A 67,908-nucleotide genomic window follows, 5' to 3' on the forward strand; every position below is an offset into this window, starting at 1 on the left:
AAAAGCGAACGAAAATGAACGGGGGGAGGGGGGTCAAGTCGATCTGTGTACGTTCGCTTTTGACTTTTAACTTAGTCTATGAAAAATCTTTTTCTATCTATCTCCTAATTACATTTTTTCTTTGAATCGATAACCGAAGATAATTGTTAATCCCCTAAACAATTGTGTATGTTATAATTGTTTAGCAATTATTAGAAATTAGAGAGCAAAAACTTTAGGTGCGATAAGATTAAAGAATAACGCTAAAATCATATTCTTTGAACTTGCCTTGTCTAAATTCTCCAATTATCTTCAAAGGAAAAAGTGGGGGGGGGGGGGGTAAAAATTTTGAGATAAAAAACGAACGTACAAAGGGGGGGGGGTACTTCAAAACAAACGCTGACGAACAAGGGGGGAGGGGGTCTGCAAATAGGGAAATTTGGACAAACGTACTTTTTGAATGGCCCCTTGTGTTGATCAGGTATGTTTTTATTCTATCCAGTTCTATCCGAACTAATGTTAAAAAAGACCAAAGAGGTCCTGACTGGACCTGACAGAGAAGTTTATATTATTGTAATCTGCAATAAAAACGAAAGTGGTCTCTTCTACTGATTGCTTCCCAGCGCTCCTTTGCAGCTATTTATCAAATTTAAACCAATGAGGTTGCCGTATTTCAAACGGCCCTTCTTTTTGGCTCCTGTGGACTCTCAGTGCCTTCCTTTCTGCTTGCACGACAGACGGCTGTAAAATCCCACCCTTCATATATTTGTTTCAATGATCTGTGGCTTAGGTTTTTTCTCATCTTCAATTTACTGAAGAAAGCGGGAATTCAATGTGAGAGTTAGATTGTCAACAAAGTGTTTTCACAACTACTTTCCCTGAGCCGTAAAATGAGCATTTGAATGCGTTTACTTATGCTTCAAATATCTCTGGAATCACTAAACATAGGCCTCACAAGTTTTCACCCTTTTTCACTTATAGTATGAGGATCTTTTTGATAGAAAGAAATTTTCAAAATGTCGTCATCATTGTGACACGTGACCAGAGAAAGGCAAAAAAAATTTGAAAACAGCAATTTTTTGGCATTCAATGATAATTTTTTTATGAAAAAATTTGTTTAAACCCATTCATTCTTCTATTAAATGTTTAGCACAACAGTATCTACTAACTGAAAAAAGAGTTGTTTGATTAGCCCTCATAGAAAAATCATAATGATTGATAGAAGTTGTAAAAGATCCCATTTTCGGCCTTACAGATTTTGCCTCCAAAAATTTTTGTAAATACTTTTGTAAACAAAACTTTTTACTAAATCAAGCTTTTTGTGCGCGGTCTTTTGCACACGATGTGCTATCATATCTTCTTTGAAAGCTACTTAAAGACTTCTCTTTATTTCCCACCAAAACATCACAATTTGAAAAAGAAGTCTAGGGACAGCAGTGCGATCCCCTGGGACTGAAAGGGTTATTAACAGTAAGTGAAAATACAGGCCAGATATCAACAGTCCTATATCTTTTGACTAATCAGTAATGTTCACCACAACTCAGAAATACAGTCTGACGGGTCTCCTGTCTAATCTGCATATGCCTCAATTAATTGACTTGTCTGGTCATGGTTTTCTTACTTTGTATATGACTACTCGAACAGCTTTCACTAAATGCCCCACAGAAAGATCATGTCATGCACTTCTAAAGCTTTTAATGCTTTAAAGATTAAAGCATTAAAAATAATCAGGATCAGGAATAATTGATTGATTGATTGATTGATTGATTGATTGATTGATTGATTGATTGATTGATTGATTGATTGATTGATTGATTGATTGATTGATTGATTGATTGATTGATTGATTGATTGATTGATTGATTGATTGATTGATTGATTGATTGATTGATTGATTGATTGATTGATTGAGGCATTTGCTTGAAAACAAAATTATATTCCATTATAAACAAAAAACTTGAAGAATTCATGCAGCTTGATAATTTAATAAAATCTCTTTTGCTACTTTGCCTAATAAACAATAGTCAACAGGATACTGCATATAAAATTTATCAAAAAGTTCTGTGCCATCTTAAATTGGGTGAAATAGAAACCAATCCTAGTTGAGGCCCGGGCTCCACTTGCGCACACTGTTGGTCAAAAGAAAAATAAAGGAATGCCATTGTGGTCCATTCAGACATACAGTCGAGAAAAGTTGAAATGCACCTAATTTTTTTTTAAAGTGCGTAGTACTTTTTCATAATGCAATCTTTTCTCCAAGCTGAAAGGATTGAATCCATTAAGATGATTGCAGCGTAGACAATGAAGAGACGTGCCTTCAGGAAGCTAGACTTTTTGAGTTTATAGCTATATACTTTCACTTTATGGTGTTTCTGTATGACTGTCTGTGTACCTAGTCTAACCACCGTTAAATGCCTTTGGGAAGGTCCCTCCTAACTTGGAAAGCCAGAATTGGAGCTATTTTACCAAACCACTGGAGCGTAAGTTATTTAGGGCATACCGGATAAGTGGGATTGGGGAACCCGGGAACCTAAGTGGGAACCTAGATAAGTAGGATGGGGGAACCTAAGTGGGAACCTAGAAAAGTGGGATGGGGGAACCTAAGTGGGAACCTAGAAAAATGGGATGGGGGGACCTAAGTGGGAACCTAAATCATACCTGAAAAGTGGGATGGGGAAACCTAAGTGGGAAAGTAATATATGTGGAGTAATTTGTTATTCAATAAACTGTCGCGTTCTCCTAAACTATTACTTTCCTCCTTTACTTTTCAATAACATTCTGTAACATTTTTACTATATTCGCACATGTCCAAGGGACTTATCACATTTTTAAGTCAATGATTAATTTTCATCTTGTCCTGGCTTTCTTGTTAAATGCTTTGTTTTGAAAGAAATTTCTTCAGAGTTTATTGTTCAACTTGGAGAGGGAATTTTGTAAACATAGAATTTTTTTTAATAGCAGTTGCCTGGGGAATCAGATATATTAGAACTCGGAACCTTATACTTATTCCACAGAAGGACTCAGAAGCAGATTATCAAAATAAAAACACATGATATCTTCTAAAAGCTACCTCGATCCTTGCTAAAATGGCCAAATCAAATAGTCTGATATCATTCTGGTCTTTAATTTTCTTTGAAAAAAAACATCTACAATAATGTTTTGGAAATGTGAGTTTACATAGATTGAATAGTTTTTGTTGAAACAGTGTTAGAGTAAATAATCTTTTAGAGCTTGAGACTGGAATTGACTGATTTTTACCAACAGATTTGAGTCGGAGAGTTTACAAATAATGACCCCTGGATTGAACTGGGGTTTGAGGAATTTAAGAATTTCAAAACTACCTTTAAGTTGAGAAATTTCTGACTGTTTAACCATGGGGGATATACTTTTGAGGTTGGGGTTGTGTAAGAATAAACCTTTCTAGTTATCAAATTATCTTTTTTAACACTTCTTTTTTAATCTATACTATATACATTAAAGGGAGAAAAATAGATTTTTAATTTCTATTCTCTTCATGGGTTTACATTTTATTGTTCCTGAAAAAATAGCTTATATTGTGCCACTTATTACAAGAAAAATTTTTAATTAAAAGACAATGACATTAGACATAAAGATTTTCAACATTTTATCTAATTTTTACAATTTTTGAAGAAAACTGCCAATAACCAAATTCTGCCAGCTTCTTTTTAAGCAAGAAAAATAATTTTTGCTGTGAAACCTTTTTTGGAATGTTTCCTGCCTGGTTAGTAAAGCGTTGACTTAAAATCATTTCAACCATGCTGCAACAGCTACAAATACACCAACATATATCAGGTACATAACAGGCATCATATACCGTGCTTTTCGATCCACTGAGCTTCGAATCTCTTTCCGGATGTATTTTGGGCTGTTCTTTCCTTTTGTTCCGTCTCTCTCACTTTGAGTTGTCACAGCCATTACCTAAGTTAAATCAAAATTTAAAACTTTTATATTATGTGATTTTAAGATAATCAAGAAAATAAGAATTTTTGCCCATCATTTAGTTAAATTGATGCCTACTTGCACCATGTATGAATATCTAGATGTGTTTATTTATGTTTCAGTATTGTCACTTAAGAATGTTGGATGAGTTTCCAACAATTACTACAGTACTCATATTTACCCTTTTGAGTTTTGAGTAATTTTGAAAGGACTAAACTATGTGACCTGTGCTAAACATCATTATATTCTTGTGTGAAATAAAAACTTATCTCTCATCGTGCTCAGTATTGTTGGTGTTTGAAGGGCTGTTGAGAAATTTGCCAATATTAAATTATTTACTTACTCTGTTTTCTTTTCTTTCTGCATTAATGGCCAATAAAAACTCAATTAAAGTCAATCCTGTGAATGCAATATTCCCTAATAGGTAAATCTGCATAATAGACATTTGATCCACATGTAAGGTTGAGCCTTGGTAAAGGACAATGGAAGCCAGAAATGATGTCACAACAAGTGCGACTCTAGCAGGAATGCTGGATGTTGGTAACCAGAAACTTGCCCAGGTCAGAGAGACCAACAGTGAGCTTGGAATGAAACCTCTTAAAAGAAAGTATTGAGATTTTCTTTTCATCACAAAGGTTGCAATCATGAATTCGTATTCAATCTTAGTGATTGGGTAAACATACTTTTTTTGATCAGTTTTAGTATCAACGATTGATAGTCCCATCCAGGTGTCAGGTTTTCTGTCCCGACCATCCCTCATTTTGTCAATAACCACTGGATCCTTACTCCAGTGCAAAGACATGACTCCAGTATTATACAAATAGGAAATCATCATCAAGTTGCATGATTGCTTGTCAAATGGATACACGATTAGATCCATCTCACAATGTGACACCACCCTCATTCGGCTTGATAACCAGACACGACCTTCAGGGTATATCATCACTCCAGACAGGTCGTTTAGAAATTTGCTACTTTCTGTATATTTCATGTTTCGCACAAACAGATCAGGAACCCAGATGTTGTCATATGCAGTGTCTCCTATGAATCGAAAAGAAGGAAACATATATGGGTATTTTTTTACCTGTCTTTTATTCTCGTTATAGACACTAATGAAATACTAATAAAGAGATATAAAGTTAATAAACGGAATTGCTGTTATTGCTGATCAAGTGGATGATCTAGGTGATTGTTTTGGTCAAGTGTTTGGATGCTGTGAAAGAGGGATCCTGTTTGACAGATACGTGTGGATGCTGTGGAAGACAGATCCTGTGATATTTATGTTGTGTTGATGTGGATGATCCAATCACGATTGATTTATATAGACTGTTCCTGTTGTCATACCTTTTGATTGGCGTTATTGCAGCAAGCATTCCAGTGGCTTGTTTGGATCTTCGATCTATCTCTTGGAGAAGAACGCTGATATCTGGTGAGTCAATTATTTACTATTCAACATATTTCATATACAATTTTTGTAGTTTTTAAAATAAATTGTAGATATAAATAAAGGCAACGAGTGTTAGCATTTAATCAGATCGTGAGTCAAATTGGTCAATTGATTTTGTGTCACTTTTATTACCAGAGCCTATAAAACTAGTTTAATCAAGTTTTTGTTTATGTACAAAATAGTTTGGGGCTAATAGTTATTCCAAGTACTTTTCAGTCCATTTCCCTTGTTTCAAACCCTCCTCTTCATAGTATTGCAGAGTAATTTATGTACAGCTGATAAAACCCACACTATGGATAAATGCATGTCGGTTTCTAATTGAAAATAGATTCAATTGGTTTTGATCCATTGAACCAATAGTTAAACATCAGAACTACATAGATTAATCTTGACTTTCTCTCCCAGAAGGTTCTGGAGTGCAATTTTTTCCATTCAGTTCTCAATGGGGATACAATCATGGGGTACTTTTCCAGTGGTGTTGAAATTTAGGATATTTTTTACATCAGAATGAGTTTTTAGCCAATTTTTTCAGTGGGTCAGGGGCTCCGCTAGGTCTGTAACACAGGGGTGTACAACTATATGATATTGATTAAAGTAGGGAATTGAAGATTTATATTATAGAGAAAACAGACTTTTTTTTCAAAATGTGGAACAATTCTTACATTGTTTGGGATTGGAAAGCGACTACTACTTGGCTAGTCCACACTATCTATTTCCAAAAGATGTTTTTCCTTCTCTCTATGTGAAAGCTCAGCCCACTCAACGAAAGAGACCATCCCTTTTTAGTCAAGATGTTCAGTCAGCTTGAAAATGATATTGTAAACCTTTAAAAGTTTTTAACAGGGAGATGTTTAAATATTGATGATATTTTGATGGATAAAATAGCTAATGAGTTAATTCAAAGCAGATTTTAAATACACAATCTTTAAGTGATTTTCACTCAAATTATATATTAAAACTCTCAAATTGTATTTGAGAGGTTATGACAATTTTACAATTTTATCAAAATTGTAGATAAATCCTTTCTTTGAGTAATATCAATGTTTCAGCCTAACTAACCCTTGTCTTAATTTTGGATTTGACGATATCAATCGAATTTTCTTTTCTGTCAAATATAATATAAGATATCATATATACCTGCAATAAGGATGTAAGAATCATTGTGATATTTCTTGAAGGCCAATCTTGGATCCATCCAGTCCAATTCCAAGTACATTTCGACTTCAAAGGTCATTTCCACTGTATTCAGGTTACCAATATTTAAGACGTATATTGAGATATTGATATTGACCGTTTTATTCTCATCTTCCAAGAATGGTATTTCATTCTTGCTGTAACCTGTCATATTGATATTATTTAAGCCGGCTAATTTCCCATCACACAATCCAAACAAAAAGATAATCACGAGTGAAATTTCAATCTTCATATTATTCAAATATTTTTTTTCAGATATCAATTTTTTTGCTACTTCTTCATTCGACGTTTAGATATTATTTTAAAAGTCAAAAACTGCACCCGATTTTCAAAGTTAACGAACATATTAAAAATTGATGAGAAATTAGTTATGAGATTCTCATTTTGTCAATTTTAAAGTCGTACATAATGACGTTTTAATGGTTCTTTAATCCTAAACCTTTGATATCAAAAGACTGGTATTGTTTATTTTCAGAAATTTCTTTGTCTTGAACCAAAATCTATAACTTTTTGAAAATGTCAAAGAAAATTTTAGTTATATTTAGTTTTCATACATAAATAATGGATTTTTCCCAGTAGTTAACTCGAAAATAACCAAAGTTGCTCAAACTCAAGCTTATAACAATTTTCTTTGCAATAATTAATTTTTATTTTTAAATTTTAGTGCTTTTATTTTGCTATTAAGATTATCCCATTATAATCAATGTGCTGTTCTGATCAAAATCAGCATGGTGACAAAGCGGGCACCACCAAAGTTACCTTTATCACGTGAAATATTATGATTACTTTCCACTTAACATTGTCACCGAAATTACAAAAGTCACGATAAACACCATGTAGATAAGAGGGATGATGTACCGCGCTTTCTGATCTACTGGGTTGACCATTTTCTTTTTGTTGTGTGCTAAAACTCCTTTTACTTTCGCACCTTTCGTTTGATTCACGATTGATTTCATCTAAGAGAATAAAATACGAGTTATGAGATAATACAGTGATCTGATGAGGATGGTACAACCAACGAAGTATAAACCCCAAGGGTTAGAATCGAATCTCCTTGGTAGGATTTGAAGCCACTAAATTTTACCAAAGTTGCGCGGCCTTGAGCGGCCCGTGTGGTTTTTATATAAATTTCTGATTAAGAGTAAAATTGTCCGCTAGATTAAAAAAAAACCACTCGAAAACAAAGAAATCGCTAAATTCAATCCGTCATCAAAAATACGACGCATCTTTTGAAGGCTTGACTTTTTCTCGCCTGAGAAAGGTTAAAGATTTGCTTCTAACCCTTCGGGCTTATACTTCATTGGGTACAACTGGAAATAATAGACCCTGTCAGATAGATTCTTTTGAATTATGTTGATTTTAGCTTTATTTCTTACCTTAACAATCTGGTGTTCTTTTTTTACTGCTAGCAAGTATTCAAGTAGGGTTAATCCAATCAAAGCAATATTTCCCAATAAAAACACTTGCATGACTGTCATCTGATTGATATGTAAGGATGAGCCTTGGTAGAGCACAATAGACGCCAAGAATGAGGTCAAGATAAGTGCCACTCTAGCTGGATAGCTAGTTGTTGGTAGCCAAAAGCTTGCCCAAGTTAGACAGACCAACAATGAGCTTGGAATAAAGCCTTTGAGGATGTAGTACTGGGTTTGTCTTTCCAAAACAAAAGTTGCAATCAAGTATTGGAATTTGAGACCACTGTTTTGGTAGACATAACTTCCTTCTGTTGTCAATGTCTCCACAAGCTTCAATCCCATCCAAGTATCAATTTGTGACTTTCTACCATCTCTCATTGTATCAACTGCTACCGGGTTTTCACCCCATAGTGACCTCAATACCGTTGTATCATAATTGAAGGAAACAATCATCAAATTACAGCTCTGGGAATCTAGTGGAAACATCAGTAGATCCATTTCACAATGCGCCACCACTCTCATTCGACTTGATAAAGTAACAAAGCCATCTGGATAGATAATGACTCCAGATAGGTCAGTCAGAAATGTGCTGCTTTCAGAAAATTTCATATTGCGAATGAATAGGTCGGGAACCCATATGTGCTGATATGCAGTCTCCCCTGTAACCAAACAAAAATAGTGCTTTATGATTTGAATGTTTCATTATCTATTATCGTTATTACCACTGACGTGACCCTTTCTCTGTAACTTCAAATCTTCAACTATGATAGCCTCACATTGGCAAACGCACGTGCCTAGTAGTAATAATTTTTTGTTGCTCTTTAAAAAAAGCTAGTTTGTCGAGTTTCAGAACCCACTGGTATTCTAGGATCCCTTTATCAACAAGACAATCATTCATTCTTGCCTTTCATGTTGATACTGTCCTTCCAAATGACTGTGTATAGGCTAATTTTGAAGCTGCTTGAAGACCAGCTTTATTCTCACTCTCAATACTTCAAATTTGTTTTTTCTTAACTGAAAACGCTCTCATCATCCAGGATTCAATCATAAAAATCTTATATGAAAGGATTTCTGAAAATTTCAGCCCTCAGCCTTTTTAAAGAAAGTTTTAGGTGTAGCGAAATGATATACTGCTTAAAAGAAACGAAAACGTTCAACAGCTAGTTCAAAGTACTGCACCAACCAAAAGAATTTTGTATATTAGGACAAAAAAGGTTGAACAGTATAAACAAACCTGGGACAAGGACATAAGAAGCGTTGAGGTATTCTTTGAAAGCCAATCTTGGGTCCATCCACTTCATATCAAAATATACTTCAACTTCAAATGTCATTTCTTCCGTATTCAAATTACCAATGTTCAAAACCGTGATCGAGGTTAGAACGTCCAAAGTTTTATTGTGGTTTTTTAAATAAGGTATTGAGACCTTACTGTAACCTGTCATGTTCATATTTTTCAAACTAGCCAGTTGTCCGTAGCAACAATACATTTGGAGCCCCCAAATTACTGTGAAGGCTTTAATATTGTTAAAGTACATCATTTTGACCAATTTTATTGAAGTTGAAAACCTATTTGGCTTGGTGAATATACTTTTTATTTCAAGCTTCAAGTTTTATTATTTTACAGAATTTTAATTTTTTATTACCTTTATCAAATAGGATAATTATGTTAAAAATTAATGAAGCTGTTGTTGAAGTCCATTTTCTTTTTCTTTGCACTTTGGTGAAAGTTTATATCAGCATGATTTTTTCAGTTAAGAAAATAACCGAGTGAGTTTTTTTTTACACAACCAGCTGGTTTTTAGTAATTTTTCTGTTTAAATAGTTTTGAAAGTTTGAAATATTTGAAAAAGCTCACAGAACAGGGTCTTTTTAAAAGCAAAATTGTTTCTGTTTTGCTGTTTCAATGTTTTTCATCATAGCTTCCAATTATAATACAAAGACATTATCTAGCACCACCTACCTTGAAGGCCAGAATAGGGGGAATAGGCTGATTGCTTTTATATTGTGACCATCAGCCTTACCTAGCCTTCTTAGCAAGCAGAAACTTATTTATATATTGTAAGATTTATTTGATATTTGAAAATGCATGAAAATGATTATATTATCATATATTACAAAATTGTTAACTACGACATTAAATAACGAATTAGGATAAATAAAGTGCTCAATTGCCCAATTACACATTACTAGCATCCAGTGGCGTTGTGGCAGGGGGGGGCCGGGGGGCCATGGCCCCCCCAGCGGAGCTTTTTTGAAGGGGCGCCGAAGACCAAGGGGCGCCAAAAGAGAACTTTTTTAAACGCCCCAATCTTAAAAATCATACTTTATGCGCCTTAAATTGCGCCCAGGACCAATTTTACTGAGATAATTTTAAAATACTTGGAATTTTTTTCGCTCGCTTCGCTCGCAATACAGTTAATTGGTAACTTCTATGCAATCTAGCTAATTTACAAGTTTTTTTTTGTACAATATAGCATTATTAAATGAAAATCTAACTGCACCCCAAAACCAATATGCTAACAGACAACAATATTGAAATCATATAACATCATTTTTCGCTCGCTTCTTTCTTTAACTTTCTTTTCACTCTAGCAAGTGTCAAGTTTGTCTACTTTTATTTAGTGATTTAGGTTATCTTGGCAGTCGATTTAAAAAAAATTTCTAGTCGGTGGGGACACCACTTTGGAAAATTGGGGGGGGGGGCATTAAAAAAAATTGACTTTGGCCCCTCCAGAAAGATTTTCCCACAACGCCACTGCTAGCATCTTTATACTCAAAATTTCATGTTTGTCTAGCAATCACCAGATTTTAATGTGAATCGTTTGTTTAGCTGTAAAGTATTCTTTGCTCGGATTTAATCTTCCTCTTGTCAAGCTACTGCTGTTCGCCGATCCATTGCCTTCGTTTTGAAAGACATGAAATTTTAAATTAAGAGCAATTTCCAATCTCTTTCCACGACTTCTCTGCATGATATCAAAATAGGAAGTTTTTATTCTTGATTTAAGAAAAATAAAGCTGCAACAAATACTCCAACATAAATTAAGTAAAGAATTGGGATGATAAACCGGGCTTTCCGATCAACCGAATTTTCCGTCTTTTCTTTATTGCGTGTCGTTGATTTCCTTTCATTTTCATTGGTTTGATTTTTACCCACGTCGACTGCACTTGTCATGTTTTTCTTCTCCTTTGGCCAGAATTCATTTTCTTGCGTTTCGTTTGCGCTGTTGAAAAGTTCATTCCGGATCGTAGGTACAAGCTGAAAATGAAAAAATAGTCATTATAAAAAACCCCGGTCTGGCAATGTATTTATTTAGCTTTTTAGTTAAATTTTCTTTTGTTACAAAGTTGCGATTTGCATACTTTTTGATCGCGTTACCAAAATCTCCTCTTGGGATTGGTCTATTTTCTGATCACATGATCAAAAAGTTTGCAAAATAAATCGATTTTGGTACGAAAGCTCGATCTTTTAACAATAAAAAGAGACAAAAGCCTTCTAGACCAGTGTTTTTATAAAATGACTATGATGAAAGTTTAAGGAAAAGAAAACAATCAGAAAATATTATTATTCAACTTTCTATTTATTTCTATCTTCTGTCAGTATTATGACTTCATCTACTTGTATATAATTCGTAAGGGCATTTCATTTTGACGTTCATTTTCATTTTCTCTATAAATCTTACCCTCGGTATCTTCATATTGGGAAGGGGGCAGATTATGTGAAAAAGGAAGCCAGTTTCGAGGTCGAAGAATTGGGGTAAAAAACAACCTTTGAAATTCTTGATATGCGCAAGTCAAGATTACGTCATTTTTCGGATCGGAAACACCCGAAAAAAACTTTGACCCCTGTGTTGCTAATGTGTTTTCGGGTGTTTCTGATAGGGAAAATGACGTAATCTTAACTTACACATATCAAGAATAAGAATGTCTCCAAGGTAACTTTCTACTAAACGTTACCTCTGTTTTCTCTTTCTTCTCGTGATCTGCTTTGACGGCCATCAGGAACTCCATCAAAGTGACCATAATGAAGGAAATATTGCCAAACAAAAACACTTGCATCACTGTCATCTGAATAGAGTGTAATGTAGAACCTTGATATAATACAATTGACGCCAAGAATGACGTCACTATAAGTGCTACCCTGGCTGGATAGCTGGATGTGGGTAACCAAAAACTTGCCCATGTTAGGCAGACCAACAATGAGCTTGGGATGAAACCTCTGAGAATGTAGTACTGTGGTTCTCTCTTTAACACAAAAGTTGCAATCATGTATTGATATCTCAATCCACTCAATGGATACAGATAGCTATCTTCTCTTGTCAATGACCGTGTCAGTTGGAATCCCATGAAACCTTCAATTTTTGTTTCTCGGCCATCTCGCTTCTCATCAATCACCACTGGGTTTTCACTCCAATACATTGACAAGACAGCTGTATTGTAAAGATAGGAAGTGATCATGATATTACACGATTGAGAGTCGAACGGGAACATAAATAGATCCATTTCACAATGTGCCACCACTCTGATTCTACTCGACAGCTCGACCAAACCATCTGGGTTGATTGTTACGCCGGAAAGGTCAGTCAGAAATTTGCTGTTTTCAACCTCCTTCATGTTACGAACGAAGAGGTCTGGGACCCAGATTTTCTCGTAAGCTGTCTCTCCTGTGTAATTAGAAGAAACACTTTTGATTTGAAGAGAGATTTGTTTTTTGGTTTTGATGGGACCCTTTAAAAGGGAATTAGTGTATGACCAGAGTTATTTCGGGTCTAGCGTCAGTGTAAAGTGACACGATCTTTTTCAGACCGAATTTTACTTACGCTTTTGAATGTAATTGTTTGCCTATTTTGTTGTTAATTTGGGGAGATGCAATTTGCCTAGGGGGCAACTGACTGGACATCATTTTCAAAAAAATCCTTTTAAAACACGAAAAATAGTAATTCACGTAAAATGGCCATTCCATTTTATATCCAGGCCCTCTAGGCTTTAGAAAATTTATTTTATTTTCCAGGGTGTAAAAAAGTATTCTAAAATTTCCAGAGTGTAAAAGACTGAATTTAGTTCGTAACTTTAAGGTATGAAGAATACTATTTTTTGCAAATTTGTAAGGGGGGATCCAGGGGGGATCCACACATTTTCAAAAATTACTATTTTGCTTGAAAAGTTTGGTCCACCCTTATGTATGGATTTTAAATGGAACAGCCCAATCCTTGAGTCTTGACATTTTTTTTTTTTTTCTTTATTGAAACATAAACACAGGGTACATTACGAACATATAATACAAAATACTACTAAACATTAATATAGTCCCTCCCTCCGCTAGAAACTTAAGTTATATCGCCAGAGGTAAGGCTATGAAGAAAGGAAAAAGTAAAACAAGGTGTGACGTGGAGAGAGCTATGGTTGTAATAGACTAAAATAAGGCACCACTGAACCTTCCAGATTCATGGATATATTCAACGACAGAAAGAATTATAGTTTGATTTAAAATTAAAGTCAAGCTTTCATCACCGTATAATAAAAACCGACAAAAATAAGAAGGGTTTAGTGGGAGGAAAATAATAGTCTTGTAGTTTGTCGAATAGAGATTGTCTCGCATGGGAATATATAGAGCAGTGCAGAAAAAAGTGCTGAGTATTTTCAACTGAGTTAGTTCGACAACCACAAAAAGGGTCTAAAGTATCACGAAAACCATGCCTAAATTTGTGCTCGTTGAGATGGCTGAACCCTACCCGAAGTCGATTTAGAAAGACTACACCTTGATTGTCAGAAACATCAAAAACACGAGACTGTTTGGGTCTCAAAAATTCTAAAATTGCATTCTTAAAGGTCTTAACAGAAGGTAGATCTCTTATATTCGCATCCAGGACATTCCACTGTGATATTCAGTAAAGAAAAAAAGTATTACGAAAACGCTCAGTTCGTATATTAAGAGGATAAATAGGATTTCTTATGTTAACTGGCTCTGTAAGCCTTGCTGGCAGATAGTTACGTAAGTAAGATGGAGCTTGATTATTTATGATTTTATAGAAAAAATATCATTCTTCTGGCAAAGCGTCTGTCAGCAAGGCTTTCAAGGCCAAGTTCAGAGTATATTCTCTCCTGAGACGTTCCACGAAAGCAACCTGTGATAGCTAAGCAGGCATTGTATTGGATGGATTCAAGCTTCTGCACAAAAGAGGCATTTCCTGGGCGGTCATATATGATATCACCGTAGTCAAGATGAGGTCTAATGTAAGATTTATAGATGGTAAGAAGAGATCTTCTAGGTACATGTTTGCGAAGTCTGTTAATAAGGCCAATACCTTTATTGGCCTTTTTTATCTTCTCCTCAAGATGGTAATCAAAAGAAAGTTTTGAATCTAAGATAAGACCTAGATGTTGTTTTTGGTGCTCACTGCCAGCGATGTTAGTGTTATTGAAGGAGATTACTGGAACATTAGCAGGAGTGATTCTGCAGGTAAAATAGACTTCCACAGCTTGTTTAGAAGGGTCTGGGTTGAAAGACACCTTCCATTGACGAGCCCACTCACTTATCCTGGCAAGATCTCTGTTTAGTACCCCAAGGCTCAAGAGCTGGTCCATCACAAGGGAGAATAAGGAGGTATCGTCAGCAAAGATTTTAGGTTTTGACTCAAGGTTTAATGGGAGATCATTAATGTAAATTAAGAAGAATAAAGGACCAAGAATCGAGCCCTGAGGTACCCCAGCATTGATCTTCTTCCACTCAGACGTTTTCCCATTCAACACAACTCTCTGATGCCTATCATCAAGAAAGTTACGTATTAAGGAAAGCAGAGGTACGGTTACCCCATAAGATTTGAGTTTGAAAATTAAGCCATCATGCCAAACCCGGTCGAATGCCTTTGAAATATCTAAAAACACACCCCTGGTATCTAAAGAAGGGTTCACGTCAAACCCTGTAAAAATATCATGCGTTATGGACAACAACTGAGAAATGCAAGAGTCACCCTCCCGAAATCCAGACTGACATGGAGAAAATAGATTATTTGTTTCAAAATATCTGTAAAGTGCATCATAGATACACTTTTCAAATATTTTTCCAAACACTGGAAGAAGAGAAACTGGTCTCTAATTTTCAGCCATGCTCCTGTCTCCCTTTTTATAGACAGGAACCACATTGCCTTTCTTCCACTGTGATGGGAAAATGCCAGAATTGATGGAAAGATTGAATATACTAAACAAAGGTTTTACTAGAGAATCACCACAGATCCTGATCATACGAGAAGAAACATTATCCCACCCATGGGCCTTGTGTACGTTTAAAGAATTAATAATTGGCGCGATTTTTTCTTCGTCAAATTCAAGGTTATTTAGCATGGAGTCAGTGAAAAATTGTTCAGGTGGCAGTACGCTGCCAGTTTCTATCAAAGAACATTGGTTTGCAAAAAAAGAGTTAAAAATATCGGCCTTCTCAGAAACATCGCTCACAAGGACATTTCTTTCGTCGCGAATGGGTGGAATTTTAGGGTTTTTTCGTATGCTCAGGAACTGCTTAAGGGTAGACCAGTATTTCTTACTTCCGATGTTTGGATCATTTAAAGAATTGCCAAGACGAGAAAAATAATTGTCCTTGGCAGTATTGATGGCTAATCTGCACTCGACAACTAACCATATCATCGAGTGCCTGGCGATCTAAGGGATTTTGCCACTTTCCCCATCGACGATATATTTTAGCCTTATCCAGAAGCATCTGCTTTATCTCAGGAGTCATCCATAACGCATCTTTATCCCTGATTGTTATAATTTTGTTTGGGACAAAGTTAGAAAAAATGTTAAGGATATATTCAGAGAGAAGGGCGACGCGATCTTCAACATTGAGCCCCAGGAAGGTAGTGTCCCAATCAATGGCATTCAGAGCAAGCATGATTCCCCTTTGGTCAGCGCGAGAGAAGTCCCAAATCTTGCGTTTATAAGCTGGAGGGAATTTAATTTGATAATTTATTCTAACAAAAGGTATCTGGTGGTGACAACGGGAATTGAGGGAAGGTAAAACCCCAGATTCTAAAATAGGTGTTCGCGAAGATGAAAGAATAAGATCTATACAGGATGGAGAGCACCCAGTCTTGACATCAGCATAGATTGAAAAGAGTATGATTTAAAACTTTGTTGTACCTGAAACAAGAGCATAAGTAGCATTGTGATAATCTTGGAATGCCAACCTTGGATCTTTCCATTTCATTTCGAAATACATTTCAGTCTCAAAAGTCATCTCCTTGGTGTTCAGATTACCAATGTTCAATATGAACATCGATATGTAAACATCAACTGTTTTATTAGGGTTAGATAAGTAAGGTGTGGCAACTTTACTATAGTTTGCCAGGCTTATGTCTTCAATATTTGCTATGTTTTGTCCATCACATAATTGTATCAACAGCACGAAAAGAAGTGAAACCTTCATAATCTCCATCTTGAGTTTTGTAAAAACGAAATCATAAGACTGTTTTACATGTTTTTACAATTTACATTATATGATTTTGTATAGTTTAATTTTGTTTTAGCTCCTTGCTTCATATCCAATTTGATTAAATCAAGAAAAATTGTGAATAATTGATATTATTAAGCTATTGATTTAAATTGATTTTTTTCTAAGTCATCTCATTAATTGACAGTGTTTCTTCATTCTTCAAATCAAATTATTCAAATTTTGTATATGTTTACTTTTTCGCTTTCTTTATTGTTTTTTTTTTCTTTCTTCATGAACAATTGCCCCAGAAATCTGTACAGTTTTTAAACTTAGACCCTTTTTACACGCTTTTTTTTTTGTAAGAACGTCCGAAACTTTTGAAGGCTTCGGATGTTCTTAACTTTTTGGGTTTTAGCCTAAAAATGTTCTTTAAAGTGTTCTCATTTTTTTAATTTTTTTTTTGATATTTTGGTACAATTTTCATAAAAATTGCAAGTTTTACAGTCTGCAAAGCCTAAAAATGTTAGTAATTTTATGTTTTCGAAGCCTTATGTTCTTATATACTTTGTTCTTATACAGTGCCGTAGGAAGCATTTTCTTATTGGGGGGGGGGGCTGAAGTTTAATGACACCGCGAGGGCCAACCATGGTTTGGCCCGAGGCGAGGGGGGAAATTTTGAAAATTTAAGCTCTAGATTGCTTGAAAATGCACTCAAAACAAAATGCTTTCAAGAAAAAACAAGAAAAACTTTGCATTTTGCAATAACCATTTTTGAAAAAATTATTGGGAGGGGGGCATAGCCCCCCTTGCCCCCCCCCCCCCCCCCAGTTGCTACGGCACTGTTATATACTTTGTTCTTATACATAACAAAAACGTGTATATCTTCGAGTGCTACATTAGTTTCTCTCTCTGAGTTCCACATAAATATTAATCATTTTATCGTTGGGACTTTATAGTTATTCTAGTCTCGGCATGAATTAAAAGTTGTGAAATAATGTGAAACTATAACAGATGCTGAAAACTTTACCATAACATCTAGTCAAGATGTCATAAATCTGATAAACTTATTTTTCATGAATGATATGAAACGAACAGATAAAAGAGCAAAATTTCATTATAAGCGATAAATTAACACCCCCCTTTCTCGCAGTGATACGAACGGAAAGAAAACGACCAGGGACGGTATGGAAAAATCAAGGGGTTAATTTTCCCAAGGGGATTGGAAACATTTTGAGATCTTAAATCTGACTTGTGAAGAATTGTATATATTTCGTAATTTAAGTATGGAATGCAACCGGTTGATAACCAATTTTTTTTTTAACTTCAAATTTAATTCTTTCGCGAATAACTTTATATTGATTGAATGGCCATTGAAATTTTTCCATGGGAATTTTATGAATCATTTATTGATAAATCATTTTCCGTAACATACAGTTCCTATTAAATTCTAAAAAGGTTTTAAAATCTAGATCAACCTGAATCGACAAAACTAAAAATTGAATATTAAAAATAGCCTAGAAATCTAAGCTAGTTTGATTCAGTCACCAGGATAAATCTGATGGTAAGTTGTGACTGAATAACAGTATTCCAAGGCAAACTTAAAATCTGTAAATATAAAAAAATCTTTAAAGCGCCGAAAATGTTATATTGCCATTATAGCCGTGTGGGCTTAGTTAACTAGGCTATATTAAAAATGTTGCAATCATTTTTTTAAATCATTCATTTTATTTGAATGTAATTTAAGCTATGTAGCAGGATGGTGACACCCCCTTTTTTTTAAGGCCAAATTTTTGTTAATACTCTGCTGCCATCTTATTTTGAGTCATTTGACAACGTAATTTGGGCAAGTACTCGCCAAACACTTACTTTTTGCCATTCCATTTTTTTAAAGTTTCAAATACACGCTTTTTTTATAAGAACCAGTAAATTTTTGCTCAACCTTAGCCTTAGTTCTTAATCTTTTGAAATTTTCACTCTTAAAATGTTCTTACAATTTTCTTAACTCGCTTTATAGTTTCTTTACTTAAAAACTTCAAATGGGTTTAAAGTCTGTTAAAATTAGTACTTTCTGAAATGCGATGCTCGGATTGTTCTTAATTTGTTCGTAGGTTTTGGCTAATTTTCCGCCTCGTGTTCTCATAAAAAAGTGTATTTTGACATCGTCGTTTTGCTGATACAAAGTTTATTTGAGTTCTTTCTGGAACAACATACAAGTATTATATTTTCGTGTCCAACTTGTGCAACCTCTGAATTTAAACAACTCCTTTCACTCCTATCTTGATTTCCCCTTTATTTTTCATCGGTGTTGGAGAATGACGGCAACAAAGACACCAACATAGATACAATAAACAAAAGGGACCAAGAATCTGGCTTTGCGGTCTACTCGATTCACTTTTTGTTCATTGTCAGCATCGAGCATTGATTTCTCTTTCATGGCTGTCCTCAAATCAACTGAAGTTTCGTTTTCTTTTGAATTGTTGTTAATGTTGTTGTTGGTATATATTGTGGTGTTTTCTTCTCTTTCTTTGATTTGAATATCCTCGCTCTTCAACAAATCGTTGATAAATGCATTGACCTGGAAAAATAAGTGGATGTTTAAAATTTAATCAAATTCGAGAATGCTGAACCTTTTCATTTAAGAAATTTATGATCGATGAATAGGGGAAAAAAATGGAAGATGAGAGAAAGTTTTTATAAGATACTTTAGTAACTGGTCATTTGTAGTTAAAAATGAGGCGTTCTTTAGAAAAAGTAACAAAATTGTTTTATTACTGGTTAACGACCAACCAAATCAAATCAAATAAAGAGCTTGTAAAAACTTCATCTCTCGTCCCAACTTTTGACTGGAAGATGAGTGGGCCATATTAGGATTTTCTTTTTGTGGTGTGAAGGTGATTTTCGCTGATTCACACTTCTGATATCAAGTTTGTATTTGGAGAGTATAAAGTACTTACCTGTTCCAACTCTTTTTCTCTTTTCTTATCAGCCGTTACTGCCAACAGAAACTCCAACAGTGTCAGTAAGATGAATGCAATATTCCCAAACAAAAACACTTGCATGACTGTCATCTGATGAGCGTGTAGGGTTGAGCCTTGATATAATACGATTGATGCTAGAAATGATGTCACGACCAAGGTGATCCTTGCTGGGAAACTGGATGTGGGTAGCCAAAAGCTTGCCCATGTTAGACAGACCAACAATGAGCTTGGGATGAAACCTCTGAGAATGTAGTACTGTGGTTCTCTCTTTAATACAAAAGTTGCTATCATGTTTTTGAACTCTAACTTATTGATCGGGTATATATAGCTATCTTCAGTGGTTTTAACTTCCTCTAGAGTAAAACCGTTCCACGTATCGATTTCAGCTTTTCTCCCGTCTCTTCTATCGTCGATGACAACTGGGTTTTCGGCCCAATACATTTTCATGACATCGGTATGATAGAGGTACGATTCTATCATTAAGTTACAGCTCTGAGAATCCAATGGAAACATCAGTAGATCCATTTCACAGTGTGCAACGACCCTTATCCGACTTGACAATGACACAATACCGTCAGGGTAGATCATTACTCCTGACAAATCTTTAAGAAAGGTACTGCTCTCGACGTGTTTCATGTTTCGAATAAAAAGGTCTGGGACCCAAATATTGTCGTATGCAGTCTCCCCTAAAATGAAGGGAGAATAGGGTTTCAACTAGTCTATTTCAAATTAGCATGCAGTGATTTTTCAAACCTCAATAACTTTTATAGAATTTGAATTAGTTACCGGTTTCGTGCTCGTTAAAAAGATAATTTGGAGTGGAATATTATGAAAAAAGAGAAAATTTAAAACATGGAAAAACGAAGATAAACTCTTCAATCTTAGAATGTCGTAAGATTTAAAAACGTTTCATTCGATCAAAAAATATAGTTTAAAGCTTTGCCCTGGTTGACTTAAAAAAGGGCTCTTTTTAATTTCGCATAGCGAAAGTATTACGATCGTCTTTCGCGGCGGCGGCGGTGCGGAAAAAAAATTAGAAAACGAAAGTAGTTGAAACTTCTAGAACATTCTCGAAGATTCTATAATATGAACTCACTCGCTAAAATAAAATTTAATGATTCCACTCCGCAAGTGCTTAGGTAGGTGGAACCAAGCATTCGTAAACATTGCTAGTTTTTTTAAAATGGCGGATTCGATCATGCTGTCAGACTTGCTCTAGATCTTTGTGTTTTTATCATGTTTTTGATGTTCTTAGAGTACTTAAAGAGGTTTATATTTCTTTACAATAGCATAGTATTTTATGTTTGTGTAGTTAGTAATGCACCAATAAAGTGATAGGAATCTTACAATTACAGTTGCTCTTGAACATCACTACACACAACAGCAATAATACAGACAACACAGACCAGGTATGGGTATGATCTTCATTTTTACAAGTAGAATTATTTGTTGATATTTGATTGAGTTGTGTTGTAAGACAGATTATCATTTACTAAGTATTTCACAAAATAATTTATAGCAGGGGTGTCAATCTATAAGTGATAGAGAAGTTACTTTTCGCTAGCTAGAGTAGGTGCGATGGATGTGTTAATTGTCATTTTCCAGGCTCAATATCAATCGATGACTAATTGGTAACCAACCGATAGATTGGATTTAGATTGATTTCAATAATCAAGACTATTCTAACTGATAATAGACAGATGGATTAGTTTTTTAATCAATTGGACTCATTGGCTGTCAATTGTGATCAATCGAACATCTTAAGAATAAATCGGTGGAAAATGGATCACAAATACAATTGATAGCCAATCGAGCTTCCCGTGAAAAAATATTGATTTTCGATTCTGTCTATCATGTATCAATTATTGAAATCAAACGATATCATCCTAGTTCTAGTTCTAGTTCTAGTTCTATTAAGTGATCACATAATACGCTAACGTACATTATCCAATCCATCGATTATTTATCGATTAGTCATCGATTGGAAAAAGTTACCTTGATTGCTACAGTTGGCAAACGGTATCATACTCCAGGATGCAAGTGAAATCTTCCAATCCGCGGACCTAGACGGGGGTTCGGTTATTATCAGTTAGGGTTAGGGTTGGAGCTTGAGAGTCACAATATAAGGCCGAAGGCCGGTAGGGTTTGGAGCTTTCTTAGTTATGGTCTGTAAATTACACGCTATAAGTATTTATGAATGTCAGCTTTCTGTCGTGTCTCGTTGGCGCAAGCGGTTAAGCATTGGGATTGCAAACCAAGGTTGCTTGCATTTGGTGGTTCGAGCCAGGGTGGGAGACCTGTTTCACCGGTACGGGCAAATTTCAGAAAAATACTTAGAAAACAAGCATTTGGGAAAGATAGAAATCAGGATAGAAGATAGGAAAGTGGAAAATAGGGGAAAATAAGAGACAATGCATCCTGAAGTATGATATCATTTGCCAACCGATTGCTAAGCAGGCGTCAAAGTTTAGGATTCCCACTCACAGCGGTTCACTTGGAAAGTGTACGAGCCTTCACCCGGTCAACTCAAATGGATGCGAGGGAAAACGGCAAGACTGTTGTTGAAGTCTATATCAAAATCTTACTGTAAAATCTGTATCAACTTTGATTGAATACTGTATATACAATGGATTTGAGTTTTGATTGATCAGATATATAACTCAAAGACAAACTTTTTTATACATTGCTAGACTCCCACTCAAAACAATTGATTTATTTTCTATCGATAACAAATTAATTGACTGGATATCGATAGGTTCTAGTACCGTAAGTTGCTCTAATGTCGACATCCCTCTTCTAATTCCGACACCCTTCTTTAGAGATAGGAATAATAGGAAGGAAGGCTGGGATCACTTATATAGACAAAAGGTATTTTCTTCTCTGATCGCTAAGCAAAGAAAAATAGTTTCCATCAGCGATTCTGACCTTCCAATTATTCCTATCTTTAAAGAAGGATGTTGAATTTAGAAGGGGGATGTTGACATTAGACCAACGTACAGTAATTGATAGGTATTTGATGATTTTATGCTATCATTCAAATCCAATTAATGATCAATACTCAAAATTTTCTAATGGGCTTCATTACCTATCGAATATTGGAACAAATTGATTGGTTATTCATCAAAAAAAGAAATAGAAGTCAATCAAATTTGATCGACCTGCTCCAAAATCAATTTCCTACTAGTCAATCAATAAATTCTCAAAAAATATGTAACTCCACGTCTCAATGATATGGATGCAAGGCAAGTAACAGCAGTAACAAAGTAGCAGTAGCTTAAAGGTAAAACATTTTTGCAGAAAAAAAATTGGCCTTAAAAATTTAAATTAATTTCCATCAAATTTAAAATATTCATGTAATTTTCCAAATTTTTGCTTTTCGAGCCTTGAAACAGTTATTTTTGATTTATCTACAAGGTGTAAACATTTTAATATTTTTGTAAATAGTCAAAGATATTGGTATGATATTGAAATGTAACTTGGCCACACTGGGACAGTTCACATTTGGGTGACAATATAGCTCTAGCCCCGTTCTATTTATTGCATTCTTTTAATGGTGAAGGTGTGGGGATGTACTTGGGCATAAATAGGTATATACCAGGTATATGCTGATGCTAAGGTTCTGTTTTTAACCTTCCCAAGTCTCGGAATTATTTAAGGTACGAACTTGAAAAGTCAAAAAAATCTCTAGAAGGTTAGAACATTTTTTGAAAATGTGCTCTAAGAGTCACTTTTTCGCCTTGTCTCTGTAAGGGTAACTTTATTCTCTGTTAGAGGTCCGATTGACATTCTTCAACCCTTGTATTCCCCAGTCGTTTAATATGATTATTTCATTTATGAATAATAGTAGAGGCCGCTATGTTTTCCCGTGTGCAGCAGCTTGTTGATATTTTCAATTTTTGTCTGACGAAGGTTGGAGCCTGGGAGTACGCCCAGCCAGCACATTATTACAGGCAAAATTTAAAAATATCAATTTTGGCTAATACACTTCTTAAAAAGGATTTTCTGACTTTTTCGCAATAATATTTTATGTTCACCATAGGTATTCTTTCCAAAAAAAAGTAAAATTTTTGAATTTTGACAAATCTTTATTTTTCGATGACGTCATTGTTTCATGACGTCATTTTGCCTTATTTCCTTAATATCTCATGATATATTCATTTTCAGATATAGGTTGTGATCTTTTTTTTCATCAGTTTTTCATGCTCTTTCGAATGGAACAAAAATGTTTTCAATTTTGACTACTTTGGTTGCCATAGTAACCAATGACGTCAGTTTACATGGCAGCGGGTGGTCCTACCCGGCCCCACCTCTCAAATTTTGATCTTCTACATTTAAGGAACAATATTCAATCATAAAATCCCTTTGCACAAGCTGCTGCACACGAGAAGCTTTTTCGCGACATAGTGGCCCCCACTATAATCAAATACTTTGCGAAATTTTCGACTCTGAGTCGTCTTGTTTGTTGTTGTTTTTATGATTTTTTAAGTCAATCATTGATAAACTTTAGACTTTCATCTCTTTTGATGAAATAAATTGTTTTGAAAACTTTTTTCACATTAATGATGTTCTTATAGAGTTTATATGTCTAAGATACGGATTTCTTAAGGTAGTTTAATATTATGGACTCTAAAAGTTTGATCGTTCAAAGGAGGGTTGGTTAAAATACGTTGGCTATAATTTTTAAGGGATTATAATATGTACATATTTCAAATTGTTTCTCAATCATATAAATATTAATTTTCTAACCTGTTACAAGAGCGTACGAAGCATTGTTGTATTCTTTGAAAGCCAATCTTGGATCTTTCCATTTCATGCCAAAATACATTTCAACTTCGAAAGTCATTTCTTGTGTATTCAAATTACCAATATTTAGAATGTACATCGATACGTTAACATCGACTGTCTTGTTTTGTTCTGCTATATATGGCAATGACACTTTCTCATAATTTGTCATATTAATGTTTTTCAAGCTTGCCATAACTTCACCAGCAATGACTCCAAAACAACATAGTGTTAAACAAAATAAGATTTTTAACATCTCCATTTTGTTGCCTCAAGAACCAAAAGGCTCCTGTTTTCCTTTGCCTGTTCGTGATAGTAAAAGTTCGCCCAAATAATATGCTATCGATTACTAGAAAATTCAGTTTTAATTTGGGTATAATGATGAATAAATCTTTGATCAGTTACTATTTATAGTTTGTTTTCAATATTTTTTTGAATATAATTTTCTTTATGCCATGACAATATTTTCAATAATTAATAAACAAATGAGGAAAAAAATCAGAGATTGTCTAATCTCAGGTTTTTAAAACCCCTCCCTGTAAATCCATAATTAAATTTCATTTTGCGGTAGCCAAAGGTTTTTAAAATCCAGTTTGTTATTGATTCCAGAATACTTGGTCAATTTTCCTTTTCAAAATAAAAAACTTCTCTTAAAGCATCAAAGGCTCGCCTTGTATGAAGCTTCCTCATCTCTTGGTAATGATTTGACTTAGTGGGAGGTGTCAGTTGCCTTGACAACAAAGTCAACCCACATGTGGGTGTATCAGAGATAAAGATTTCATAAATTTGTTTATTCATTTTGTAATTGCTTTATTAATAAGTAATTACATTAAGGTTATCAAGGAGAAGTCATAAATTTGTTATTGCATTCTTTTTGGATTTGAATGATGATAAATAACCACATGACCACCTGTCACTGTCTAGACTAAATTATATTTTTGGTTTTAAACTTAGAAAAGTTTTAGATTAATCAATACAAATTAAAAAAAAAAGGCTTTTTATGTTTCATTCAATACAAATTTAGATAAATCATAAAAGTTACGTAACTTGGCATAACATAACTAAAGTTGGTTAAATACTTAAGTCTACCACAAGGTATTGAACCATGAATGCTATTGATTTCCCTGCTTTTAGACCACCAGGAAAACGTGTGACATCCCCTTTTTGCAAATGTGCTAGTTTTCATGAAGCTGAATTTTGTTTAACTTGTTCGGCAACGGTGTGCAAGGTCGTGGTTTCAATCTCTGGCTTGGTCTCATCAAAGATCCCAAAATAGTACTTGATGCCTCTCTGCTAAATGCTTAGTAATAAAAGAGAAGGATCAAGGGTAAGTGGAGAAATCCATAGAGAGAGAGTGGCGCCCTCCCTTCGCGTAGATAGCTACCGAAATTGAGGAGCCTTCAGGTCGTTTCCGACTACGGTTGCAGACTTGACTTGACCTGAGCTACACTGCCTTTCTTAAGCATCAATGAAACATGATTACAGCAACAAATATTGCCAGATAAAGCAAATAAACAAATGGAATGATATAACGAGCTCGTTTGTCCACTAAATTTTCCTTCTCTTTTCCAACATCGGATGTTTTTGAGTCTGCTTTTTCGATCGTCTGGTTGTCTTCCTTTATCAAGTCAATCGCAATTATCACCTAAAATTAATAAAACAGATAGTTTATGACGACAATTAGCTTTAGTTTTGTTTACCCCATTTCTTCTCCTTTTACGATGCATTTTTCGATAAATAATAATGAATCAACCAGGTGAATCTATAGCATATTGAGGTAAATAGATCTTATTGATAAAATATTTGCTTAGTCAATCATCATTTTATCACAGCGCTCTAGAAAATTATTATTGAACACTCACTTTCTGCTTCATCTTCCGTTTCTTGTCTGACCTAATTGCCATCAGAAATTCGATCAAAGTTAAACCAATAAATGCGATGTTTCCAAATAAAAACATTTGCATCACTGTCATCTGATGAGAATCCAGCGTTGATCCAGTGTAAAGGACGATAGATGCCAAGAATGATGTTACCACGATACCAATTCTAGCTGGATAGCTGGTTGTTGGTATCCAAAAGCTTGCCCAAGTCAGACAGACAAGTAAGGAGCTTGGTATAAAACCCCTTAGAATGTAGTATTGTGGCTCCCGTTTCAAAACAAAAGTTGCAATCATGTAATGAAATTCAAGCCCATTAAGTGGATATATGTATCTGTTGTACGCGGTTTTAGTTTCTTCTAGAGTGAAACCCATCCAAGTATCGATTTCTGTTTTTCTTCCGTCTCTTCTCTTGTCCACCACTATTGGGTCTTCGGCCCAATAAGTTTTCATGACATCGGTATGATAGAGGTACGATTCTATCATCAAGTTACAGCTCTGAGAATCTAATGGAAACATCAATAGATCCATTTCACAGTGTGCAACAACTCTCAAACGACTTGATAAAGTAATGACTCCATCAGGGTAGATCATCACTCCGGACAGATCTTTCAGGAATTTACTGCTTTCAACGAACTTCATGTTTCGAATGAAGAGATCGGGTACCCAAATATTCTCATATGCAATTTCACCTAAAAAAACTTTGAGGACTCAATGAGTCTGATGCTTCATCCTAAGTATTTTCCGTTGGGCTCACTTGATCTCTAACTAACTGTTAGTACACGCACATTTTAGCACACGTGCCACGATTATTGTAGGATAGTTGATATTTTTTTTTGCCAGAAATGAGCTTTGAACTATATTTATGTGCTATTTTGGAAAAATACGAAGAAATTTAACACCCCTGTGTCACAGACCCGTTGGGACCCCAGCCCCACTGGAAAATTAAGCAAAAATTTCGTCGGGAAAACCTTTGAATTTCAGCACCACTGGGAGATTGATTTTGATTTCATCCCCTCTCCAAATTCCAAGTTTAAAAATTGGACTCCAAAACCATCCCCACCAGATTTTTTAATCTTGGAACAATAGAATTTCTATAGGAATTTTTATCCCCACTGAGGAAAAAAGTTCCGCCGGGGCTGTGAGACAGGGGTGTAATTTAATTTCAGTGGAGCCATAAATTATTCTTTTATTTTGGGGAGAACTTGTTTTGCCATAATTAATTCCTGCCAAGATTAGTTACTTTATCGGGGAAAACTTCGCCGGGGAAAATATTCGCCACTTGTTAGTAGTTGGTAAACGCATTAAGGCCGGGGAAAATTATCGTCGGGAAAAATATTCGTCACTTGCCAAAATTTCGTCACTTTTCCCCGACGAAGTTTTCCCTGACAGGTACCTATATAATTAAAAAAGTAGAATAGAAGTACCTGTCACAAGTGCATAAGATGCATTATGATATTCTTCAAAAGCAAGCCTCGGGTCTGTCCAATTCATGCTGAAATACATCTCAACTTCAAATGTCATTTCTCGTGTATTCATATTTCCAATATTCAAAATATACATTGATACGTTAACTTCAACCGTCTTGTTGTTGTCGTGTAGGTATGGTAGCGTCACTTTTTCATATTCTGTCATATTAATGTTTTCGAGACTTGCTATATTCACCCCGTAACATGGTTGAATCCAAAAAGCAGTCAATAAGGACAGCACTATTTTCAATCCCGCTAACTCCATATTTCTGTATAATGGAACCTCCGTCTCTGGTATTGGAGACCGTTTCGTGGTAACTTTCTCGCTCCTGATATATTTTCTAGAGAAGTTTTATCTAAAAGTTTGATGTAGCAAATCTTCTTATCTAGACGATTTTTTACACATTCAAAGTGAAATTTTTTTTTTCAAGAACAAAAATTTTCATTTTAGTTTATATTTTCGGGACAAGAAGATTCTATCTGTCAAAACTTCAATAATGTTTTGTCACTATGTTTATACAACAAGCATTGAGCTTTCCCAGTGGTTTTCCTTTTGAAATCACTTTTGTCTGAATGGTTACGAAGTTAATCCCTTTGAGATATCAAGAAATCAGTTACGTACTTGATGAAAATATAATCTTTTTATTTGACATATTTCATTAAATCACAAGAAAAAGTACTGATTAAATGTAGCACATTAAAATTTAATCGGTAATAAATCAACTTTGTCTCAATGTCACGGGCCCCGTCAACGGGGGGCAGGGGGGTCGGGGGACCACTTTTTGGTAGACCATGTCATACGTTTTTAAGAGTTACTATTTTAAGCTGGTTTGAGACCAAATCAAACAACAAAAATTATTATTCTCCCCATCGTTTTAAGGTGGTTTGAGGGTGTAAAAAGTGAAAAAAATTCTTCATCGCCCAACCATGGTGGGCAACATTTTTTTCCAAAATGTTGGCCCCCTCACTCAAAATGGCTCGCCGGGGCCCATGAATGTAATCTCCAGATTGTATTTAAAAATCTTAAAAATAAAAAAAAATTAAATTAAAAATGACATGAGTTTAATTAAAACGTTTTTAGTCTATTTCTCATCTTAGTTTCGTACTGCTCACAGGTCCCATGGGGTGTTAGAATTACATATTATTTTACATCCTTTGGGAGAACCAAAAGGTTTTGTTTTTAAATAAGAGTGATATCGTTTGCATTGGATTGACACGAATGTGGAACAAGATTGGCCAAAAAGAGGAAAAGAAAAATATTTTTTGCTTATATAAGCATAATATAACAATACTAAGACACTGTCCTGATATGAAATATGTGTCTGATATGAAACGGAAACAAACAAACGATTGCTAGAGAAATAGCTCTTTTTTTTAAATACTTTGCTATCTCATTTTTGTTTCAGTTTCAGTTGTCTGACCATACCACTTCTTCCTTTCTAGATGATCCAGCCAGAAGAATCATGAAGACATCCAATCACCAGATCTGGTTTAACACAAACATCTCAAAGCACCGTACCATGCACCGTATTGTCAGCCTTTTTACCCACCCTTTTGAAGACATCCAGATAGACCCTTCATCATTCAATGTTCAGTAAGATGACTGCCACGAAAACTGCAACATACACCATATATATTAAAGGTATTTTATATCTCGCCTGTTCGTCCACTGTATTGACTTGTTCAATATCAGATGATGATGTTTCTTTCTCGTTCGTCTGGTGGTGAATTGAACCTTTGTATGATTTGTTGGTGAAAGACCTAACCTACAAAGAGTAAAAAAAGGTGCAACTTACAGGCCCGGCGGAACAACCACATAAACGTAAGGAGGCTGAGAGCTTAAAATAAGATAAAAATTTGCTAGGAATTTGAGCAAAAAATCTCGTTTGCTCAAAAGCTGCCTTCCGCCGGGCCCGACTTAAAATACAGCTATTACCCTTAAAGACTTGGCTAGAATTTACCAGGAAGAATGACGTCATAATGTTTGCTTCTATGAAAAAAATTGCTGCAGGGGCATGACACATTTTGCCTCAATCCTAACATGTTAGATTTTGACCCAGTCTTCTTATGCTTTTTATTGAGGTTCGATGCTTGAATTTGTTACATTTGAGGTGGAGTTACTTATATCTTAGCAAGGAAATAATGGATGTGATGGGGGTTCGTAATCAAGACGTTAATTTTCAATTTTACATTGTCGGCCGTGAAAAACAATATTTTTTTCAAGTCCATTTCCATATCCGTAATATCATTGCAGGGACTGAAATTGCATTGACCAGAATTTAAAAAGATTTACGATATAATTTTTACCTGTTTTTTATCCCTGTTTTTGTGATCAATCTTGACTGCCAATAGGTATTCTAATAAAGTCAGCACGATAAATGAAATATTTCCAAACAAGAAGACCTGCATCATTGTCATCTGATGTACATTTTGTGTCGACCCTTGGTAAAGAACGATCGAGGCTAGAAAGGATGTCACGATCAGTGCAATTCTAGCTGGATAGCTGGATATAGGTAGCCAAAAGCTTGCCCACGTCAGACAGACCAAAAATGAGCTTGGAATAAACCCTCTAAGAATATAATACTGTGGTTGCCTTTTCATGACGAACTTAGCGATCAAAAACTGAAACTCAAATCCATTCATGCCGAAGATATAACTATCGGTGGTAGTTTCAGTACGTTCCAACCAAAAACCCTTCCAACTATTCTCTTGAGGTTTGCCTTGTCTTCTTTGGTCGATCAGAACTGGATTAGCTGCCCAATTCATTGTCATTACTTCTGTACTGTAGATGTAAGAAACAATGATCAAATCACACGATTGAGAATCTAACGGGAACATTAATAAATCCATCTCGCAATGTGCCACCACCCTGATTCTACTCGATGACGTCACCACACCATTTGGGAAAATCCTCACCCCAGATATGTCCATGAGGAATCTGCTCTTTTCGACAAATTTCATGTTTCGGATGAAGATATCAGGCATCCAGATGTTCTCTTGAGCTGCTTGTCCTGAAAGTATAGTTATAAAATAGCAGATTCAACGGATGTTTTTAGAAAGCCGTGGTAAGATTGACACCGAAGTTGCCTTTTTGCTTTTACCTAACCTCCTTATTAGATGAAGCCAGTACCTTCCTACAAACCAAATTTTTTATCTGTTTTAAAACGCGATAAAACCCCGCTTTTCGTCTAACAGGCTATTGTAGATGAAGCTTCCTAAGACAGAACCTCGGACAGAATCTCATCCAATACCCTGTCACAATATCATTCTCAGTCAAATAGTTTAGAGAGAGTTTTATAAAGGATCTTTTTTTGGGAGGCAGAGAGCATTTTGAGACCTCGAACCGTCTTTAAACATCTGTTTGTGTGATGTTTTATTTTAACAAACCAGATTGTAAGCTATTAATTACTTCTTTGGCTTAAATTTTGCACCCCATCCTTTTTTCATGTATATCAGATCTATAATTTTACATGGACTTTATTTTGCGAAAGAACGTGGAACTAAAAATCCAACCTTTAACCATTGCATAGGTGGCATTATCATTATTATATTCTTTGAAAGCCAATCTTGGATCAATCCATTTCATTCCAAAATACATTTCAACTTCAAAAGTCATATCCTCAGTATTCAAATTACCAATATTTAGAATATACATCGATACGTTGACGTCAACAGTCTTGCCCTTGTCTGTCATATAAGGTGCTGAAATCTTACTGTAATTGCTCAGATTGATGTCATATAAACTCGCCATTTGTCCATTGCAATCAGGGTTTAAACATATTATCATATAAACTAATAGTTTCATTAGGCCCATTTTAAACTATTCTCTTTCAACCCACACCTACTTTCTTCTACTGTACTGACTATGCCAAAACCTGGGAAATAACAACTTTATCAAATGGACAGAATATTTTGGCTACTCTTATACTCAATGCACAAGCTTGATATCAAATATTGATCAATCTATACACTGCTTTATAATTTTCATTTAAAAAATGCAAAAATTGATTGAGCATAATATATTCATTTTGGTATTCAGGAAAGTAGGGCATTTGAATTTGGCTCCTACTGAATAAAGAATGCGAGAGATTTTATTTCTATACAAACGTTTTATGGTATTTTTTATACTGAGTGCGAAGAATTAAAGCTAGTCTATTTCTCTTCTATTCCTAAAAAATGAAAAAGTATAGTGAACACCGTCATAAAAACAATTATTTACTCGGGGTTAGAGTATACCTGTGCTTTCGTATTGAAGGGTTCTGGTCGTTGTGGTGTGGTGATGAACAATAGTCAAGTAATTTATATTTTGTACTGACTACTATGCACAATATCAGTTAATTGGTGCATTCACTAACTACACAAAACATAAAACACTAAGTAGTATAGTATATGAATGATAAACCTCTTTAAATACTCTAAAAAAACAATGTAAAAATATAATACAGCAGCACCAGGTAAAGTTTTTCAATCATGGGACAGCAGCAAAGTATTTAACCAGGAAAAAGTTTTCACAAGGAATATTTACAAACCCTTGGTTACCCTTACCTTGCACTTGTGGTAGTAGAATTAAATCAAAACCAAATGTGTAGCAAACATTCAAAGAGTGCACGATACAATGTATTTACCAAAAAATCTTAACATTAAAAAACATTAAACTAAAATTTTCATGCACTTTTACTTGCGTACAATCAGCAGTTGTAGGAAAATTATCCAACCAAAACATTTAAAAAAGTGGTATGGGTGGCTTTTTCACCATCAAAAAAATCTCGTAGAATACCTGATTTCAGGTATTTCAGATATGAACTGTTTTTTTTTTTATTTGAAATTTTGCTAAGCGTTTTTCTTCGTGCAAATACCTAACAACTGAAGATCACAAAATCGGAGTTGTTTGCTAAATAAATAGGATTGAATTTCAGCCAGAGCTTTTTAGAGAATGGTTGCCATACCCATGTTACATCCAAAAATAAAATTGTGTCACGGACCCAACTGTTAAGTTCTTAACCATGAAAAATGGTACCATGCAGAATCATTTAAGGTATGCACACACATAAGGAGTGCGATTAACAAAACACAATAAATTTAGACTTAACTACATTAAAAAAGCTGGGTCGATTTTTTCGGAGTGTGATTAACCACACCTGTGGAATTTTCAAATGACAAAACCTGTGGTACCTGCTGCTACCAGTTGAAAAACTTAATCGCCATAAGAAAAGAGCACTATATAAGGAGAATCTGTTCTCGATCTTTGATGAGCTTTATAGATGCATAACATCACAGCCTATTAAAAAGAAACAAGAGATTTTCCATCCTCATTTGCATTCATCTACCAGGTGCGCCACAAAAGAATTTCTCACTTTTAAACTAGTTTTCACGAAATCTAAGAGTTTAAAAAAAACCATTCCTAATCCATTGGAAAGAAGAAATATAAACTTAAATTTTGATGGGTCATTTATTAAATTCGATTCATTAGATCAAAAGTTATGCTCAAATGAATAAAAAAGTTACTTTCGGAAAGTGCACGAAAACGTTAAAAATCGACGCTGGGCTTGCATAAAGATTGCAGTTATTCAACCAATCATCAAATCAAAAGATAGTGCGTAACGTAACTTAATTTTTCGATTTAACACTGCAATGTCTTCACTTTAATATAACATTTTAATGACCAGAGAGTTTACGATGTTTTGACTACAAAGTGTCGAATAAGAATTGGAATGAATTTTTTAATGGAGGTGGAATGTTTTTGCAGAATAAGCCTCATGAATAGATATACTGGCTTTTAAGATGTTTTAATTCTACTTTCGTCTTTCACAAATATCTTTGTTCATCATCTCCATAAGATCATCAATCGATTCAAATGTTTTCGTTTTCACATTACGGATACAATCTTTCGGAACTGAAGACGCCCATCTGTAATGGGTGATGTTTGGTGATGAAAAAACTTCGCGTGCTCTATCGCTTGGTATGAAGAACCAATCTCGAATACTTAAAGAAACGATTTCACCTTCTTTTTGCCAAAGATTTATTTCTTCTCTATTGCTCAAATAAGTGAGCATTAAACTAGGGGATAACTTCTCAGTAAACTGCCTTAAATTATATAAAAGTCTGTAAAGTTTATATTTAGTAAAGTGTATCTTGATCCCCAACGGTTTTGTCTTTTTTATTTCACGCAAAGCGTTCACTTTTTTCAATAAGGCAACAAAATACGGAAAATAAAGATCATCAGGGAACGTCATGTAGATATTGATCCTAGTAATTTCCTTCATGCATGTTTCATTAAACATGTCATCTCTTGAAAGAAGGTATCGGTGCATGTATTCATATCGGTCGAAATCTGGTTCTTTTATCACATCAAGTAGATTTTTTAAGATCGTGTTACTCTTCTCAGGTAAAAATGTCCGAAATGAAAAGGAGAGCCGATGGGCAGGTAACCAGTTTGGAAAATCATTAAGATAGTCACTGGGAAAAAATAGATTCCATAACCGATCATTTTTGGTATAGCCTATTTCATTCCTCACATATGAATAAAGCAACGCTTGTTGATAGTCACAGTGAAAAATGATATTCCATAACCGATCATTTTGAAGCCTTTGCATTAAGGAAAACGTTTCTTCTATGTCCTTGCGTGGTTGAACCGCATCTAAATAGACCAACGTTTGTTTGACAGTTTTATTTCCTATGACTTTTTCGTTATAAAGACGTTTCAAGAAATTTTCCAAATCGTTCTGAGGAATATTCATCGTGTACCCATTGAAATTCCTTTCAAAATGATTGATATTGAAGTTTGGTCGCCATTGAATAACGAAACCATCACTCGGAAGGTATACATTGACATTGAAGCAATCTTCGTTTCGTGTTAAGCGCTCCAAACGGAGCAAGAGCTCGTCTAGGAATGACTGATTTATCCAGTCTACAATAATAGTAACATTTTGTTTATGTGGACAAGCCAACATTCCGAAATCTTGAATCTGAAATCCATCAATTTTAGCAGTGAAGAGAAAAGAAATTACCAAAAAGGAGATACGGACCATTTTGTAAATACTCGAAAATAATTTCTGTTGTTGCGGAAAAGAGTGAGTAAATGTATTCAATTCTTGTCTTGCAAAAGTTTATATACCAATTTTCATGAAAGTCCCTTCAGAAAGTCTTTCGAAAGAAATAATAGACCAATTACTTACTCATTATCAAAAATGATGTCGAGTCGCCACCATACACAATCAAAAAGTTAATTACAAGTAATATAATACAAATAATTGACCAATTACTTACTCATTATCAAAAATTATGTCGAGTCGCCACTGCACATAAATCAATCAAAATATTAATTACAAGTAGACGAAAAGGAATTTAACCAATAACAACTTAATTCAACCTACCCTTGATAATCTAACAATTAAAAATAATTTCAAAAGAATTCTCGCACTAACGTATTAAAGAATGCCAGTAAATAGTGAATTAATTGTGAATTTTGATTCTGATATCTCTGTAATTTAAACAAATTGGAACTTCTGTTTGGAAGAGGATCAATTTCCATCAGTATAGTAAATCAAAAATGGAGACCAAGGGTAAAAAAACACTGCTTACAACGAAACTATATAGGTTTAATCTCGCTATATACATTCATACATAAGCACGTCACTAAAATTAAATTGAATGATAAAAAATCAAAACTCGCCAAAATAAATAAAAAATTGTCTTCTTAATACCATTGTTACCAAAGACTTATACCCAAATATATCAATCCGAAATAAGTGCTCAAAGGGTTTCTAAACCCTAAAACAATAGAGAATCGTGTTTTTTATCTTCTCATGTAATGGGCCATTCCATTTTATGACCATGCAGGGGGGTGGACGAACATTTCCAGGGGTAACCCGAGAAGAATATCCAGGGGGTCCAAAGGAGTGTTTTTTCATTTTCCAGGAGGTAAAAAGTTATTCTTGAATTTCCAGGGAGTGAACGACTGAATTTAGTTCGTTCACTTTAAGACATGAAAAGAATTTATTCCAAGGGTTCTTTTGCAAATTTTGCCATTTTCCAGGTAAGGTGGTATATACACTTTTCCAAGAAATTTGTTTCACTTGAAATTTTCCTATATGGAAATTGTATGGAACTGCCCAATGATATTCAAGAATTCTATTCACCATCTTTTAGATACTAAGAATTATTTTTTGAGTCATGTCCTCATGTCTGGTTCAAGAGAATCGTCACCACAAATACACCAACATAGAATATATAAATGATGGGAATGACAAATCGAGCCTTTTTGTCCACCGAGTTGTCCAATATTTTGTCATCTTTGAGAGGTTTTGGAGTCCGCTTGTGTTCGCTCTCGTTCATTTGTTCTTCTTCATAAGCTTCGTTTTTGATTGAAATGGCCTGGATATGAGAAAAAGATAAAGGATGATTTTTTATACTTCACACATGTGTTTTAGGTGCTAGCTGCAGACCCGGCAATTTCATGGTGTTACCTACCATCATTCTGCAAAAATGACCTTATTGCGGCAAAGTGAGTAATGTTTTGCTTACTTGTGGTTTCTTCTTCGTATTTTGGTCAACTTTGACGGCCATCAGAAACTCGACCAAAGTCAGACCAATAAATGCGATGTTTCCCAACAAAAACATTTGCATAACTGTCATCTGATGTACATGAAGTGTCGATCCTTGATAAAGCACGATTGATGCCAAGAATGACGTCACTATAAGTGCTACCCTGGCTGGAAAGCTGGATGTGGGTAACCAAAAACTAGCCCAAGTCAAGCAAACCAGTAGGGAGCTGGGTATAAAACCTCTCAATATGAAATATTGTGGTTGTCTTTTTAGCACGAATGTTGCAATCATGTATTGGAACTCTAAATTACTTATAGGATACACATAACTATCCTCTGTTGTCAGGGTACGTTCAAGAGTGAACCCCATCCATGTATCCAGCTTCGTTTCTCGTCCGTCTCTTCTCTCATCAATAACCACCGGATTTTCGGCCCAAAACATCTTCATTACTGCCGTATTATACAGATATGAAATAATCATTAAGTTACAACTCTGAGAATCCAATGGAAACATCAATAGATCCATTTCACAGTGTGCAACGACCCTTATTCGACTTGACAATGACACAATACCGTCAGGGTAGATCATTACTCCTGACAAATCTTTCAGAAATGAGCTTTTTTCAGTATGTTTCATGTTACGTACGAACAAGTCAGGGATCCAAATATTTTCGTACGCGGTTTCTCCTGAAATGTAGAAAATGTATTTTGCACATATTACTTTGTTGTAACGCGTAATTAAGGTATAATTATATTTTTTCTCCGAGCCACTAAATCATGATTCAAACAAATAAACAACAATTTTTGTCTGATATGTAGATATATCTTTTAACCTAGAAATTTCATTTTAACCTGACGATAAGTTAGTAAAGACTCAAAAAGCTTTGTTTAATAAAATCAAAATTTTGGTGTTGTTTATTTGCTTGAATTATTAAAGAGACATTAAAGTAGTAAAATGTAAACATTGCGCGAACCACGTGTCATTAAAGAGAACAATTAAAATCACGTGTCCAAAACAAACTTGTAAAACGCAATCGAACAATCAAAATTAGCCATATTTGGTTTGATTTTTTATTTTGACATGTGACATTTGTTTTGATTTTGTATCCGCTCCGCATACAGTTAGTTTACAAATTTCGCAAGTACTGTTATGTCCCTTTAAGGTAAGTTCGGAGCAAAAAATGAGAGAAAAATCTAACCTTTAACCAACGCATAAGTAGCGTTATTATATTCTTTGAAAGCCAATCTTGGATCAATCCATTTCATGCCAAAATACATTTCAATTTCAAATGTCATTTTAGCGGTATCCAGGCTACCAATATTTAAAATGTACATTGATACATTAACATTAACGGTTTTACCGGGGTCTTCTGAGTAAGGGATGGCAACTTTACTGTAATTCTTTAAATTTATGTCGTTTAAGCTGGCCATATGGCCTATGGTAAGTTGGAACATGTTCAAAGCTAACAATGATATTTTGAACATCAAAACACCCATTGTTATGTTTCTGACTTGATTATTATGCACTTGAAAATAAGTAGCTTTGAATAATTATTTAATATCTGACTTTACTTTTTTCGTTTTTTTTCGATAACAAATTTTTCTACCATTTTACTTTTTGAAAATGACTGTTATTTTGTAAAAAAAATGTCCTTAATGAATGGCTATCATAGAACCATTGTCAAAGAAGGAAGGTGGCGTCAATTATTCATCAGGTACCCCCGCTATGTTCACTTTTTCCAAGATCTTTTCAGATGCATTGTTTTTATTATGTAAACTGGAACTGTGAAAGGAAATCCTACCTGAACAATGAATAATTTTCTCTATTCCTGCGAAAATGTTTTTTGTTATATAGTTTTAAGACGTGCGATTTTACCTGTGAATGTTACTTAAGTGATTGGGTATAGAGCGAAATTGAATATTTTTTGTTATATAAGACGCCTCCTCCTGCACTCATTTTTTCTAAATCTAACACAGGCTTTTTGTTGAGTTGTATACCTCAATATCGTCAAAAGTCACGAAAAGTTCAAAAGTTTTAGAACCATATCCATATTGATGAAAAAATTAAAATGGTATACGAATAAACACAGTCAAACAAATTCCCTCATTAAACCCCTTGCAAGTCAAATTTTTCTGAGTGAAAAACGTTGTTCTTTTAATTACGAAATTTGAGACTATTTAAGAAATTTCTAAAAACAACCCTGTCAAAAACCCGCTGGGGTCGCAGCCCCACTGGAAAATTTGGTTTAACCTTTTCAGCCCGGCGGACGAGTATAGTCGTCGAGCATACGTTCCGGCGGACGAGTATAGTCGTCTTTTTGACATTGTGATCTTCTAAGCTATATTTCTCCCATTGGCTTCTTTGCTAGCCGTAGAAGTAAAGAGAAACGGAAAGTAGAGGTTCTAAGCTTTCTTTTGATATATGGTGATGTAATGTTTTGATCACGTGGTCAGGCAGCAGATTTCGGAGAAAAGGTAGAGAAAAACACTGAATCAAGATGGCGACCAAGAAATGGGTTTTTCAAACTTACTGCTAAAGTTCTTGGATTTTTTGACTGGTTTAGGCCACTTTTCTTCATGGAAACATTGTTTTTATAATGGCAAAACATCCAGTAAGTATATCTTATATTTTGTGTTTTGTTTTTAGCATAAAAATTCCATTTATTTGTCATTTTGACCACTTTTCTCGACAAACCATCGGAGTCGACCCAAACTTACAGTGCTTTTTACTTTTTATTCAGGTTGGAGCATGGAAAGTGGACAAATTCAATGCAAAAGTGTTTTCTACACCTCATTTATTTCAAAGGAGCACCAAAGAATTTGAAAAGCCTGGATTTATGTTGAATTGCACTACTTCTACCGCTCCACCAGCAACGGTCGATCGATCCCCGAAATTCTTGGCTCATAACGATGTCCTGATTACAGCTTATATGGATCAAAATGATGGCAGGAACCACATAACAGCCACATGGAATTATTATGATGACATTTAGCACTCCTTATGGGCAAGAGAGACCAGATTTGATAGCAATGAGTTTGCCTCAAAAGGCTTACGGTTTTTGGAAACTTTGCAACTGTCGCCGATTATGCCATCTAGTTTCACGGTAGCCGATACCCTTCAAAAGCTTCAGGAGCTAAGAATACTGACTGAAAGTGTTGTTTAAATAGTTGGGGAATACTTTTACACCATTTTTGATGTTGTAGCTGCTTCTGGAAACACATTATCATCAAAATACTTCAAAATTGTATATATTGGATTTTTTTAGCCGAAAATCGTGATTTTTGGCAAAAGTGACCGATATTTGGGAGGCTGGTGTGACACATACAGATTTTTCTGGATGCTGATTTTTGGTATATTACTTCAAAATGATGTATAGATTGATAAATAGCCAAAGACAGATTTTTTAATTAACTTCCCCCCACTTTTTTTTGCTCTAGAAGTGAAAAATGCAAAAAAAATGACATTACCGCCAAACGTGAAAAAAAACTGTGGTTTACGTGATGCTACCATTTTTGTTGGAATATTTTATTTGGATTGGTACTTGGTCTAAAAGTTGTAGAATTTATGTAGCTTTTCAGGGATACCTTACTTTTTTTCTAAAGATTCCTAGTTCTTGAGTTATGATCAAATAACTGAACATGTCTATTTTCTGAAAAAATGTTGCGCGCTGACAGCGTGAAAATTTAAAAAGTTGCGCGCTGGAAAGGTTAACCCCCATTTGAAATTCATTGTTTAAAAATTGCACTCAAAGACATCCCCACTGGATTTTTTAACCATGGATTTCAATAGGAATTTTAATCCCCACTGAAGAAAAATAGGGCTGTGAGACAGGGGTGTACACTAAAAATAATCACGAAATCTCAAATTATCATTCTTCGATTCTTCTTCAATTACTGGCCAAAAAAATTTCCGAAAAAATAGCTTCAGCTTCTTTTTAAAGAACCTTGCCCTCTATCTGGATACAAAAAAATAAAAAAAAACCTAATAAAGCAATTTAACACGCAAAAAAAACCCTTTCTTTTGGCACTCTTTGGCCATATTTGGCCATAAAATAATTTTTTTCGAAATCAGACTCCATCAGATTTTAAAATCATTACCATTTTACATCATTGTGCAAAAAAATCAGAAGTAAATACCAAGGCAAACCGCGAGAAGTGTTCATTTTTCCTAAAAATGATACGGTCAAAAACAATTTTCTGGAAAAAACGACTTCAGCCACTTTTTAGAGACCTTTGCCCTCTATCCTCTATCTTTATGCAAAAAAAATAGAAAAAGCTAATGAAGCAATTTCCTACTAAGTCCAAAAAACGCTATTTTAAGGCACTTTTTGACCCAAATTTGCCCAAAAAAATTATTTTCAAAAATCGGGCTCCGCCATTTTTTGAGTACTGTCATTCTAATAAAGAAAGTCCAGATTTCATTACTCCTATAATGAACCAAGAAAATGGGGAAAATAGTCCATTTAAAAATTTCAACCCCTACTTTTTGGGGTTAGCTGACCTTACAATTTTCGGGTCTTCATAACCTGACATAAAAAAGTTTTTCAAATTATATAAAACTTGTTTGTTGTACTTTCATAACATGAAAGCATAGTCATTATAAAAACACTGGTCTGGAAGGCTTTTGTCTCTTTTTATTGTTAAAAGATGGAGCTTTCGTACCAAAATCGGTTTATTTTTCAAACTTTTTGATCATGTGATAAGAAAATAGACCGATCCCAAGAGGAGATTTTGGTAACGTGATCAAAAAGTATGCAAATCGCAACTTGTCTTTTGTTTGTAACAAAAGAAAATTGAACAAAAAGCTAAAACAATACATTGTTAGACCGGGGTTTTTTATAATAACTATGATGAAAGTATTACCTGAGAGATGATTGATGTTGAAATTTTGAGCTTTCTGTTTGGAACAATAGAATATCCCCATTAGGACTTTAGTAGAAATTTTTGACCCCGCTGTGGGAAAGGTTCCAGCGGTGCTGTGATGCAGGGGCGTTATTACATTACTCGCATAAATCAACACAAGATTTTCAACAAAAACCTTTCTTGTCTGCTCTTTTCGTCCTTTCTTTTACTTTTCCTCATTTGTAGCACGATAAAATTAATATCTTTGTTAAACCCTTGTCAGAGTATATTTCTAAAGCATAAATTTCACTTAGAGAACAATAATTTCCGATGAATACTGAAATTTCGCTTTCAACAACTAAATCTCTTCGCATACATTCTGGGGCTCAAAAAATCGAAAACAATCCAATTTTCAGAATAACAAAATGCTCGAAACGGACGAACATCGGTTAATTTAAAAGACCTCCGAGGTAGGTCCAAAAATGAACACTATGTTTTTACTATAGCGGTAGTGATAAGTACAAACTTCTCTTCCTCCTACTTTTCTCGACCTGTTGATTTCGACGTTACCCTGAACATGTAACAGCAAAAGGTCCGCATCGTACACTTTTGCTATAAAGATTTGTTAACCGTTAGGAAAAGTGGATTGAAAATTATTTTCTGACGAATAATACAGAAAGTTCTGTCCTTTTTTTGAAGCAGTCGCCAACAGGGTGATTGAAACACGCTGACCTAGTCTATCTTTTAGAATAAGGAGAATAAAAGAAAACAGAAGAGATTGGAAGGATAAGAGGAACGCATTCAAAAAGCATAGTGTGAACCCCCCCCCCCGCACTTTTCAAGAAAGGCTTTATCCCTATAAGGGTAGGTTATCTTCCAAATAAAATGGGGGGTTTGAGCTTTTAGGGGGGTCAAATAAAAAAGGGAGATAGCAACTTTTTGGTCTAAATATTTTTTTTTTTACTGATTCAGACTGAAGATCACAATTATTTTTCAACTTTCAGAAATGGCAAAATAACAGAAATTTGCTTTCATTTTTAGACCAACGTCCGAGATTCAGAAAAGGCCTTAAAAATGGTTTTCGTAGGGCACCCCTTAGATCAGGGCAAATTTTTGATATTATACCCCTAGTATGGTGTAGAATTGACAAAAAAAATTTGCCCTTCGAATCTCCTGCAGTTTTCGAGTGAATCGATTTTTAGTTAATCGATAGAACTTATCAAGGGTCCCCCCTTTACTAACGGTTTGTGTGGTCTATTTTCTGAGGTTTTTAACTAGTATGATGCTTTTAGTATTAAATGGTTCCAGTCGTGGATCGCTACATGCTTTTTATATGTCCATGACCCGGGGGGGGGGCAGTGGGTTTACCAACTGACGGTATGTGCGGCGAAAAAATTGGCATCTGCATACTATGAAAAGTATGGTCCAAATTCTTCTTGGTGTATCATCATCGTTGTCATATTGATGTGTTTTTTTTCAGCGAAAAAAAATTATTGAAAATTAAAAGTAATATACATGAAAGACAACACAAGATGGGGAAACGGAACAAAGATATGAATATGGGTCGACGAAGACAAATGATACAATTAGGAAGCAGTCAAAAACAAGGTAACTGGTTACACTTCCCATCTCGTCACCTTTTTTCTGCTTTGTGGGTTTTTCCTCGTTAAATGCTTTGAAATGCTGAAAAATCATAAAGTTCATCCATTAACTGTTTATTATATATTGACTTCTCTTTAGTTGTGTCACGAAACCGTGTTGCCACTCCTGAAGTTCGAGATGAGCCAGTGGGTAAGATTAAAGGTTTTGTTATTAAATACGAGTGTTATCGTTGGTATACTCATCACTTTTAATTTACAAGCTTTTTGATATTGAATTGAATTGACACGGATGTGGAGCAAGATTGGTCAGAAAAAAGGAAAAGAAAAACAATTTTTAGTTTATTCATGACATCATAACATTTGGGAGACACCGTCCTATGAAACATGTGCCTGATATGAAACCAATTGATTCGGTGTTGATTATCAATCCAAGTTTGGGTTTATCAAAAAGGTTTCTAAAAAAGAAATTGGGCCTAGAATTATTTTTACATCTCTATACACCCATTTAGATTTTAAAGGTTTTCTTTTTTTGCATATATGGAAAGGAGGTGCGTCTTTTTTGCTGACAGAGCAGAATTGCAAAAGAATTTATCAAAATTTGTTATCGCGGGGTGCAAGATGGGAAGAAAGTTGTTTTTGTCTTGTTTGAAAATATGCAGTGTAAGCAAATGTCAGGAGATAAGTTAATTGATTGTTCTTCAAAGTCGTGGAGAAATCTTAGGTGATGCTAACTAATTTATAAATTCTTAGCTGTGGTTGTGAACACTTAATATTTCTTATTACTGATAACAAACTTTTTATTTACAGAAGAACAACCGAAAAAAGAAATGGATGATCCTCTAGCTGGTTTCTTAGCCGTACGGTTATTTTTTCAACTTTATCTTTCAATCGGGCGTAGTGGTGTAGTGGTTATCGTGCTTGACTTCTGTCCAGGAGGCTCGATTTCGATACCCACCATGGCACTACGATTCACTTGGCAAGTGGATACTCCTTCGCCCGGGTCAACCCATGCCATGTGAGGGGAATTGGGAATTGGGTACCATAACTCTGATACAAGAGTATGGGTAGATATTTCCCATTCCGATGCATCGGAGGGCATATCTATATCTATCTTTCAATCTGTATCTTTGGATTGTACTTACAATATAATTACCGAACTCCCAAAAATCTTTTTTATGAATAATAGAATTCTAAGGATTTTGTGATAGATCCAACCTTACAGAACCTAACCATCGAAAATCTTTTTATACTTCGATTTAAATCTAAACCAGTAATGTATAATATAATGTGGATTTCACATAGGCTTCTGATTATCGTCTTCTAGCGAAAAAAGATCTCTTATACATTAGCCCGGGGTCCACTTAAAGCTTTTTTTAGACTGGATGGCGCGATTAAGTTTACTTCACTGGAAAAATATTACATTATTAGAAAGCAAAGTTCAGCCAGAAGTAGACTCTAATCTTCTTATACATATGTCTTTAGAGATCTGCACTTTTTTGTTCATTTAGGAGATCAACTCTTTAGAAGGACCAGCATCATCTTCTACGGCAGCCGAAGAAAGCCGTCCAGCAATGTCATCCGCAACCGGAACTAACGCTAATACTCAATCTCAAGCAAGTAGTGACAATCAAATGATGTATGATCCAGAAAATTTCAATCCTGCTACACAAGGTATGATAGATGGTGCATTATTGTCTATTTATTATTAGATTATCAGTTATAGACTAACTAGATAATTATTTACTAATATCCGACCATAAGGAGCGGTGACCTAGTGCCGTGGGTCAAGCTGGAGTTTTTACAAGTTCTTTGATGACTCTGTTGGTCGTTAAATGTTGAGACAAACGATTTTATTACTTTTTCTAAAGAACGCGTCATCCCTATTGTTTAAAAATAACCAATCAGTTAAGAATCTTGTAAAAACTCCAAGGCATCCCAGTGCCGTGCCCCCCCCTCTGAAAACAATCGAAAGACTATCTAAAAGTCCTAGATTACTAGATTATCCACGTAAAATATTTACAAATATTTACAATATTCCTCAATAGGTTTACACATGTTATTACACAAACAGAAATTCTGGTGATCAGAATCCCTTTCAGCTGTGGTGTTATTGAAAAAAACCATCCGTTTCAATTCTATTGTGTATTGATCTCAAGGCGTAAAAAATAGTTTCTCTCTATCTTAAGCAATTATTCACACAAAATCAAAAAACATCTCATTTTTCATTCCAGTTGATTTATTACCAGAGAATTGGCAAGCTTGTTTAGATGAACAAACACAATGTTATTATTACTGGAACGTAGTGACGAATGAAGTCCAATGGTACCCGCCATCTGCACCCTTGCCTCCACCGCCACCGCCTCCCGCCCCTGAGGAAAAGGTAGAATCACCAGTTAAGAGATTGGAATTAGAGGAAGAGACTTTTGTTGAGCATAAAGATGAAGATATTGATTCTCCCGTATCTTTGAAGTCGCCTGTGGAATCGAAAGCAGAAAAAGTTGAGAAGGTTACAGATGTCGATTTGAAATCTCCTGAACGTGTGGAGGAGGAAGAAAGCGCGTCTTCAAAGAAGGAAAAGGACAAAGTATTAATGAGTCAAATCAAAGAACGAATCAAGCGTAAGAAAGAAGAGAAAATAAAGAAAGAGAGAGAAGAAAAGGAACGGCTGGAACAAGAAGCACTTGATAAACCGCGTCGCGACCGCGAGGAGGCGTTACGCGAACGCCTGATCAAGAAAAAGAAAGAGAGAGACGATTCCAAGGATGACAAATCAAAAGATAACGATGACTTGAATAATTCTTTGAACGCGAGTGCGGATTCGTTCGCTTTGGATATGTTTGCGGCCGCTGAGGAGTCTTCTAGTAAAAGGGAACGCAAGATCAGTGAATCCTCCAATCACTCCGCTAAAAGTTTGAACGATACAAAAATTACGAAGGAGGAGGCCAAAAACTCTTCCAAAGCTGATTTCAATCCAGGTGAGAGAGGTCTAGCTTCAAGTTTTTTTTCAAGTTATTGTTTTCTCAAACTATGTTTTTGTTGATAATCTCCTCGTTTTCTACCCAATAAACTTTGTTATATCACAGAGTACTAAAACGATTCGCTTAGCTTTCTGAGATTAACTTCAATAAAAATAGAAATTTTTTTCTCAATTTTTATTTCCAATGAAAGTTTACATACCTATCTTTACTAACATATTAAAGTTTATACAATATTCCTCGCCAGGGTACCTTATTACACAAAAAAATTAAAAATTTCGTATTAATCAGAACCATTTTCGCAAATCTTAATTCTGTCGCGTATTAATTTCAAGGTTGTTAAATGACTTTAGTTATGGTTCATGTAATAAGGTGAACTATTTTTTAAATGTACAATTAAAATGGTGGTTAATAAAAAATCGATTTAAAGGGATAATCAGATGGTCTGAGATATTTTGCCTGCAGAAAGCTTCTAGGATTTTAGGAAAAACCTCTAAATTTTTCGGTGTATTTATTTTCTTAACTCAAGTTATGCCAATTTGAAATCTCGAAAAATGGGACTTTTCAGGGACTTTTCACACTTTTTTCTATTGTTTTCAAGCAAAAGTTCAAAATTTCAAAGTGGTATAACTTTAGTTAGGAAAATAAGTACACCGAAAAATTTAGAAATTTTTCCTAAAATCCTAGAAGCTATCTATAGGCAAAATATCTCAAACCATCTGATTATCCCTTTAAAAAAAAAAATTCAAAATTTCTAGCCATTACTAAGACATCCAAAAAGCCAACAGAAACGAAAGCATCGACGGTGTGGAGAATCATTGATTACGGAGACGAGGAAAGCGAAACTGAAAGTGAATCTGAAGAAGGGGAAATAAAATCAAAGAAAAGTGCTGAATCAGCAGAAACCACTCCGCAGAAGAAAACCCATCAGAATGACGAAGCGGTTGACAATTACGCTGAAATGCTCTTAGAAGGTAACTCATTATTATTTTTAGCTCTTTATAGTAGGGGGCAAACTCTTAGGACCCGTGACATCTTTTATACGACAAAACCAAACCTGATCCATTTTAAAGAATGAAGTATTTAAAGAGTTTTTCGCGAGGGGGTTTCCTTCTAAGGACTAGGAAATATTTTTAGGGCTCGAAAACTGACGTCACAGGCAAAACCCCTTGACCCCTAAATTTGACGAAATTTCAAAGTCCCAAAACCACTTACACCAATGGAAAGCTCTCAAAAAACGACATAGAGGACTTTGAAGTGGATATAGCCACGCGATTTTTTAGCAAATAAGTGGCTTCAAATTCTGCATAGGATACCTTACGTAACAATGGTATGCAGTCACTTTCGGTCGGGGTTGTGGACGGCGAAATTTGTAGTTTTTTAATGACATTTGTCGTTCTTTTTGTCTATTTTTATTAAATGTAGTTTTCTTTAGATAAATCCCCTTTTACATCATGGTCTCTGCTATCATGCCAACTACAAAACATTTTCTTCCAACGTTCTCTTTGATATCGGCATTATGTTTTGAGCACGACGGAAAAGGTTGCTCCGAAACGTTAATACTACCCGTATTGACGGTAATTTTATTTGACGTACGACGTCGTGGTCTGCGATACGATTTATTGCCCAATATATAAACGCACGGATTGATTAGACTGTTACCAGTCATTGTAACAGCGCCAAACTTGACTAAATTCAACGTTTCCTCATTGGGGTTAATCACAAAGATGATTAACATTACAAGAGCGGTCAACGAGCATACCATGTATGCGACTACGATAATCAGTACGTTTTTAGTGACTTTTCGTTCTATAGTTTTGTCTCTCACTTCTGCAGCGTTGCTCTTGTTCGTTATTCGATTGGTCGAGTTTTTCATAACTTTTAAGATCATCCGATATAGGTATGAGAGAAGAGAAATAGTGGCTAAAAACAAAGCTATTAATAAAACACCGTTTACTTGTAAATTGACGAAAATGATGGCTGGAAATATGATCGAAATTGCTGAGATCAGCACAAGGAGTGTGTAGACCCGTTTCCTTGGCGTTCGGTCTTGATAATTGTGTGGGCTTGAGATTTTGAGGTAGTTATTAAAAGCAATGAGGACGACGATCAAAGAGGAAGACCAAATGCAAATCGCATCTAGGTAGCCAAGAAAAGTGGGTTTACTATCCATATCTGGGTTTTGCATGTAAATCGCTATCTTGACTGGTAAATCTCCAAGACACATGAACAAGTCTGAAATATTCAAAGCTAACAGCAAAATCTCGAGATTACCAAACGAAGTGTTCTGCGATCGTCTGCCTCTATTTCTTTGCTTGAAGGCCACAAGACAATACAATGCATAAATGTTTGTTAAGCCACCAATGAGTGAAATCGGTATGTAAGCAATGCCCAAATATAGATAAACCATCATGAGCGAAAGTGGACTTTCCGTTTTCAACTTTTGACACTGGTAGTTTTTTATGATTTTTTTGTTGTTTTGGTATGTTTATGGCGTTTATAATGTAATGAAACGAATGATATCGGTTGACATGGTAATCGAAGTCACGCTCTTGTTATGTAAATTGGCCTTTCTTGAGATTTTATTGGTCCAATCGTCGTTCAAGGATATTCGTCGCTCAAAACTTGGTGTAGACTGTTGCCATATTATCATTACTCAAGACTTAAGGGTTCCTTTTATTACTTTATTTTGATTACCGTACAAAAAAAGCAGCTGTCTTTTGCATCTTCCTATTGTTAATAACAACTTGTTCTACTTTTTGATCATGTGACTTGGTGTTAAACCAATCAGAAGAGGATTGTTAGTGGAAAAGACAAAGTATTCTTTGTATCTTTGTATTCGCGATGACAATAATAATAAAATATTTCAATAATATATTTTGGCTTTTATGCGCCCACTAGCTGTGAAAGTAGTATTGTTGTTTTTTGCTCGACTTCTCTTGTTTTTTATGACGTTAAACAAGTTTCTTATCCACTTATACCTGTTATATAACACGTTTTTTATATTCGATTAGAGTACCTAAATTTTCGCTGAGCTTGGATTTGCTTACTTTTTCAGCCAATTTCAGCATCGGAGTTCTTATCGACGTTCTTAAATTTCATTTCTTAAAATGCATTCCCAAATGCATTTGCAATTAACTAATGATACTAACGGGCATTGAAAAAAATAAAAAAATAAAAATCTAAATGCAAAAATCAAAATAAAACAAAGTTGAAGCGCAGAGGAAACAAAATGGCGGCAAATCGAAGGCTGTTTACCAGTTTGTGTTCTTAGTGGCAACCTAAGTGCGAACCTAAACCTAAGTGATTAAAGTTGTTTAATTATTAATAGAATTGAAATATTTTGTCTTTAAAAACAAATAAAGATGAGATAAAGCATTATGAGACCCGGAAAACCCGAGTTTCAAAAACTCGAGTTACAAAAACCCAAGTTACGTCGAATGTGACGTCATAAGGAGACTTCTTAACTCCAAAAAGTTATTTTCTGTCGTTAATAAACTCGAATTATTTTTTTGAAATTTTGTTTTCAAGTTACATAACTCGAAAAGAGAGAGAAATGTAAAATAAATATTCCAGTTACCTAACTCGAAAAATTAAGTTACAACATTTTCAACTTATGTTAAAGAGTGACCAAGTTGGCCAAAAACTCCAGAACAGGCTTTTTCATTTTACAAATGGTGTTTATAGTCTTAGTTCGCTAGACCTTGCAGTTTCTCTATGTTTTAGCTCAAAAAATATTCTTGATTGCGAAGGCCCGGAAAACCCGAGTTAAAAAAACTCGAGTTACAAAAACCCGAGTTGCGTTGAACGTGACGTCATAAGGAGACTTCTTAACTCGAAAAAGTTATTTTCTGTCGTTATTTAACTCGAATTATTTTTTTGAAATTTTGTTAACTGGCTGTGGCCCTTGGAGACCAAGGAGACCATATATTGATATCATGAGAGGTGTCTTGGAATAATACCTTATTGTAATAGATTAGATTAGACCTTATTAAAAAACCTTATTGAAATCTTGTAAAATCTTGTGAAATTCTTAGTTCATATGGGCTTTTCCAGAAAAAAAATGAATATGGCAATGGGGGATGGATGATATAACAATTTTCAGCGATTTACCCCCCGGACAAAGTGACTTTTGTTCCCCAGGACAAGCATCAGTTGACCCCCCGGACAAAACAAATTTACCCCCGGACAAGGCAAATTTTGATGATTTTTTGCTGAGAAATCCCCTTTGTCTCAAATATTTTGTTGTTATGATCGTGAAGTTTTCAGGGGATGCTTTTTAGAAACCCGTAGGAAAAATTTGGAGTTGATGTCGTTATCACAAAGTCTCTGCGTACTGTTGACCAGTGAAAACATACCCTTAACTAAAACTGCAATAAAAATTGAATAAATAGAGGTTTTTCAATTGATTTTCTAAAAGCTTGAAGGTCATTTATCTTATGATTTTTACCAAAATGTTAAAATTTAACGCTTAAAACTTATACTGAAAAGGTGTAAAATCTTAAAAAATTGATGAAATCATTTGACGTGCGAATAAGTATGAGTAGAACATAGAGCTAAAAATAAGAATTTTTTTTTACAGACGGTATAGCAGATGAGAAAACAATGATTCCAACAACGAAATCCATAGTCGAACCTATCTCACCGGTGTCTATCAAAACAGAACCACCAATTCCTCCGTCTCCGCCCGCTGAACCAGAACCGCCCTCAATGCCACCACCACTGCCCGAGAACGAACCACCACCTCCACCTCCTGAAGACGAAGGTTTGAGAATGAAAGGGTGTTTTTAATTCACTTCTTTTACCAATTGTTTACAGTATATTCCCGCTGTCTCGGCTACAGCCTACCTTTGTGTGCTTAATTGTAGGGGGCAGAATGAGCGGGGAAGGTGTAATTTTGGAAGAAGATGCGGGGTCATAATTATGTGATATTAGAGTGATTTTAGTGAATTTCCTTAGGAAGGTTTTGGGGTTGAAAAAATGAAAAATGACTCCCCCCCTACAATCAAGCACAGAAGAGTGCCTCTCAATGCCACACATATTTTTTTTGGTTCCTCGCAGTAAGGAGATTCTATTCTAGATTTGATTCTGAATATAAGGAATGCTCTGAAGCTAAGCTCTTGGGCTTATGTAGAAAGAGGACAAACCAAGTTTTTAGTGCATTAGATGTTCACTTTTCTTTTTTTCGCAATATTTTTAACTCTAATATTTTTCTTGTTTTCAGGCGTTGCGAACGAGAGAGACTTGAAATCGGAATACGAGAAAAAGGTATTGATCTCTTTCTCTTCCCCTCCTCTTTTTTACCCAGTTCCCATGAGTTTTTGTTGTGCGAAGACACCATGTTGTCCTACACGCTTTTTTATAAGAACATCCAAAAATTTTGAAGGCTTCGGATGTTCTTAATTTTCAGAGTTTTATAAGCCTAAATATATTCTTAACTTGGTCTTAATATTTTGATTATCGAAGACTTATGTTCTTATATAGATTGTTATTATAAAAAACGTATATATTTCTTTAAATCGTGGGAAACGTCTCAATGCTCTTTTTTATAAGAACCAGTAAATTTCGGTTGAGGCTTGGCTGTGCTTATATTTCCATGATTTTCAGGCTTAAAATGTTTTGAATATACTAACTCTATACACTTATTGGCTTATGAGATATGTGTTCTTGGACTGGAGTCGTTTATCATCCGTGTAATACAGTAATTTGGATGCTGCATGATAATACGGGATAACATCAGGATTGTCCTTGTAATGATTTTGAAGCGCAACTTCTTGATAATAAAGATCACTCTTCTCTTTGGGAATAGCCCTTATCGGGGTTTTTGATTTTTCTAAAAAAGCGATGCATTGTGGGATTGTTTCGAGTGTATTACAATAGAATTCCCTCGAGGAATTCCTAAGAGATTTCTATTGTAATACACTCGAAACAATCCCACAATGCATCGCTTTTTTAGAAAAATCAAAAACTCTGATAAGATGTATTACTTTTGACTCTTACGTTATCTTTGCTTCCTTTTCAGAGCGCAATCAAAAGCAAATCACGAGAGATTTTCGACAAGTTGGATTTCCTTGGGATCAACAAGAAAGATATTCGAGCTTTGGTTTTATCATTGATCGAACTTGAGGTAGGCAAGATTCATTTCTCTTGTTTACCACATGTTTACTATGAACACTGTATGACAGAATTGAGAATATACTTATTTATTATGTATGATGAATTCACCATCACACTGAAAATTAAAATAAAACGCAGCATGACAACCATGACACATTTGATCGATTTCTCTCGTTTTTATTATTTGGCTTCAAAATCCACTAAAAGATTAAAACATACCAAGGCTCTTATGCCGAACAAAATAGAGTTTGTCGTCAATTGAGTTCACACTCGAATCTGTGGACTTTGTCACTGATTTCGTTTCCACTCTAAAGTCTTGAATTTATTGAAATGCAAATTTGAACTAATGTGGGAATTTATGGACATTATGGAATTTCTCATTTGCACGCTGAAATGTTATATAAGTTCCTGAAAAATTCTGCTTATTTGGGCACAATTTAAAAAAAAAAGAAGAAAGGCAACCTTGTACAACAAGATGCAGTTTGTAGGTACGTATAAAACGTCAAACAGGTTTGTTGAAAGGTTACTTTTATTTTGGAATTTACCCAAAGACTTTACAACACTGCAAATTTTGGTGTGATTGAAAAAGATTTGAAAAATTTCTTGGTTTTAACGCCGAACTGAAAATGGAAAGACGAGTTTTTCGATTTTGGGAGAGGTTTTTTGGTTTCCAGGCTCTACCTCTATCGGTGTAAAGTCAATTTTTAGCGACAAATTTTCTACCGCTTTAAGGTATTGTCAGCCTTATTCAAACATTTTTGTTAAAATTCAAAGCTTTGCCTAAAATATTATGACCAATTTGCAATTATTATAGAAGATTTTATGATTTGCAGTGTTGTGTGATTATATTTTATGTGTTTGTGTTGTTCACGTTCTGTCTGAATTTCGTCATTTTAAATTCGAATTCCTTTTCAGGATGTTCTGGTTACTGATTGGTCGAAAACCTTTATCCATTCTCCTTTTTCTTTGACTTATTTTAGATTCGACTAAAAGACTGGGAAGCAGGAGCTCTGTCCACATCATATCTCCTGGAGAAAATTGGTGAACTTAATAAACAATTGGAAAATCATGAGAAATCTGCTGCCCCTAATGGCTGGGTCTGTCACTGGAGTAGGTAGGTTGACATTTAAATATCAAAATGGTCCATCTATGGCTTCTTTGATTTGTTTCATCAAATCTTTCGTTCATAATATATACTTAATATTTTCTGATTCACTTTATAGCCCAAAGCAAGGAATTTAACAGAAAATTTAGATCGACAGATATTTTTATTCATTGAAAATTTAAGTCAATAATTTAATGTAAAAAGATTAATTTAATTCGTAATTAATATCGTAAAGATTCTAATAAACTCAATTTAACTTAATTTATACTATAATTTGTTAGATAATGTGTAATATATAATACATAACATCGTGAATGGTATTATGGTATAATTTGCGTATGACCCAGAGACGGTAAGTTGTATTTCCTTTGTCTTTTACCCTTTATTTTCAAATTAATTTTCGTTAATATAATATTTGTTAACCTGAACAAAAGAATATATTCGCTCAAATCAGGCATTACTTCTGGAATGAAAGGATTTTTGTTTCAATGCACATATCAAATATTTGTCAGCCCAAGGTAAAGATACTTATACATTTTTAGTATAAACCAGATTTTTTTACTTTTTGAAGAACTTACTCTTCAGAGTTGAAACTGAAAACTTTAACTCTATCTTTTTAGAGCTGTATGGATGAATGAATAGAGAAGTTGACCATTTGAATCAAATTGAGGTAAGTCTTGGTGTTTCCCTTTTCTACTTTTTGAACTGACTTTTTGGTTATTTATTTTACTTTCAGTGACTACAAGATGTATTACTATTTCGAAACGGCAACCGGAAACTCACAATGGGAGTATCCCGCCTCTAATCAACCGGTGCCCACACAACAACAGGTGCCCCCTCCGCCCGTTGTTTCCATGCCAACGCTACCTGCACTACCCGCGTTTCCAACGTCACACGTTATGGCTCTTCAAACACCTCAAATGATGATGGCGGCGCCTGTTGCCCCTGGTTACCCAGGATTGATCATGTCAGCAGCGTTAACAACACCACTTGTAGCGCCGCCCATTCCTGCCATTATACCTGCCATGCCACCCGCTTTTGCACCGCCTCCACCTCAACCACCACTCCCTTCAACTATCGAAGCCAAAAAACGACCTGCAGGTATCTTTTTAACTATTTACTTTCTTCATAAAAATATCAACCTTTATGCTTTCTTCAGCAAAAATTTGTCCTGTAAACGAATTCAGACCTTGTTCCTAAGTAACAGTTCCGTTTCGCACCGAAACGAAATCAAGACATTCTATTGGTTCTAAGTGACGTAGAAATTGAATTTAACCAATAGAATGGCTTCTTTTTGTTTCGGAGTGAAACGGGACCGTAGCGTGTGAATGTGGTCGTAGTTGAACTTTTAGTTTAGTTTTAGTAAACTTTAACTGAACTGTGGTTTCAAACATTTTATTTTCACTTTCTAGCACCAGATACCGATGTTACTACAGGTATGTGTATGTGTCTTGTTTACCATGTGTTACTTGTAAACAACATTCCTAAACAATGGAATTCACGGAAAAATCATGGAATTCATGTACACGTTTTCTAATACAGGAACAAATATAAGAACGTATGGCTTTCATGGCCAAAATATTGAGAGCAAGTTACAGCAAGAACAAGAACATTTTTATGCTTAAAACTCAAAACTCAAAACGTCGAGATCATCCCAAGGTTTCGTAAATTTTAGATGTTCTTATAAAAAACATGTGATGATACCACTTATTATCATATTTTTTTCGAATTAAAATTCATCCCTGGAAAAGCTTTCTTAATGCTTTCAAATTGTCTTTCTTGTTTGCAGACCCCTATCGAGATCCTTACCGTAGTGTGGCAGCAAAGAAAAAGAAAGAACTATCGACCTTCCCTGGTAAGAATTTCTCTTTTTGCTCAAAGCTTTATTCCGTGTTTTTCCAGCTTGATGAAATATTAAATTAACTTTTGGCCATGGGATCTCGAAAACTTCGAAAATAAACTCTCCAACCCCCAAAACCTTAAAAATTGTCAATTCCCAAAAGAACCTTGATCAAAACGTCTTTGTTAATAGTATTAGCGATCTTAGCATGAAGGTAGAGCATCCAGCTACGGTGCGAAAGGTTGTGGGTTCAATCCCCAGCCGGGTCATACCAAAGATTCCCAAAATGGTACTTTGTGCCTCTCTGCTTGATGCTCAGCAACTAAAGAGACGAATCAAGGGTAAGTGGAGAAATCCAGGGAAAGGAGTGGCGCCCTCCCCTACCTTCGGGTAGACAGCTACACGAAAAGGGAGCCTTCGGGTCGCCCTCGACTGCGGTCGCAAACTTACTTACTAATAGTATTATGTTTGTTCTACTTTAACTTGATTGAATTTTGATTTATCTAATCCCTCATTTCGTTAGCGATCATCTAAAGGCGCCCCTTTTTAGAGAAAATTTCTGTGCCCTCGAAAGACTAAATTAAAAAGGTATTTTGGCCGACCTGATTTCATTAATGGTATTTTTTCTTTGTGTTTTTCAGATCAAATAGCAACACAAGACGTATTGTCTGGCACTTCGAGTCCTATCATTAGTAGCTCGATCATCGCAGCTGCACCTGCCATTATTAATCGGAATACGAGTCGAGAGTCCAGCCCCGCCTTAATACCCTCCAATGAAAATAATGGAACTTTCTCACCAGTCGCCAAAGCTGTAAGGAGAGTTTTCGACTCTTTATCTAATGCAAAAGTTTTTGATCTGATTCCAAATGAACTCTGCCTTTCAAGTACTCTTTGAAAAGTCATCTTGCTAGAAACAAGTTCCTTCCTAGAAATGATTGCTAAAAGTATATTTTTTTACAAATTTAAAAGCTTTTGGTTGTAGATTTTAATTTACATCGTTCATTTGAATTCAGTGATAAGTCTACTATCTACGAGCTACAACGTCCGTCGTTTACATATACGACTTCTACCTTTTATTTCTAGAATATCGCTGCAGAAACAGTTCTCAACGCCAAAGCTAAACTGAAAAAGGTTTGTAAATCTCTCAAAACCTTTCAATTGTAATGCTCTAAGACTGAAGAGGATAGCTATTGACAGAATCTCTATACATTGTCTAACGAAGTTTGGTGTCATTTAAAAGTCAATTTTCCCGTCTTTAGCTCATGTTTTAACCTCTATCAGTGATGGAATTTTAAGATTTCAAATTTTCAAATGGTTTTTCCACCATTTTCCTTAATCTCTAGAGCATGAAGAATTGTAAATTTTCTCCAGCCCATGGATTGATTTTAGCTTTGCTTATCTGATTTCCCCTGCAATTTTGAATTTCAAAAACCCTCTATAAAAATTCAAAATATACGGTTTCGATCTTTTCTAGAAAAAGAAGGTGGAGGGTAGTGGGCTACCTTCGAAGAAGAAGAAACAAGTGACTTCGATGGTAGCAAAATGGCAGACAGTGAAACAAGAAGCAGAAGATGAGCAGAACATCATGATCGAAGAAGAAGAAAATGAAGATTTTGAAACACAATCCGAAAAAAGAATACAAGAGTGGAAGAGTAAAATTGAACAAAGGTAAAATAGAAACAAACACGTACGATCTCAACTCATGCCAAGATAAAGTATACCATTACTACATTAAAAAAGAAATCTTGACTAATAGTGTAGTCTAAATGTGCCAAAAGTCATTAACATTGTGCACGAAGGCGTACAAACATGAGACTTTTCACAATTGTAGTTTAGGGGTCAAAAATGGATTTAAATCTCAGACCCAAAAAAATGGCACCTGTTTGTGTATTTTATAGACCAGAACAGGTTTTTTTCTCCAAAGAATGTCATGTTACATAACGTTGGAAAGCATTTTTCATGTTCGTTTAGAAAAACATTACAATCCATTTCTAAAAATGAAACCAATAAAGGTATTGTGGAACATTGTTTGAAAAATGACGTGATTGCTGACGTCAGCAAAAACTCCAAGACCACCCAAAGACGTTTATTTTCCACTAGCAGCGGCTCACTTAGCAAGTGAACGAACCTTCGCCCGCGGGTCAACTCATACCTTGTGTGAAGGGGATAGGGAAGTTAGTCCAAGGTGCTGACGGGGCGCTATTTGAAAGTGTCTATAGTTGCGAAATTGGATCATAGAGCCTTCTGCAACTGAACCAAATACTAGCTGCATTTACTTCGAGAAAAATTTGTCTTGTGTTTTCTGAAAATAGATTTAATTTTTTTTTTCAGCGGTGAAAAAGACTACAATCCAAACTTTCAAGAGATCAAAGGTGATTGGCGTGAACGACTAAAACGTAAGACAACAACGTAAGCTGAATATTAAGGAGATAATAACAGGAGTTGGCCTGTATATATACTTATTGGTTGGTTCTGGTACGAGGAACACTTAATGGAAATAAGTGAATGTATGAAAGTTCACTTTAGCATGAAATTACCAAGAGAGATTTGGTCACAATTTTATACAATTTTCCAACACTTACCGAAAAGTGTATGAGACTTTGGATAAATACTGAATACTTTATTATTCTAGATGGCAATCAGTAAATTTTGAACACTATCAGTTGAACTGAGTAGAGTGTGTTTATCAGCCTTCGTGGATCGGCTGCGATTGGCTAATAGGTTGAATAAATGTACATAATTTTGTATCTTTGACCTATAGTGAGGTTTTTTAAGGATCTTATTTTTAATCAAAATTGATAAAATATTTCTGACAGATAATGGAGAACATTGCTTATAATTTCTTTAGTTTAACTGAACGAAAATTTTGACCATGGGTGTTATTTGTTATACACGTTTTTTTAATAAGAACATCCAAATTTTTGAAGTCTTCGAATGTTCTTAACTTTTTGAGTTTTAAACCTAAAAATGTTCATAACATGTTCTTATTTTCAACATTTTTTGAGCATTTTTGCCCATTTTTCTAAGAAACCGAAGAGTCGGCAAAGCCTTAAAATATTCTTAACTTGTTCTTAACATTTCGGCCATCGAAGCCTTATGTTCTTATATAGTCTGTTCTTATAAAAAAACGTGTATTGGGAATTATTGGGAATTGGACAAATATACAAATCTTTTTACGAAAGTCAAGTCTAGACCCTTACAAAATGAACTAAAATAGTTTTAATATCCTATTTACATAGAGTTAGTTACATATATTTCTAAATTCTAGAAATTCTAATTTTCAAAGTTTATAATAACCTTTAACTTAAGACTTTATTCGCACCAAACTTTTTTCCAACGTTCAGCTAACCTTATATTTATATGGATGTTGTGGACTTAAAACTTAAAACCCTAAAACAGCGTTGTTTATCAGTCGGTGATATAATGAGGTTTCTAACATGCATGGATGCATAAAAACTGTCCATATAACATATAAACTCTGCACTGATTGAGCAGTATATAAAAACTATTGATTCCTTATTTTTGTGCTATGAAATGTACGATGACAATGTGTGGGTGTGGAGTATATTTGAATTCATGGTCAGACGATTGATTGATTGATGAATATTTTGAGAGGATTATTTCGTTATTGGTTGATCTCATTCCAGATGGACAGACGGAGTGAATTGTCCATGAATTCTGAATATTAATTCGCCTGAACAAATAATGTGCAATGATTTTATTTTATCACAAATAGACGAATGAATGCAGATGAATGCATGTATTTTGATTTTGATTTGAATGAACTCTGTGTGGTGGATTAGCTGCACTTATCCAAAACAGAAAAGCGGGTAAATCATGCATGGATTCAAAAAATGCCGTACCCATTACCACTTGCACCACCTTACTAATGGACCTGGTACAATCGTTAGCGCTCGGAAACGAGTTAGATGTATTCTGTATAGTGTTTGGTTACATTCAGATCATTGGTGAATGAATGATACGTGCATGGTCAGTGGTTGGTGGATTTCGTTCGATGTTTGATTTTTTCATGAATGTAGATATTGGTTCAAAGGTTGCACTCATCAACTCTGCAATGAAAAATGAACAAAGAAATGACAACTAATTATTACAAAAAAACACTTTAAATATCCTATCCGCTTGATATCAAAGCTGGATAAACCAAATTCACTATGTGAATTTTGTTCCCACTAGAGAAATCTAATGTTCGTTTTGGAGTTTTTGGTATTCAGGAAATGAAGACAGCTTTGCGAGCAAAATGCAAATCCATGATTGTTAAGTGTTTGAATTCTGTGGTGTTCCATTTTGCATTATCAGTATTTGATGACATAGTAACCTTGATTTGTTACCAGTATCTAAGAGAACCCTTCGATTCTTCAAAGCTTGTTTTTTGAGTTCAAAATCTTGGTCCTGATTTTAGATTTCCCATTTAGCAGGTTGTGGTCCGCTTTTTGTACTTCGTTAATAATCGAACTAATTGCTGTATGAGATAAAAATTGTTTTTCCACATCAGGATTCTTGGTGCCTTTCTCATTCAAATGGAGCATGAATAATTTCAAATGTTCTTTCAAATTACTCGTATCGTTTTTTGTTTGACTTTTAAACGATGAAAATAATCCAGGTGTGCTTTGTTTGGTAGGTGGTGTCACATCCGCCAAAGACTTCAGAAGAGAACGTTGAAAACTTAAACCAGCAACTTTAGTGGTAATCAATGACTTAGCACTACCCATAGTCTCGGTCAATCCTTCAGGAAGTTGTGAAATTTTCTCATCATTCATGGGAGTTCCCAAGAGCTGACTTATGGAGCTGTCTCCACCAGTTGGTGATAATTCTGCAAATTCTTTCTCGTGGTGATTTCCAGGTGTTGCAAAGTCATTTTCATGCTTAAGACTTAAGAGTTTATTCTCGTAGTTTGAAATAGTGCTAACATGTGGATTCCCAGTTTCAGTGATTTCAGAACTTCTCCGTTCTCCACTTAAAACTTTCTTTTCAACATTACTTGCAAAGCTTTTAGCTAGTAATTCATTCTCACGATTCGATGCATCCATGATTTTTTGTATCGCTTTCCTCTCTTCAGGAGAACCCATCTTATCAGTGCCTTCGATCATACTCAACATACCTTTGGTGGATTGAATTTAGTATTGATATAATGTTTTATGGAACTAACTTTTAAGAGCATTGGTAACTTTTAAGTTTAGTTTCTAAACGAAGAATTCAGAACGAGCTTCTCACGACCACGTTTTGAAAACCAAAAAAACAATGCATGGATTTTTTTTTACTTTTTGGGTTTATCAGCTTTTTTGAATGCCAGTTTCGTAAAATAAAAATGATGCGTGAGAAAACGAAGACATTTTAAAATCTTACCTTTCACTCGATTTGAAATCTCACTCTCCGATCTTCGAGCAGCTCCTTCGTCTACTTCAGTTTCTGGCACTTCTCCATGTTGTTCTTCTACGAGAGCGCTCTCCTTTTCATCACCCTCCTCCTGCTGCGAATTCGCTTTCTCCTCGAGGCTCTTTTCCTGGTCACCCTCCTTCGTTTGTTGAAGAAACTTACCTACCACTCCATCACTCTTTTCATAGCGCATTGGGCGGCCGTTTGAATCTAATAAATTGTCTCTCGATGTACCTTGCTCGTCAGGTAAGAATCTAGAGGTCGTGTCTTCTTCTCTAGTCATTTTCTCTCCTTCGTTGCTAAAGTTTCTCCCCTCTTCACCTTCACGTTCATTCTCCCCTTCATCATATCTTTCTTCGTCTTCACGTGGACCGTCTTCATTAAAGTGTTGTTTATCAACAAAATGATTTTCATTTTTCGTTTCAACATCTTGTTCCCGATTCTCAACTCTCACATTACGATTCCGAGCGTCTTGCCGTTCATCTTCGTATTCGTTATCCCGGTTCTCTTCATCGTGAAAATGTCGGCCGTCGGGATGCCTATCGCCTCGAACACGGAACCGCTCGTTTCCTCGAAACGGTGCTTGACTTCCGTGTTCGTCCCGATCTCGGTCATCGTGATGTCTTCGTTCGTCGCTTTCACTCTCTTCATCTGGCCGATCAAGATTGCGATCTCGGCTATTGAATTCGTGACGGCGGTTTCCTTTTTGTGGTCCATCTTGATCACTGTCGAACGAATTAAAGGGAGTCATAAACCCACTTAGTGTATTGAAAACAGCCCTTGTGTTTTCCTTGTCGGTTTTTGTCACCTCAGTCATCTCGCGTGAACATGGGTCGTAACGTTCTCCTTTGATTCGATAGCGTTTTTTATCATATCCGTAATTGCGACGACCGCGAGAACAAGGCCTGCGCGTGTCTTGCTCTACAGGGGAGACGAATTTTGACAGGTAATTTTCACCAGAAACAATTTCTCCTGGATAAGCTTCAACATGATTATTAGTCCATTTCATTAGCATGTTCCATTAGCTCGTGACCTCCGTCTGTAAAACCTAGCGATACCTTATAATTCGGGTCTTCAAAATTGATTTTTCTGTCATGGTGAACCTGTGGTGCTTCATACTGGTCCCATTTCGCACCATTATCATAGAAGTCTTGCCACTGGCTTGGCGCATGCCCTGTTGAAAATACTGAACTATCTAAAACTTCGTTCATGAAATCCCGTTTTTTCGAGAATCTGTCTCATTACGAGATTTTAGTAACTTTTTACGAAATATCTCAGTCAAATTACGAGGAGTCGTTATTGTTTTACGCGATCCTGGCATTGTTTTTCTTGCATGAATGTTTTGTTTGATTTGTTTCTTATGACAGGTGCAGCCGCATGATTGACAGTTTTGGTTACAAGGGCAGTTTGTGGGCACGTGTAGGTCGAGTTGGAGGTGTAGGACGAGTTGGGCGAGCTGGACGAGTACCTCGAGTAGGTGGTTCAGTCGGGCGGATCATTGCATGGCGGGCTGACAGAGATGTCATATTCCGCCTTTTCATTTTTCCTTCTTTGATATTTGCTAATACGTTGTAAAGTCCACTTTCCAGTGTTTTAGTTTTTTGAATGTTCTTCTTTTGTGTTGATGAGTGAATAGGATCTTTTGTAGTTGCATGTTTTGGCTGAGCATTGGCAAGCGTTTGATAAAGTTTATTGTTCCTCTCCTTGCTCTCTTTGGTCTCAAAAGCATCTGAAAAAAAAAAGTAAATGTTACAATGACAAAAGCATTTTTTCCATTGGAAAGCTATCATCTTCTCTAAAATTTTACGAATGTACTCTTAGGTTCCAAATAAACGGGCCCCCCCCCCCGCTTGTTAATTTTTCGAAAATTTTCCAACCCCCCCCCCCCCCCCGACCTTATTAGGACCCCCCCGTTTATTAATCTCTAAGAATATTTTCAGCTGTCAAAGAGAAGGCCCCTTATTTTGCTCTAAATAGCCTGATATTAGCCTATTTTTACCTTATTTTTGGGTTTCAGAAGTACAATTTCCAACCCCCCCGGCAATTAGGTCCCCCCCCGTTTATTAAAATCTAGAAAATTTTCCACCCCCCCCCCGTTTATTCGAACCCCTCCGTTTATTTGGAACCTAAGAGTACATTGTTTTTTTGACCTGTACTCTTGTGGGGGGGGGGGTGTAATAAGCAGATAAAAATCAACAAAATTGGGGTTCGGGGTCATGATTAATTGACCTGATTTTGCTAAAAATCCCTAGGAAAATGAAGGTTTTTGGCAAATTTTGGCACTTCCGTGTTCGTCCCGATCTCGGTCATCGTGATGTCTTCGTTCGTCGCTTTCACTCTCTTCATCTGGCCGATCAAGATTGCGATCTCGGCTATTGAATTCGTGACGGCGATTTCCTTTTTGTGGTCCATCTTGATCACTGTCGAACGAATTAAAGGGAGTCATAAACCCACTTAGTGTATTGAAAACAGCCCTTGTGTTTTCCTTGTCGGTTTTTGTCACCTCAGTCATCTCGCGTGAACATGGGTCGTAACCTTCTCCTTTGATTCGATAGCGTTTTTTATCATATCCGTAATTGCGACGACCGCGAGAACAAGGCCTGCGCGTGTCTTGCTCTACAGGGGAGACGAATTTTGACAGGTAATTTTCACCAGAAACAATTTCTCCTGGATAAGCTTCAACATGATTATTAGTCATTTCATTAGCATGTTCCATTAGCTCGTGACCTCCGTCTGTAAAACCTAGCGATACCTTATAATTCGGGTCTTCAAAATTGATTTTTCTGTCATGGTGAACCTGTGGTGCTTCATACTGGTCCCATTTCGCACCATTATCATAGAAGTCTTGCCACTGGCTTGGCGCATGCCCTGTTGAAAATACTGAACTATCTAAAACTTCGTTCATGAAATCCCGTTTTCGAGAATCTGTCTCATTACGAGATTTTAGTAACTTTTTACGAAATATCTCAGTCAAATTACGAGGAGTCGTTATTGTTTTACGCGATCCTGGCATTGTTTTTCTTGCATGAATGTTTTGTTTGATTTGTTTCTTATGACAGGTGCAGCCGCATGATTGACAGTTTTGGTTACAAGGGCAGTTTGTGGCACGTGTAGGTCGAGTTGGAGGTGTAGGACGAGTTGGGCGAGTTGGACGAGTACCTCGAGTAGGTGGTTCAGTCGGGCGGATCATTGCATGGCGGGCTGACAGAGATGTCATATTCCGCCTTTTCATTTTTCCTTCTTTGATATTTGCTAATACGTTGTAAAGTCCACTTTCCAGAATTTTAGTTTTTTGAATGTTCTTCTTTTGTGTTGATGAGTGAATGGAATCTTTTGTAGTTGCATGTTTTGGCTGAGCATTGGCAAGCGTTTGATAAAGTTTATTGTTCCTCTCCCTGCTCTCTTTGGTCTCAAAAGCATCTGAAAAAAAAAGTAAATGTTACAATGGCAAAAGCATTTTTTCCATTGGAAAGCTATCATCTTCTCTAAAATTTTACGAATGTACTCTTAGGTTCCAAATAAACGGGCCCCCCCCTCTTGTTAATTTTTCGAAAATTTTCCAACTCCCCCCCCCCCCCCCCCCCCCGACCTTATTAGGACCCCCCCGTTTATTAATCTCTAAGAATATTTTCAGCTGTCAAAGAGAAGGCCCCTTATTTTGCTCTAAATAGCCTGATATTAGCCTATTTTTACCTTATTTTTGGGTTTCAGAAGTACAATTTCCAACCCCCCCGGCAATTAGGTCCCCCCCCGTTTATTAAAATCTAGAAAATTTTCCAACCCCCCCGTTTATTCGAACCCCTCCGTTTATTTGGAACCTAAGAGTACATTGTTTTTTTGACCTGTACTCTTGTGGGGGGGGGTGTAATAAGCAGATAAAAATCAACAAAATTGGGGTTCGGGGTCATGATTAATTGACCTGATTTTGCTAAAAATCCCTAGGAAAATGAAGGTTTTTGGCAAATTTTGGCACTTCGTAGCATAAAGGTCACAAAATGCCCCCCCCCCCCATTATAAAGGTCATTATAATTATAAAGTGATATGGGGGTGATTTGTTTCCTAAAAATAGCAAATGACCCCCCCCCCCCCTCATTACTAAGCACACAAGAGTAATAAGACTTGAAAGCCCAATTAATCAAAAAGAAAACATTCTCCATTACCATCAAGATTTAGCTCTTTCACGTTATCCAAAACTGAGACAGGGTTACCTCTTTCTTGAAATAAGATATTCAAACAGGTTGAGTTCTTTTCAATAAAGCTACAATTAATTGTTGTCCAAAAGATTATTACCTGTTCCACATAATAGGATTGTTACCAAAAAAGATATAGCTAAAATCTTCGAATACTGCATTTTGGTGATTTCTTGGGCCTAATCCACTACATCTCCAGGTTAGATTTACCATTACTTTGATATAAATCTGTGATTATTTTGATATTAACCTCTGCACAAAATCTAATGCACAGCTTGAGCTTAATTCAATTAACGACGTGATCAGTCAACTGTAACTAAACATAGACCTGGTTTTTATATGTTGCTGTTTATTCATAGTCTGTTGAGGATGGTTTCTATCAGATTTGTTTTGAAAAAAGCTTTTTTTCAACTCGTTCAACTTACAGTGTTTTTTTGAGAACAGTTAAATAACAGGACCAATGGGATGTTCTATTCAAAATCCATACATGGGTGGGGGCGGTGTGGACACGAACCTTTTCAAGCAAAAAAAAATTGAAAAAAGTATACCCCTTGCTTGGAAATGGAAAAAAAATTTAAATAAACATTGGAAAAATTATTCTTTCATATCTTAAAGTGAAGGCGGGCGAACTAAAATCAGTCTTTTACCCTATGAAAGTTTAAAAAACCTTTACCTGGCTGGAAATTCTTCTTCAGATTACTCCCTGGAAAAGTTTGTTCACCACCCTGTATGGATATAAAATGGAATGGCCCAATACAGGGTGTCCCGAAAAAAAGTATCGAGTTCGAACATGATCCTGAGTAGAAAGTTGTTGTGTGCGTTTAACAAAATGTAAGAAAATTGTTTTATACAGTCATTATGATAAAAAAATTAAATTTATTTACTATTTTCATGGCGTTAAAGTATTGAGAATTGTTTTTTGTAAAAGTTATTCATAAAAGATCTCATGTCAATATGACACATACAGTAGAGAAACTTTGATAAACATTGCAAATTTAGTGAAACACACACAAGAACTTTTTTTCAAATAGAAGTGGTACGACTCGATACTTTTTTTTTCGGGAGACCCTGTACAGTCCAAAGAAATTTAAATCAACGTTTCCCTCTAAAAACTTTATTATAAAGAGTCTTTCGCGACTTCGGGGATAGGTACAGGTATAGAGGTATTTGAATTATTTTTCCCAGACGACAAAAGCTTTCTAATGAACCCCTAACAGTAACGATATCGTGTAACATTTAATCGAATTTGAAAATTATTAAATTAGATTTATTTTTAAAATTGATTGCAAAAATATATAATTATGGCCTATTTACACTGCGAAAATATATGTACAAATCTAGATTCCGCCAGGGAACTAGAATATAAACATCTAGTCTGCCCCCTAAATAATTTCACATTTTTTACCTAACTGTGAAGGATGATGAAAATTTTGTGTTTAGAAAAATTCAGAACACGAAAAAAAGTTTCGAACATTCTGGAAAAGAAAGAAAAAAAATGCGACGACATAAAAACGAAAAGCAATATGTAGTAACTCGAAACCTGGGGAAAAAAGAAATATAAAAGCGAAGGCGTAAAAATGAAAACTGAACTAGCCGCAAGAGACAAAAAATCGTTGAGAATTCAATGACGAAACACACTCAGTATACCTTATCGGGGAAAACTTCGTTGGGAAAAATTTTCGTCGGGGAAAAATATTCGTCACTTGCTGGTAGTTGGTAAACTAACTGGTAGTTGGAAAAATATTCGTCACTTTTCCCCGACGAAGTTTTCCCCGATAAGGTAGTAGTTTTTGTTTTAAAACGGCCTTTCTCATTGTTTAATTGTATTCTCAGCGGAAAATTTGTGATTTAGAAAGTATTAGATATCTCGCGTTGAGTAGTCTTAGTGATTTTCAGTGCAGAAGATTACGTCGTGCATATCATAAGAAGGGTAGCAACATAAAAATGATAAAACCACTTTCTAAAATTGATGCTAAAGCGTGCATTCGTGATTGGAGAGCCAAATCCTACGGTAACGAAAATATTTACATGGCAAATAATAAAATATGTAATATAAAAAAACTTTTATTTTTTTTGAAAATCTATTTGCGCGGAAAATGCGAGAGTTCTTATTTTCGATGTGAAAATTGAGTATTCGTGTATATTTGACTTGAGTATTGAGTGTAGATTAGAAGTAAGTAGCGCAATTTCCTTGGCTTCCAGGGTTTTGAAAAATGTTTGAAGTATATTTGTGTGTGATAGAAAACCTTAAAGAACCATAAGATTTTGTAAAACCTTCACGAGTTCTGAAAATACGCAATCCCCGCGAAATATTTATTATAACAGAAAACTAAATTAAAAGAAAGATGACGTATACGTATAAAGAATACGTCATCTATTATTACGTCATACAAGTTGTCACGTGGTACTTATACTGAAAACTGGGATTTCTTTATTGTTTTTATTTTGTGATGCGAATTTTGAATTAAAGTCTTTTCTTCGTTTGTCACTCTTGGCTAGCTTCTTCTTGGAAATTTTAAAACATAAATCGAATTTCTTATCGATTGCGTAATACATGTTCGAATTCATCGGGATGTAGAAACTATCTGAAAATGAGAATAAAAATCGAAAAAATATTAATTGTACTCTACCTAACAAATTCCTGATTCTAACTCATGCTCCCTATCTATATACTTTAAATTCAGATAGTTCACGTTTAAGAGTTTTAAGAGGGTATTTTTCGAAGTTTCTTGGGACCAGACAATGACTAAAATTCCACCTGCTACAAAAATTCGCACTCTTGGGCTCTAGAGCACTCTAGATAATTGGTGGTAAAGGGATGTCCCTTCTCCGCAAGGGGACTTTAACAGGAGAAAACTATGATAAGTCTAAACAGATCGAATGATGTTTTGATTCAGAGACAGGTGAGGGTAATACGAAGTGAACGAACCTTTTTTATCAACTTGATCGTACGTTGTATGAAAGGAGCTCCTGTTTCCTTTGATTTGAAATAAGGAGTATTCGATAACGTTATTCTTCGAGTGTGTCTTTTCTAACGTTTGAGAGATGACGTCACATGCTCTGTGATTAGGTTTAATCTGAAAATTGAATTAAATAGAGAATGAAAATCATTTTATTATAATTGTTTAGGTCCATGGCTGGAATAAATTTTCCAAAATTTTCCACCTTTTTCACATTTTTGCAGTGCACTAGTTGCTGGTATGTGTGTACCTAAATCTCGATTCAAAAATGTGTCAAATGTGTTGAAAAAATTAAAAATATTAAATTTTTCAAAATTTGGTCTATCGAAATACATTTGGTACTAGAGAAGGTTATTTAACTTACTACGATACTTTTGTATTGCACTTCACGAACGCCCTCCAAGAAAACACGCGCCACAACACCCATGTCATCAAGTTGAGTAGCCCCATCCTCAGGGTGAAGCGTGTCACGTGAGTGAAGACTTTGAGCTCTCGGTGCCGTAGATTTTGTGAAGAGGTTCTGAATACTTCCATATACGGACTGCAAAGAAAGATTAAGGTTTTATCATGCTGAATTTTCAATCCAGCTACTAAGACCCTGAGACCACATTTACAATTTATAGTCTCGAAGCAAAATGTCTTTTTTAAAGAATGACACGGAACCTAAGGGCAAAAGGTGTCATTTTAAATAACTGTCATAGATGCTTATTAAATATATTAAAAATGGCTTGGCCGTCCTCTACGGATTTCACTTTCGACTGGCCATACTAGGGAGCCAAATAGGTTTCTAAAGCTAGCGTTTTAAAAACATGTAT

General features: G+C 35.3%; 11 protein-coding genes across 16 annotated transcripts in view; 1 reads left to right on the forward strand and 10 right to left on the reverse strand.

Moving 5' to 3' along the window:
• Positions 1-3,479: 3,479 nt before the first annotated feature.
• LOC136815486 (serotonin-gated chloride channel mod-1-like) lies at positions 3,480-6,893 on the reverse strand. The gene is made up of 3 exons (XM_067071932.1): positions 6,524-6,893; positions 4,283-4,980; positions 3,480-3,918 (listed from the first exon to the last, which is right to left on the reverse strand). Exons 1-3 carry the CDS (start codon positions 6,810-6,812, stop codon positions 3,745-3,747), a joined length of 1,161 nt encoding a protein of 386 aa, XP_066928033.1. The 5' UTR covers positions 6,813-6,893; the 3' UTR covers positions 3,480-3,744.
• Positions 6,894-7,052: 159 nt separating this feature from the next.
• On the reverse strand, positions 7,053-9,641 carry LOC136815480 (glycine receptor subunit alpha-2-like). The gene is made up of 3 exons (XM_067071927.1): positions 9,230-9,641; positions 7,957-8,654; positions 7,053-7,536 (listed from the first exon to the last, which is right to left on the reverse strand). The coding sequence occupies exons 1-3, from the start codon at positions 9,531-9,533 to the stop codon at positions 7,363-7,365; spliced, it is 1,176 nt and encodes a 391-aa protein (XP_066928028.1). The 5' UTR covers positions 9,534-9,641; the 3' UTR covers positions 7,053-7,362.
• A 1,118-nt stretch (positions 9,642-10,759) lies between these two features.
• On the reverse strand, positions 10,760-16,457 carry LOC136815482 (pH-sensitive chloride channel 2-like). Its single transcript, XM_067071928.1, has 3 exons — positions 16,129-16,457; positions 11,950-12,656; positions 10,760-11,251 (listed from the first exon to the last, which is right to left on the reverse strand). Exons 1-3 carry the CDS (start codon positions 16,421-16,423, stop codon positions 10,985-10,987), a joined length of 1,269 nt encoding a protein of 422 aa, XP_066928029.1. The 5' UTR covers positions 16,424-16,457; the 3' UTR covers positions 10,760-10,984.
• Positions 16,458-18,169: 1,712 nt separating this feature from the next.
• LOC136815483 (glycine receptor subunit beta-type 4-like) lies at positions 18,170-24,510 on the reverse strand. Its single transcript, XM_067071929.1, has 3 exons — positions 24,145-24,510; positions 19,375-20,084; positions 18,170-18,995 (listed from the first exon to the last, which is right to left on the reverse strand). Exons 1-3 carry the CDS (start codon positions 24,440-24,442, stop codon positions 18,717-18,719), a joined length of 1,287 nt encoding a protein of 428 aa, XP_066928030.1. The 5' UTR covers positions 24,443-24,510; the 3' UTR covers positions 18,170-18,716.
• A 610-nt stretch (positions 24,511-25,120) lies between these two features.
• Positions 25,121-27,807, reverse strand: LOC136815484 (gamma-aminobutyric acid receptor subunit rho-1-like). The gene is made up of 3 exons (XM_067071930.1): positions 27,485-27,807; positions 26,043-26,749; positions 25,121-25,825 (listed from the first exon to the last, which is right to left on the reverse strand). The coding sequence occupies exons 1-3, from the start codon at positions 27,789-27,791 to the stop codon at positions 25,646-25,648; spliced, it is 1,194 nt and encodes a 397-aa protein (XP_066928031.1). The 5' UTR covers positions 27,792-27,807; the 3' UTR covers positions 25,121-25,645.
• A 1,299-nt stretch (positions 27,808-29,106) lies between these two features.
• Positions 29,107-31,340, reverse strand: LOC136815485 (gamma-aminobutyric acid receptor subunit rho-2-like). Its single transcript, XM_067071931.1, has 3 exons — positions 31,040-31,340; positions 29,834-30,537; positions 29,107-29,292 (listed from the first exon to the last, which is right to left on the reverse strand). The coding sequence occupies exons 1-3, from the start codon at positions 31,338-31,340 to the stop codon at positions 29,107-29,109; spliced, it is 1,191 nt and encodes a 396-aa protein (XP_066928032.1).
• Positions 31,341-35,617: 4,277 nt separating this feature from the next.
• On the reverse strand, positions 35,618-37,566 carry LOC136815537 (glycine receptor subunit beta-type 4-like). The gene is made up of 3 exons (XM_067071991.1): positions 37,269-37,566; positions 36,050-36,756; positions 35,618-35,899 (listed from the first exon to the last, which is right to left on the reverse strand). Exons 1-3 carry the CDS (start codon positions 37,564-37,566, stop codon positions 35,705-35,707), a joined length of 1,200 nt encoding a protein of 399 aa, XP_066928092.1. The 3' UTR covers positions 35,618-35,704.
• A 4,825-nt stretch (positions 37,567-42,391) lies between these two features.
• LOC136815490 (formin-binding protein 4-like) lies at positions 42,392-57,376 on the forward strand. The gene is made up of 17 exons (XM_067071935.1): positions 42,392-42,519; positions 42,652-42,702; positions 43,320-43,369; positions 44,021-44,183; positions 44,744-45,487; positions 46,246-46,461; positions 50,070-50,252; positions 50,712-50,755; positions 51,510-51,614; positions 52,585-52,718; positions 53,446-53,810; positions 54,122-54,145; positions 54,499-54,564; positions 55,191-55,360; positions 55,633-55,680; positions 56,024-56,217; positions 56,881-57,376. The coding sequence occupies exons 1-17, from the start codon at positions 42,444-42,446 to the stop codon at positions 56,960-56,962; spliced, it is 2,715 nt and encodes a 904-aa protein (XP_066928036.1). The 5' UTR covers positions 42,392-42,443; the 3' UTR covers positions 56,963-57,376.
• A 1,472-nt stretch (positions 57,377-58,848) lies between these two features.
• On the reverse strand, positions 58,849-61,052 carry LOC136815493 (zinc finger CCCH domain-containing protein 13-like). Its single transcript, XM_067071945.1, has 2 exons — positions 59,914-61,052; positions 58,849-59,668 (listed from the first exon to the last, which is right to left on the reverse strand). Exons 1-2 carry the CDS (start codon positions 60,956-60,958, stop codon positions 58,926-58,928), a joined length of 1,788 nt encoding a protein of 595 aa, XP_066928046.1. The 5' UTR covers positions 60,959-61,052; the 3' UTR covers positions 58,849-58,925.
• A 285-nt stretch (positions 61,053-61,337) lies between these two features.
• Positions 61,338-64,369, reverse strand: LOC136815538 (uncharacterized). Its single transcript, XM_067071992.1, has 3 exons — positions 64,234-64,369; positions 62,227-63,363; positions 61,338-61,672 (listed from the first exon to the last, which is right to left on the reverse strand). The coding sequence occupies exons 1-3, from the start codon at positions 64,292-64,294 to the stop codon at positions 61,338-61,340; spliced, it is 1,533 nt and encodes a 510-aa protein (XP_066928093.1). The 5' UTR covers positions 64,295-64,369.
• Positions 64,370-65,368: 999 nt separating this feature from the next.
• Positions 65,369-67,908, reverse strand: part of LOC136815492 (ral guanine nucleotide dissociation stimulator-like 1) — a 27,026-nt gene continuing 24,486 nt past the window's right edge. For all 6 annotated transcript variants that reach the window (XM_067071944.1, XM_067071942.1, XM_067071939.1 and 3 more), the window contains exons 14-16: positions 67,458-67,634; positions 67,063-67,210; positions 65,369-66,718 (exon numbers count right to left, since the gene is read on the reverse strand). In XM_067071944.1, coding sequence (XP_066928045.1) covers positions 66,531-66,718; positions 67,063-67,210; positions 67,458-67,634 — 513 coding nt within the window. In that variant the 3' untranslated portion in view covers positions 65,369-66,530. The remainder of the gene's footprint in view (positions 66,719-67,062; positions 67,211-67,457; positions 67,635-67,908) is intronic.

This window comes from Clytia hemisphaerica, unplaced genomic scaffold (assembly GCF_902728285.1).
Source record: "Clytia hemisphaerica strain Z4C2 unplaced genomic scaffold, Clytia hemisphaerica genome assembly, whole genome shotgun sequence".
Taxonomy (NCBI): Eukaryota; Metazoa; Cnidaria; class Hydrozoa; order Leptothecata; family Clytiidae; genus Clytia; species Clytia hemisphaerica.

What these genes read in the sequence shown, in the direction of transcription:
- LOC136815486 (XM_067071932.1), bottom strand. Translation starts at nt 6,812, where the DNA reads ATGAAGATTGAAATTTCACTCGTGATTATCTTTTTGTTTGGATTGTGT. An exon ending in TTCTTACATCCTTATTGCAG is followed by an intron (nt 4,981 to 6,523) that starts GTATATATGATA and finishes TTCGATTCATAG; the next exon opens with GAGACACTGCATATGACAAC. An exon ending in CAGAAAGAAAAGAAAACAGA is followed by an intron (nt 3,919 to 4,282) that starts GTAAGTAAATAA and finishes GATTTAACTTAG; the next exon opens with GTAATGGCTGTGACAACTCA.
- LOC136815480 (XM_067071927.1), bottom strand. Translation starts at nt 9,533, where the DNA reads ATGATGTACTTTAACAATATTAAAGCCTTCACAGTAATTTGGGGGCTC. An exon ending in TTCTTATGTCCTTGTCCCAG is followed by an intron (nt 8,655 to 9,229) that starts GTTTGTTTATAC and finishes GTTTGGTTACAG; the next exon opens with GGGAGACTGCATATCAGCAC. An exon ending in AAGAACACCAGATTGTTAAG is followed by an intron (nt 7,537 to 7,956) that starts GTAAGAAATAAA and finishes TTATTCTCTTAG; the next exon opens with ATGAAATCAATCGTGAATCA.
- LOC136815482 (XM_067071928.1), bottom strand. Translation starts at nt 16,423, where the DNA reads ATGGAGATTATGAAGGTTTCACTTCTTTTCGTGCTGTTGATACAATTA. An exon ending in TACTTATGCTCTTGTTTCAG is followed by an intron (nt 12,657 to 16,128) that starts GTACAACAAAGT and finishes CTAATTACACAG; the next exon opens with GAGAGACAGCTTACGAGAAA. An exon ending in AGAAGAAAGAGAAAACAGAG is followed by an intron (nt 11,252 to 11,949) that starts GTAACGTTTAGT and finishes TTTCATTTTCAG; the next exon opens with CTTGTACCTACGATCCGGAA.
- LOC136815483 (XM_067071929.1), bottom strand. Translation starts at nt 24,442, where the DNA reads ATGGAGATGTTAAAAATCTTATTTTGTTTAACACTATGTTGTTTTGGA. An exon ending in TTCGTACGCTCTTGTAACAG is followed by an intron (nt 20,085 to 24,144) that starts GTTAGAAAATTA and finishes CCTTCATTTTAG; the next exon opens with GGGAGACTGCATACGACAAT. An exon ending in GAGAAAAAGAGTTGGAACAG is followed by an intron (nt 18,996 to 19,374) that starts GTAAGTACTTTA and finishes TTATTTTTCCAG; the next exon opens with GTCAATGCATTTATCAACGA.
- LOC136815484 (XM_067071930.1), bottom strand. Translation starts at nt 27,791, where the DNA reads ATGGAGTTAGCGGGATTGAAAATAGTGCTGTCCTTATTGACTGCTTTT. An exon ending in ATCTTATGCACTTGTGACAG is followed by an intron (nt 26,750 to 27,484) that starts GTACTTCTATTC and finishes AAGTTTTTTTAG; the next exon opens with GTGAAATTGCATATGAGAAT. An exon ending in AACGGAAGATGAAGCAGAAA is followed by an intron (nt 25,826 to 26,042) that starts GTGAGTGTTCAA and finishes TATTAATTTTAG; the next exon opens with GTGATAATTGCGATTGACTT.
- LOC136815485 (XM_067071931.1), bottom strand. Translation starts at nt 31,340, where the DNA reads ATGGGCCTAATGAAACTATTAGTTTATATGATAATATGTTTAAACCCT. An exon ending in CACCTATGCAATGGTTAAAG is followed by an intron (nt 30,538 to 31,039) that starts GTTGGATTTTTA and finishes CTATACTTTCAG; the next exon opens with GACAAGCAGCTCAAGAGAAC. An exon ending in AAAACAGGGATAAAAAACAG is followed by an intron (nt 29,293 to 29,833) that starts GTAAAAATTATA and finishes TACTCTTTGTAG; the next exon opens with GTTAGGTCTTTCACCAACAA.
- LOC136815537 (XM_067071991.1), bottom strand. Translation starts at nt 37,566, where the DNA reads ATGGGTGTTTTGATGTTCAAAATATCATTGTTAGCTTTGAACATGTTC. An exon ending in TACTTATGCGTTGGTTAAAG is followed by an intron (nt 36,757 to 37,268) that starts GTTAGATTTTTC and finishes TCTACATTTCAG; the next exon opens with GAGAAACCGCGTACGAAAAT. An exon ending in ATACGAAGAAGAAACCACAA is followed by an intron (nt 35,900 to 36,049) that starts GTAAGCAAAACA and finishes TCTCATATCCAG; the next exon opens with GCCATTTCAATCAAAAACGA.
- LOC136815490 (XM_067071935.1), top strand. Translation starts at nt 42,444, where the DNA reads ATGGGGAAACGGAACAAAGATATGAATATGGGTCGACGAAGACAAATG. An exon ending in AGTTCGAGATGAGCCAGTGG is followed by an intron (nt 42,703 to 43,319) that starts GTAAGATTAAAG and finishes TTTTATTTACAG; the next exon opens with AAGAACAACCGAAAAAAGAA. An exon ending in TCCACCTCCTGAAGACGAAG is followed by an intron (nt 50,253 to 50,711) that starts GTTTGAGAATGA and finishes TCTTGTTTTCAG; the next exon opens with GCGTTGCGAACGAGAGAGAC.
- LOC136815493 (XM_067071945.1), bottom strand. Translation starts at nt 60,958, where the DNA reads ATGCTAATGAAATGGACTAATAATCATGTTGAAGCTTATCCAGGAGAA. An exon ending in GATTTCAAATCGAGTGAAAG is followed by an intron (nt 59,669 to 59,913) that starts GTAAGATTTTAA and finishes AATCCACCAAAG; the next exon opens with GTATGTTGAGTATGATCGAA.
- LOC136815538 (XM_067071992.1), bottom strand. Translation starts at nt 64,294, where the DNA reads ATGCAGTATTCGAAGATTTTAGCTATATCTTTTTTGGTAACAATCCTA. An exon ending in AATCCTATTATGTGGAACAG is followed by an intron (nt 63,364 to 64,233) that starts GTAATAATCTTT and finishes TTTTTTTTTCAG; the next exon opens with ATGCTTTTGAGACCAAAGAG. An exon ending in AGATCGGGACGAACACGGAA is followed by an intron (nt 61,673 to 62,226) that starts GTGCCAAAATTT and finishes TTTTTTTTTCAG; the next exon opens with ATGCTTTTGAGACCAAAGAG.